At 49.2% G+C, this 69,354-nt stretch overlaps 1 long non-coding RNA gene and 1 pseudogene across 1 annotated transcript; one reads left to right on the top strand and one right to left on the bottom strand.

Annotated features, from left to right (window-relative positions):
• Positions 1-186: 186 nt before the first annotated feature.
• LOC108542094 (uncharacterized) lies at positions 187-4,358 on the bottom strand. Its single transcript, XR_001889160.1, has 3 exons — positions 4,134-4,358; positions 1,648-1,775; positions 187-568 (listed from the first exon to the last, which is right to left on the bottom strand). It is a non-coding gene; the product is annotated as an uncharacterized LOC108542094 (long non-coding RNA).
• A 4,607-nt stretch (positions 4,359-8,965) lies between these two features.
• LOC108542092 (uncharacterized) lies at positions 8,966-40,171 on the top strand (annotated as a pseudogene).
• Positions 40,172-69,354: the final 29,183 nt, after the last annotated feature.

Genomic DNA, 69,354 nt, shown 5'->3' with positions numbered 1-69,354 from the left:
TAAGGAAGGAAGGAAGGAAGGAAGGAAGGAAGGAAGGAAGGAAGGAAGGAAGGAAGGAAGGAAAAGAAAAGAAAAGAAAGAAAGGGCTGCCGTGAAACTCATTATACTCAGGCAAAAGCAGCCTGGGGCCACTCCCTAAGGCCACAGAGCCGGAAGATAGGGAGCAAGGGCTTTCCCATCCATAACCCTAGAAGGCCCTCCCCCTACACCCACTCACTCCTGCAACCACCACCCAGCCTTCTGCAGCCACAGTGTTGTGTGAAGTTCTCCCAAGCTCCGTGAGGCTCCCTGAGGACTCCCTTTGGCATCCCGAGGAGCCCCTAAGCATCAGTGCCTACAGGCAGGAAATGCACCGGAAAATGTGGTAGGAGAGACCCAGTCCGTCACCTACCGGTTCCAGCCTCGAAGCTCACTCCGTCATTCGTTTATTTTACCAAGCAGGTAGGATTTCAACTGAAGAGACTGGGGAAGGAAATCCAAATAGGAGGCAAGACCCAGGCAAAGATGTGGAGGCTGGACAGGGAGAGACCACCAGGAATTCAGGGGCGGGAATTCAGCCACAGGGAGCCTAGGTTCAAGCAAGGTTAAGAAGAAAAGTTTATCCCCATGTCTGACCTACCCCTTCAACCTTGCCCCCGCTGGCCCCAGCAGCCCTGCCCAGTGCTGCCTGCTCCTCGGGGGACAGGGGTGGTGTTTGCAGCCCCCTTAATATCTTCCCTTGGGCACATATCAGCATTTCACCTGCTCCCTGGCAGAGCAGGCTGTGTGATAAGAAATCCAGGAAGTTCAATAAACTTGGAGCGCTTGGCCACCACCGTGGCTTATGCCAGAATAAACAGGGCCTGGCGTGGGGTTGCAAGGCCCTGTCCCAGGGCAAACACTGCCTTTTGCCAAATAGGGAGTTGTTTTTGCAAAGGCAAGTGTGTACCTGGGGAGCAGGAGAAGAGCAGTTCCGCCAAGCCCCTTGACCACTTGCCCCAACTGGGTTCTGACATCAGTTCTTAGTAATAACGTCAGGGGCCAGAGGGGAGACTCTCACGGCCATTAGTGAAAGATACAAAGTTGTTACAAAACAAAAAAGCAAGGAGAATGAGTAATCTCAGTCATAAAGCTCCCAAACAGCAGTTCACACCTGCTCAGGTAATCTGTGCATCATGCTTCCTGCAGTCTCCCGTGTTGCCAATACCTCATCTTCCTTGATCTTAAAGTGCCCTGTGAGGTTGGCAGGGAGTGGAGGATAAGCCAGCCCCACTGACTGGGAACATGAGGGACAGAGCACCTAAGAAAGGTTCAGGTTCACGTGGAGGAGCATAGAGGGCCAGGCCCGGCTGGATTTAAGCAGTTGCTCCACTGCACACCTTAGGCAGGTCTCAGTCTCAGTTTCCTCACATGTAAAATGAGGCTTGCAACTGCTACCCACAGATAGGTCCTGGGTTTCTTTCGGGTAAGAATTTTGAAGGCCTTTAGCCTGCACTTGGCCTGTGCAGACTCTCAGGAAAACAAGTTCCTGTCTTGGGCCTGGGGTACCACACCAATTAGGGGCACAGTGGCCTTTCCAGCACCCCATCGGTAAGCCGAGCAAGCAAAACGTTCGCTTCAGGAGGTGCTGTAAGTGTGCAAGAAAAGTTGTCTGCCTGTGATACACACCCTCATTGCACAATGACCGGGACATAAGAGCGCTCATGTGTGTGCGTGCTCGTGTGCACACACGCCCGCTCTCCAGAGGCCCTCGCGCCAGCAGTTGCGTCACACATCACAGGCAGCTCCTTTGTATCCTGCAATAAAGTCATTTAATGCTAATGATGAAACTTATGCCCTACAGTGCTCGTTATTAATAGGAATTAGATGTATTTCAGGTAACAAAACAGTGAGTAATGTGGGCAATAAACACAGCGTGCCAACCCGACCCGTGGTGGGACTGACGTGGTTCATGCTTGCCCCTCCAGAAAAAGCCACTCTCCCACAGCAATTACAGATCAATAAATCACGTCGTGGCTCTAAAGCTGGCCCCCAGTGGCACAGGACTCAGGATTCACCTTTAGAGCTACCAGTGTGTCCCACGTCTTTTTCTTCCTCATGATTTCGAAAGCATCTATTCACTGTCATCACACCCTCCCCTCATATTCGCTTGTAGCCTACTCACTCTATCCAACCCCTCAACACCAGACACCCACTCACATCCTGACACCTTAGTTTGTGCCAGACCACGTAGAACTAGAGCTAGACCCACAGATAACCCATAGATACACACACAAATGGACACACGCCCTGAGTTGCACAAAGACATGTGCATACAGACCTGTGCCCACAGAGGTCTCAACCACACATGCACATGTGTGTCTCCTCAAGGCTTAATTATCACCTCCTCTGTGAAGCTAGAGCCTCATCAGAGAACTCATAGTCAGGAGAGCCTGGGTTATGTTGCTGTAACAAGTAACCCCAGATCCTGGTAGTTTTTGGCAGTCAAGTGAAGGCTCTGCTCCACACAGTCACTTGGGGATTCAGGCTGCCATCATTTTGCACTCTGAGCAGCTAGAATGTCCTCAGTGGCTGTGGCAGGGGAATAGAAAAGGCAGAGGGTGAAGCCTTGGACTAAAGGGAAGTGTCACCTGTGCCATGTTTCATTGGCCAGAATTAGTCACATGACCCCACCAAACTGCACGGGCACTGGGAAGTGTAGTCTTCTGTGTTTGCATTCTGTATCTGGAAGTCAGAAATGAGTTTCCCGGGGCTAAAATCAAGGCATCAGTAGGACTTGTTCCTTTGGAAGTCTCCAAGGGTGCTCACATTCCTTGGCTTGTGGCTCACCCCTTTCCTCCATTTTCAAAACCACAGAATAGCATCTTCTGTTCCCTGTGACTGCTTGCTTTCCTCTCACAAGGACCCTCGTGCCCACCCTGGTAATCCAGGATAACCAACCCCTCTCAAGGTCCGTGTCTTCATCACATCTGCAAAGGCCCTTTTGGCATGTGAGGTCACATCCACAGTTTTAGGGGAGTAGGACGTGGCTATCTGTTATGGACTGAATGTTTGTGTCACCCCAAAATTCCAATGTTGACATCCTACCCCACACTGTGATGGTGTTAGGAGGTGGGGCCATTGGGAGGTGATGAGGTCAAGAGGCTGGAGCCCCCACGATGGGATTAGCAGTCTTAGAAGTAAGAGGCAGGAGAGTTTGCCATGGCTCACTCTGCTCTCTTCCACGGGTGTGCACAGCAAGAAGGCAGCCATCTGTGAGCCCAGAAGAGACCCTCCCCAGAACCCAACCATCCTGGCACACTGACCTCAGACTTCCAGCCTCCAGAATCGTGAGACATAAATATCTGCTGTTTAAGCCACCCAGTCTATAAAGTTCTGTTCTAGCAGCCTGAACTAAGACACCTTTGGGGGGCACATCATTCTGCTTAGCACAGCATACAGAAGGGAGAGAGATGGCACAGTGTTTTTAGGACACACAGCACTGCCCCTGCCATCCAGCTCTCATCCCCTGTGCTGTCATTGCCCACGCAGCCTCTCCAGAGAAGCAGTCACCCTCTGTAGGGGCAGGTGCCGGCCATGAGCATCTCTGCCCAGCAGATGCCTGTCAGATAGCAGGGGCCTGAGAAGGCCTGTAAGAAGGGAGAAAAGAAGAAAAATATGAATGAATGATTTTGGCAGGATCAACAGTTGTGTGAAGATAGAAATAGCACGAAAGAAAGTGGATTCTAATGAATGCAGAGGCAACCACATGACACAGAGCCAACAGGGGAAGGGGATGGCCCTGAAGTGGAGGTTCTGAGGGGAGCAGTGGCATTTCATGCCCAGACATGGAGGAATGGTGAGCACAAGAAGTTTGGAAAGAAAGGGGAGAGGGAGGCAGAAGAAGGAAGCCCTTAGCCTGAGCCAGGCACTGTGCTAGGCATCCTACCACCAGCGCTCCCTAAGGTCTGCACAACACGCTGGCACTCAGTGTCCTGCAGATGAAGGGACTGAGACTCAGGAAGAAGTCCCGGATCCAAGTTCACATGGCTGGACAGTCTGTTGTGCCAGGATTTACAGGCCTTGCTTGGCTGGTTCTGAAACCAGCTGCCATCCCAGGACACCCAGCTCTGTGGCAAGCATCGACACACTTACAGTGGCCTTACTGTCCCCACCTCTTTAGGCCTCAGATCCTTCATCTGGAAAATGAAGAGGTTGGGCCAGGTGATCTCCAAGCTGCCTCTCAGCTCCAGCCTCCTTAGGTCCTTGGGCAGCTCTAAATCAGAATGGGCTTCCTGGAGGGGCTGGGGGTCTGAACTTCCTCCCACTGACAACAGACACGCAGTTCCATCTGTGTTGCCAAGACAATCCAGGGCAAGGAGGGAGAGGCCCACGGCAGAGATGACTCCATGCCCCAAAAATGAGTATCATAGCAGCCCACAGGATTGTGCAAGCTGCCCGTGAGGCTGCCAGTCGGCCTGGCCCGGAGGAGGGCTGTTTACACTTCCCAAGTGTGTTTGCAGTTAACTCCATCCGCCTGGCCCGTGTGCACAGCCCTCAGGGCTGCCAGCAGCGTCTATGTGGAGACAACAGGAACGGATCTCACACCAGACCCTTCATCTCAGACACCAGACACCCATTTCTTCATTCATTCATTCACATACTTGTTCATTTCCTCATTCGTTCCCATAGTGTTTGCCAGGCATTGTGCAAGGCACTGGGGACTCAGAGGTAAACAAGATAATGCTCTGAGAAGTCTCCAAGACCCAAAAACCTCGAAGAACGCTGAGGCACTAAATCTAGAGAATGACTCTCCCGGCCAGGTTGTTGCACTGAGTTATGTGCTTGGAGTTCAGGGAACACAGAGCAGGACACTTCAGCATCTTCCTATGGAAAATACTTAACTACTAGTTGAAAAATCAAATAAGACAATAACTCTTTACTCAATTGTCTTTGGAAATATGTTTTCTCATGAATGTGGATATGTGAAAATGTCACATTCAAAGTTTTAAAATCCTACACTTGAAGCCTGGCCAGAAAACACAACCTTAGTTACTTTCAGGACTCCCTGGTTCTGAGGCCAGGCAAAGGGTCTGGGGTTTGCACAATTTGCTAGGCACCAGGGAGGGTTCCTCAGAGGTCCCGGTTCTCCCAGCTAGCACTCTCCTTGACTCCCCGTGACTGGGGCCAGGTTGAGGGCTCAGAATGCTGGAGCGTGGCTGTGTTTTGACTCCAGCTTCCCTGGACAGACAGCAACTTTTGGAAAACCATGCCACATCACAAGGCACTGCTATGGAAAGGGCTTAGGTCAGGCCTCTGGGGCTTGGGCTTTCTTCCCAGATACTAGAAACCTTCTTTTTCCCTTTTCCTTCCCACTCACCTTTTTTTTTTTTTTTTTTTTTTTTTTTTTTTTTGGTGTTTTCTTTCTTGGCCTTCTTCCTTCACAAAGGACAGGAAAAGATGTTGCCTGCAAGTAGATTCAGGCAAATATCTGCAAATGCCCCTGAGACTAGGAAAAAGAAAGAAGTCTGGCTACGTATATGCGACATTGAAAGGAAAATACAAAGGGAAAACCCCACAAATTCCTATTTCAACAAATTATCTCCTTGCACAGAAATAACTATCTAATTTTATTTATCATTTCTTTAGGATATATTTCCAGGAGTAAAACCAAGAGATCAGCACACTTTGAAGAATGCTTTTCAAGTTGCTTTTCTAAAGGTTTATACCAATTTACCCTCCCGCCAGCAGTGTGCAAATGTTGTCTAGTTCACCACACTATCACTGGCATCAAACGTGAGGATATTTTATTTTTTCCGTCTTTGAGCATTTTGTAAACTAAAGAAATTTATTTTCAAAATATTTGCATTCATGCCACTCACTGATTTTACAAGTATTTTATTTCCAGCAATCCCTTTAAATACAAAATCTCCTGTTACAGTGTGAGTAGATAGACCCTCGGGATGCCTCGGATTTTACTAGGTCACTAATAACGTGTCCTTCCAGGTGTCTTTTCTCACCCAAGGCACCTTTCCCACTTTGACTGGGAAATTCTAATTGGTGCTTCCGTATCTCCCCACCTTCAGAAATCCTCAATGCAGTCCCTAGCAAGGAGGCTGCCCGATGGCCTGATTCATTCCTGGATTATTAAATCCACCACCTCATGCTGTGGGAGGCAGGGGCAGGCTTGTGTTCCTCGGGCCTCACTGAACCTCAAGGAGCCTCAGTTTCCTCCACAGCAGTTAGAATGGTGCCTGTCGCTTGGGGTTGGGTGGGCCTGCGGCAAGATAAAATGTGGAAAGTGTTCAATAAGCGCCCAGCACTTGGCACACACGCAGTGAACTTTAGCTAGTATATTGTTATTATTACAATTATTATTCTCCTTCTCTCTCTGGAAGGCAAGGAAATTACTTTTATCTCTGGATCTCTGGTTGTTGGCCCAGAATATCTAAGTAGATCAATCAAACTGCATATTGAGTAAGCATTTCTCTGCCCTTGGCACCAGCTTTCCATATGTCAGACTGGGCTGTGAGTACTACAGTACTATCTTCTCTGGCAGGTGGCTACTTGGATGACTCCACTCCCGTTCCCTCACTCCCACACCTCCCACCCATGCTTGCCTGGCCCTGCCATTGACACTGGAGAAGAACATCCAGGTATTTGCATTCCCAGCATCCCTTGCTGCCAGGGGTGGCCATGTGACCCACTTTTGGCCAATGAGACACCAACAGAGGGATCCTGGGAGACCCTCTACTTTTCCATGGAGCCGAGGCTGCCATCTTGCCACCACAAGGCAACGAGGAGGTCTACATGCTAAGGACGATGCACAGAAAGCTGGAAAGAGCCCAGTACTTGGCATCACCAGCAGCTGACCAAGACCAGCAACCACTCATTTTCAGAATTATGATGTTAGAAAAATAAATCTAATTTTGTTTAAGCCACAGTGAGTTGAGATTCCTGTTAAGTGAAGCCAAACATTTCTATCTGATACCCATGAACCTGCTTTAAGGTGCTCATCAGATATTACGCTCCCTACTTACCTTTTCTTCTTTCTCTTTAAAAGCCCCTTTGCTGGTCCTTAGGGAAAGCCAAGGGGCCCAGGAACTCACCACATGTTTGAATCAGGGGTCTGATGCTGAAGAAGCCAGTGGGAGCATAACTTACCCTAAGCATTTCTCACCTTCTCTACCCCAAATAGGGGCTGGGGATCAAGGACATCCTGAGGGCTAAGATGAGAGGAGCATGCCCAGGAGAGCCAAGGAACAGACCAGAAGATACAGCCCAGGAGACCCCAGGGTCACAGGCTCAGGCCCTTGGGCCAGCTGGGTGCTCAGGGCTACACCCTTTGTGAGGCCCCCACCCCGGCTCCCTGCAGCCCAAGGGAAAGGGCTATCTGCTAGTGACCAAGTGGGCATGATGGGTCTCCTGTGTCTTTGACTCCACCAGACTCCCACAGCTTCGTTCAGGGAATAAAGAACCTGCAATCTGCCCGCTCTTTCTTTCGTTCTTTTTCTTTCTTTCTTTCTTTCTTTCTTTCTCTCTCTCTCTCTCTCTCTTTCTTTCTTTCTTTCTTTCTTTCTTTCTTTCTCCTTCCTTCCTTCCTTCCTTCCTTCTTCCTTCCTTCCTTCCTTTCTCTCTCTCTTTCTTTCTTTCTTTCTTTCTTTTTTCTGAGACAGAGTCTCACTCTGTTGCCCAAGCGGGAGTGCAATGGCACGATCCCAGCTGACTGTAACCTCCACCTCCTGGGTTTAAGCAATTCTCCTGCCTCAGCCTCCCAAGTAGCTGGGATTACAGCCATGGACCACCATGCCCAGCTAATGTTTTGTATTTTTAGTAGAGATGGAGTTTCACCGTGTTGGTCAGGATGGTCTCGATCTCCTGACCTCAGGTGATCCACCCTCCTCGGCCTCCCAAAGTACTGGGAGAACTTGCCCTTTCTAAAGCCCTAAAAGCTAATGTTTGAGTGTCTGCTATACATCAGGTTCTTTTCATCTTCATGACAGTCATTTGATACAAGAGTTCACATCCTCATTCATAAATGAGAAAACTGAAGGATCGAGAGGTCCAATGGTTTGCCCAAGGTCACACTGCTGGGAAGCGGGGGAGTTCTGTTTCCCTGCCAGAGATAACCACCCCACAATAATATGTTGCTTCAGAGGCTACTTTATTCAGTCTCCCAGACAGGCACTGTTCATTGCCATCTGAGAGCCTTTGTCCTAGCTCTGCCTGTCCCTCCAGCCTGGAATACCCTCTGTCCTCCACTGGCATTTTGTTCCAGCTTCGAGACTCAGCCTCACTCCCTCCCTAACCATAAATAGCCACCACTTACGGAAAGCACACCACAATATTTTACAGCAGTCCTACCCGACAGGTCCCTGTGTCCCTGCTTTCCAGATGAGGAAAATGAGGCTCAGAAAGGAGCGTTTGCTGGGCTCTGTCACACAGCTAGGAAGGGGGGCGAGCAGAAGGCAAAGCCAGCTCTGCCGGGGCAATGTCCTCAGAAGAACCGAGAGCGGGAGGAGTTGCTTCCAGGTCAAGGTCAGGCCTCCAAAAAAAATGCTTGGTCTGGGCCCTTCTCTCCTCCCCCACACTTGGCCCTGCAAATTGGCTTTGACCTTTCATGCCCCTGCCTTTGAGCTTCTCCCCATTCAATTGAAATCACAAAGGAAGAAAAGAGGGCTGGCAAGAGGGAAAGGCCCCTCCTGGCCCAGGCCCAGGTCCCCAGCCACGCCCCCGCAGGCGCATCAAGCCCTCCAGGGTCTGTTTGCACAGTTGGGGTGCTGCACTAGGAACCCCACCTCCGGGAGAAAGGCACCACGAGGTCATCTGTTTACTCTGGGATTAGCGGCTCCCCACAGGAGTTCTTTTCCTACGAGATGAAAAGAAAGCGGACAATCTGTCAGGTAAACAGGCCGCATTGTTCCCAGCCATGTCGGGGGCCCCTTTGTGGGCCGGGCCTTTGAGATTGGTTGCTCCCTTGCACAGGGAGAGAGCTTACTTAAAGGGAATGGAACGGAATGGGAGGCCCCAGCTGGTGGGCAGGTCGCCTGCTGCTGATACAGGGAGGGACAGAGGGCTTGGACAATTCCGGCTTTCCTTAGCTGCTCTCCTTGCAAGCCCTTTCCTCCCCATGGGTCTCTTGATGAGTCCAACAAGACGGGCACGGAGCCCGATCTCACAGATGGGGAAGCTGAGGCCAGCGGCAGCTTCCCCCCGCACAGAAGAGAGCTCCTGGCATTCCAGCAGGGGGTGGCTGGAAGAAAACCAGGGACCTGGTCTAACCACCTCACTCTTCAGATGGGGAATAGCTGGAGACACAGGAATTGGCAGAGCACGATTTCTGCACTGGAGGCTTCCCCATGTACCCCTGCTGGGTAGCAGGGAACACTTGGGAGCCACGACCATCCCCACCAGTGGGCTGTCAGTTTTATGGATTCCCAGAATATTTAACAGCTGAGTGGATGGGACTGGTCAAGGTTGGCCTGTTCCCTCCCACATCTACCCACAAGGTATCTTCCTGGGAAGCAAGGAAGACAGTGCAAGCCCCGCCCCGGGAGTGCATAAGTGCCTGGGAGTCAGGACTCCTGTATTTGGGTGGCCCTGACTCCAGTTTGCTCTGTGACCTCAGACAAGCCACTCACCCTCTCTGGGCCATCCATCAAACAAGAGATAAGATACTCTCCAGGGGCTAGCCCTTCCCCTTTGGACCGTGAGAAAATCTAGGGAGGGCACAGGCATCCATCCATGAGGGCAGGATGGAGGAGGGACTACCTAAACCTCTGCCCATCTCTGACTTCTGAGAGGCCTGTGAGGCAGTAGGGGCAGCGCCTGGCCCAGCCACCATCCTCTGGGCAGGGTGCTGCTGTGGGAAGAGAGCACTGTGGTGAGGTGGTGAGAACGTGTGCCCCGGGTCACCCTGACCAGTCCAATTGCAGCCTCTCACTCACCAGAGGCCCAACCTTGGGCAAGTGACTCAGCCTCTTGGTCTGCGAAATGGCCCCCATGAGGCCTCCTCAGCCTGGGGGGCTTCACGGCAGAAGGGTTCCAGGAAGGCAGGAGCTGGGGCTGTTCTTGCCGCTGCCAGGAAGTCCTGTCCACCCTCTAACCTCCCTCTCCCTGACTCCCCGCCACTGCCCATTCCCAGTAAGGCACCTATTCTCTTTGCCAACCTGACGCCAAGTCACTGTTCAGCTTGTTGGCGACAGAGCCGGAAGCGTGGAAAAATCTCATGCTGCTCCCAAAGTCCAGGGAGAGCTCAAAGAAGGCTGCGTGGAAAAAAGCCCATAGCTGTGGCCAGACAGAGTAGGCCCTGACCAACCACAGAGCCACCTTGACAGGAGCCAGGGCACTGTCCTGAGACCAGCCTCATCCCTGGAGGGCAGCAATGGACCATCCACATGTCCAAGCCCCATCGCCAGCCAGGACTCCAGTGACTCAGAGCCTGTTCTTTCTGAACCCACTCGGCAGGAAGAAAACTGAAGGCCCAAAAGCCCCAGCCACACTATGACCTGGAGGGAGACAGGGTGACAGCACCAAGCTCAGCCTTTCCTCTGAGGCTTCGCAGGACTGAATGAAGGCAAACTTCCCAACACTCCAAGCCACGGGATTGTCCTTCCTGCGGCCCTGACTGAGCTGTGATGGGCTGTGTGACCCTGGGTGAGTTACTTGCCTTCCCTGAGGCTCATCTCACCATATATAATAGAAAATGGAGACAAAAGGATGCCCGTTGCACAGGCTTTGGGAAAGATTAAATCACATGTTTATAAAAGTGCCTGCTAAACATCAGTGGCTCCATGAATATTTGCGGCGTTTGAGTCCCCCACACTGCTTTCATGTCCCCTTTCCCTGCTCTTTCCCTTTTCCCATTAAGCTTCCCAAGCCTCCAACTGAAGCTGCAGTGTTGTTGGGGGCCAACATCATGGGAATCACAATGACCATAGTAACTATTTATTGCAAACATACTATGAGCCAGGCCATGTGCTAATAAATGTTTTATCTCCATTATACAGATAAAGCAACTGAGGCACAGAGCACTTAGATGCCCCTGGTTAGGAAGGGATAGAGTCAGGATTTGAATGAACCCAGTATAGATGCCCTTAGCCATGCTCTCTAGGGCGGTAATCAACTCTGATTTACAGAGCAAAACTGTGTGCCAGGTTCATCACCTCCTGAATTCTACAAGCTGGGCACTGCGGTCCCTGCCACAGAGAGGAAAAACTTAAACCCAGAAAGACCCAGTGTCCACCACTGAGTGTCCGTGGATGCACGGGAGGTCTGGGTGGTGGCCGACCCGGGCAGCTGGCGGGGAAGGGACTCGGTCCTGCATGCTCTGGGATTCCCTTCCTGCTCGCTACTGCCACCACAGACACATCGTTCCCAGGGAGCTGTCAGGGCCCTGCCAATGGCAGGACCAGGCTGGCCACTCCCTGTGAGCTGGGGAAGGCCTCACCGACGATGCACCCTGACACTTCCTTTTCGTCTCCAGGCGCCCACACAAGCTGCCTCCCAGGGGGTTTCCTGCAGTAAGGACGGACAGGGGGCTCCAAGGGGCACCCTGGTTGGAAAGAGGGGTGAGGAGTCCTTCCAGGCAGGGGACTGGGGTATGAGCAGACATAGATGGGAGGCCTGGACGTCCCCAAGCAAATGACCCATTACCCCAAATGCCCATCGACCCTTCTCCCCTTCCTGGCTTCTGACAACTGGCTCCTGGAAACAAGGCCAAGACTGCCCCCTGAGGACTGCCATTTGGGGGAATCCCAGCATCTAGGGGACACCTAAAGATGCAGGCACCAAAGGAGAAGGAGTTTTCAGCTGCAGCTGAAACACACCTGGCCCAGAGATTTGTGGCAAACACCACCCCCACCCCAACCCCCAGCCACACACACCACTCCTCAGCCTCCTTTTCTTCTCGTGAAGGCTACCTCAGCAATTCAATTTTCATCAGATTCAACTGGATTCATGTGCCCCAAAGGCCATCCACACCACAGGTCCTTCCCAACTGCGCTGTCACCTGGGCACTCGCCTCCTTGCCAGGCAGCTGGTTCTCCCTGCCCACCGTTTATCATTCTAGAAAGAGCTTCAGTTAAGCAGACACTTGCCGGTCTTCCTGCAGCTTCTACCTGTCAGCCATAGAGCAGGGGTGTAGGGGGCACAAGGGCAGCTCCAGTCAGACGCCCTGGGGTCTGCATCCCAGCCGGGGGCATCGAGCTTCCAGCGGTTCAGTTCCTTTGTCTGTAAGGTGGGGAGTTTGACAGTCACCCCAGAGGGTTGCTGAGGGGTTCAAATGAGATGATACGAGGAAAGCTTTCAGCCCAGCACCCAGTACCACAGTAAATGACTTTTTATTATTATTGCTGTTGCTATTTGTTCGTTAGCATCTGCAATGCCTTAAAAAGAGCTGAGGGCTCCAATCATACGCCCTCACCTCTGTGACAGTTTAGCTTCTTTAGGCGGAACACACACAGCCCCTTCCTTCAAATATCCACTCTGTGTCCAGGTCTCAGACTCTCACCTCTCTGGCCAGCCTTCACTCAAGTCCCCAAAAGGGAAAATCTGGAGGAGAAGGAGCAGTCCTCTTTTGATTTTGAGGGCCAATCTACAGCAGTGAGAGAAGCTTGACCACAGCAAAGAGCAGAATGAGAACCAATCATCACCCAGCGTGGAGAGGCAGAGCTCAGCTCAGAAGAATAAACCTTTGTCCTTCCTGAAGATTAAAGCTGCCCAAGGGTAGAAAGGGCTGCCTCGGGAGGTAATGAGCTCCCCGTCCCTGGAGGCATTCAAGGTGAATGATCACCCACCAGGGGTGTTACAGAAAGGATTTTCACACTGAGTGGAAAGTTGAACTAAATGACATCAAAGATGTAAGCTCATCACAAAGAAGAAACAAGTTCACTCCTTCCCTTATTCAACACATATTCATTGTTGCATTCCTAGCCACACCTATGTCTGTGCCATTTGCTCTCCTGAGCACACAGTTCACACTAAAACAAGAATCTGGTTTTTGGAAGCATTTAATGAAAACAGGGCTACTTTGAAGTTGCTCTTGACCTTCACTTTTACATCTGTAAAACGGGTGGGGCAATAACAGTGCTTACTTCACAGGACCGGCAGACAGACACCAGAGTGGCCTGGCACACTGTGGGCCTCAGTGAAAGTTGGTTTGTCATTATCATTAGTATCGTTAACATGAGGACTGTAACTGAAATCCTGGAAATATTTCTTTTTCTCTCTCTTTTTTATTTATTTATTTTTCTCTGAAGACCCAAACAACTCAGTATGTACTAAATCAAGTCCCAAGAATCCCACCTAGCTAAAGCCTTCACCCAGAGCAGCGGGGACCAGCTTGGTCTGGAAACCGACGACACACCAGTTCTCGGCCCACATCCAAAGCCAGCCAGGCACCAGAGACAGGAGGTCTGCTGAACCTACATTATCTCCTACCATTGTTTCTCAGAAATGGTATCTAAGGGCCAGTAAAGCCATTTTTCCCTGAAGCAGCTTAATGGCATTGTAGAGGAAAGGGTGGTTCTAACTGTAAACCCACCTTGGCTTTTCAAACGAGGGGAAAATAGAAACCCATAAGCCCCTCAGAAAATCTGACGTCAGCCGGCTTCTAGCTTCTCTGTTTCAAGTTGCTGGGTACTCATCTGCTGCCCAAATGGGCCAGAATGAGGGTTACCACCAAGAGGGCTTAGGTCAGATCGGGGCCTGTGCCTGCTGTGCCTGGGGGTCTGATAATGGTCTCTAGACTGACACTCAGACCTCAGTGAGGCTTGGGGTCTCTAAGGGAAGAGCACATCTGGGACGTTTCGTATGTGGAAGAGCCTGGGCTCGAGTCAGGCCACTTGGCTACTGGTCCCAGCCCTGCCACTCACCAGCTATGTGACCTTTGCAGGTGACTGAACCTTCCTGAGCCCCCATTTCCTCCTCTGTTAATCAGCACTATTGAGTCCTATCTTTGAAGAGTTGAGAGGATTCAGTGAGGCTGTACTCACTAAAAGCCTGGGACAGAGAAGACCCATGGAGCAGTCACTTCCCTCCACAGAGCTTGCTGAATGGCTGAGCCTGGGCAGTGCTGTGCCTTCCCCTGATTGGCCCATCCTCCCTCTATCAGGAAAGGTGGGTGGTGGACAGGCACCAAAAGGACACAGAAGACAGGAGGGGTGCTGGGCTAAAGGCTGGGGCCCAGGAGTTAGCCCTGGCTGAGGGATGGGGGCTGGCTTTTTGGGGAGAAGTAGAAAGGGGTTTCTCTGCAGTGCATTTGATGCAGAGCTTTCAAGCACCTTCTGGAGGCCTCAGGGAACAGTCTGAGCTTTTGCTTGAGGAAACAAGGGGAAGCTCATCAGGAAGGGACCGAGGAGTGGGCAAGTCAGCTGCTGAATGCGTGCAGCACTGAGCATGGGCGAGGCTGCTTGGGAGACCTTTGTGAGGACTGACCAGGACCGCCTGTGCTCTGCTCAGGGCATGTGTTGTAAATACAGGAGACTCAGGCCTTGACCCAGGGAACATGGGACTCAGATGCAAATTCAATAGTCCTCGAATTTCAGTGAACTCAGTGTTGCTTAGAGAACTGCTAAAAATACAGCAGACCAAGACTTTCACTTCTGAAAAGTGAAAAGAAGAAGGTGCCCTGGCTTTGGGACCACAGAACCCAAGAAACAAGATGATGGTGAGTTGCCTGGGCTTTAGTTTGCCCCGTAAATTCCAGACTAGGAGCTAAACAAGTCAGCAACCCAGAAACACCAAAGAACACAGGTGGAAAAAAGAAAAAAGCCCTGATATGGTTTGGATCTGCGTCCTTGCCAAATCTCATGTGGAACTGCAATCTCCAATGTTGGAGGTGGGGCCTGATGGAAAAAGGTGACTGGGTCATGGAGGCCGAATTTATCTCATGAATGCTATGACACCATCCCCTTGGTGCTGTCTTCATGATAGTGAGTGAATTCTCACGAGATCTGGTTGTTTAAAGGTGTGTGTCACCTCACTCTCTGTTGCTCCTACTCCCACCATGTGACATGCTGGCTCCCTGTTTGCCTTCCGCCATCATTGGAAGCTTCCTGAGGCCTCCTCAGGAGTGAGCAGATGTCGGTGCCATGCTTCCTACACAGCCTTCGGAACTGTGAGCTGATTAAACCTCTTTTCTTTATAAATTATCCAGCTGCAGGTATTCCTTTAGAGCAACGCAAGAACACCCTAACATATGCCCCAAAGGGAAAACAAAGGAGAAGCCTAGCAAGGCAGAAAACTTTTAGTCAATAACCACTCCACTCTAGTCAAACAACAAAGAAAAAATAGGGCCCCACTCTAAACCCATCATCAATAGCTGAATGGGAGCCTAGATTTCTACCCAAGCTATATGCAGGAGCCTCAATATCCCACTGGGTGGTGTCAGAGAAGGCCCAGTGGGGAGCCAGCACTTTTCCTTCCCCTTGAGATGTTGTCATGAATTCTTTATTGCTTTCTAGTTTGATTCCATTGCCACTGGAGGAAACATTCTGTAGGATTTGAATTATTTTAAATTTGTTGAGGTTTATGGTCCAGGGTATAATCTATCTTGACATATATTCCTTGAGCATTAAAAAATAATATGTATTTTGCTGCCTTTAGGTGGTGTGTTTTATAAATGTCAATTGGATCCTATTGGTTGATAGTGTTGTTGAGTTATTCTTGCTGATTTTCTGTTTAGTTGTTCTATCCATTGTTTCATGAGGGAGTGTTGAAATCTCCAACTATAATTGTAGATTTGTCTTTTTCTTCTTTCAGTTGTTTTTGTTTCACTTATTTTGCAGCTCCATTGCTATGCATTTTTTTTTTTAGACAAGAGTCTTGCTCTGTTGCCCAGGCTGGAGTGCAGTGCCGCAATCTCCACTCACTGCAAGCTCCGCCTCCTGGGTTCACACCATTCTCCTGACTCAACCTCCCAAGTAGCTGGGACTACAGGTGCCTGCCACCATGCCTGGCTAATTTTTTGTATTTTTTTTTTTTTTTTTTTTAGTAGAGACGGGGTTTCACTGTGTTGGCCAGGATGGTCTTGATCTCCTGACCTCGTGATCCACCCGCCTTGGCCTCCCAAAGTGCTGGGATTACAGGTGCTATGCATGTTTAAGATTGCTATGTGGTTTTGGTGGATTGAACTTTTTATCATTATGTAATATCCCTCTCTGTGTCTGGAAATATTCTTTGCTCTGAAATACTTTATCTGATACTAATATAGCCACTCCTACTTTCCTATGATAAATGCTTTCATGATTTATCCTTTTGCATTCTTTTACTTTTAACTTACCTGTGTCTTGCTTATAACACACAACTGAGTTGTGTTTTATAATGCACTCTACCAATCTCTGTCTTTTTAATGGCTGTATTTAGACCTTTCATGTTTAATGTAATAATATTTTGGACTTAATTCTATCATTTTATTTTTGTTCTCTGTTAATACTCTGTTTCTCAGATGTCTGTTTTCTATTACCATCATTCCTGGGATGAAAAAAATGTTCCTGGGTCACTGGAACATTTTTTAGAATTCCATTTTGATTTGTAGTGTTTTTGAGTATATATCTTTTTGTATAGCAATTTTAGTAGTTCCTGTAGGTATTACATTTTATATATATAACTTATCACCACCTATTTGTATCATCATTTTATCAGTTTGAGTGAAGTATAGAGACCTTACTTACCTTTACATCCTGTTTGTAAATGTCTTAAATTTTTCCTGTAAATACATTTAGAACCATACCAGACAATGTTATAGTTTTGCTTCCATCATCAAGCATAATTTAGAAAACACAAGAGGAGAAAGAAAGCTCATTATATTTATTCATGTTTTTGTTTACTATGTTCTTCCTTCCTGATGTTTCAAGATTCCTTACTTTATCATTTTCTTTCTGTTTAGAGAAATTCCTTTAGCCATTCTTTCAGGGTAGATGTGTTGATGACAAATTCTCTTAGTTTTTCTTCATCTGGAAATGTTTTGATTTCCCCTTTATTCCTGAAGATATTTTCACTGGGTATAGAATTATGGGTTGACAGTTCTTTTCTTGTAGCACTTAAAATATATTGTGCCACTTCTGGCTGCTATAGTTTCTGATGGTAATTCTACTGTCATTCAAATTGTTTCTCCTCTATAGTTAAGGTCTCATTTTTCCCTGACTGCTTTCAAGATTTTTTTTGTCTTTAGTTTTCAGAAATTTAATTATAATTGGCATTGTTTTTTTTTTTTTCAATCTGAGATTGTCTTAGTAGCTCAGGATGTTATAGCAAGATACCACATACTGGGTGGCTTAAACAACAATTTGTTTCTCACAGTAACAGAAGCTGAGAAGTCCAAGACCAAGGCACCAGCAGATTCAGTGTCTACTGAGGGCCTGCTTCCTGGCTCGTAGACAGCAGTCTCCTCACTATGTCTTCACATGTTTCTCAGAGAGAAAAAGCAAGCTATGGTGGAACACTTGTAAGGACACTAATCCCATTCATAGTGGTGCTACCCTCATGACCTCATCTAATCTTAACTAGCTCCCCAAAGCCCTACCACCTAACACCATCACGTTAGGAGGCAGGGTTTCAACACATGAAGTTTGGGGAACACACATTCTGTCTATGACAAGGATTTTGTCATCTTCTTGATTCTATAGACTTGTCTTTTGCTAACCCTGAGCAGTTTTTGGCCATTATTTCTTTGAGTAATTTTTTCAGCCCCATCCTCTTGCTCTTTTTTTTCTAGAATTCCAACAACAAAAGTGTTAGAACTTCCATATAGTCCCACAGGTCCTCAAGGCTCTGCATTTTTTGTTTCTTTAGTCCATTTTGTCTCCATTATTCAGATAGGTTCTACCACTGAGTTCACTGATTCTTTCCTCTGCCACTTCCATTCTACTGTTGAGCTCATCCACTGAGTTTTTTTAATTTCAGTTATTCTCTTTTTCAGTTTGAATCTTTTCCATTTGGCTCTTTTTCATAGCTTTATTTCTTTGCTGAGGCTTGCCATTTTTAAATTTGTTTCAACTGTGTTTGTAATTGCTTACTGAAGCATTTTTACCATGGCTGCTTTAAAATCTTTGTCAGATTATTCTAACATCTCTTTCATCTTGGTGTTGGCATCTATTGAATGTCTTTTTTCATTCATCTGAGATCTTCATGGCTCTCAGTATAATGATAAATTTTTTATTGAAACCTGAACGTTTTTTAAATCATTTGTTTTAGTTGGCTTTCTCTGATACCACTCTATCAGTGGCAGTCAGGGGCAATACCTTGTTACCACCAGGTGGAGATAGAAGTCCGGGTTCCTCACTTGGCCTCCAGTTGTGGGGTGGGAGTTCTATCTCCCATGTAGTCTTCACTGCTACTGAGGTGATGGTGGCATCATTGTCACAGAGAACGTGAAAGTCATGATTTTCCAGTAGGCATCCTCTGGCATCATCCCAGTGTGGGGAAGGGGAAGAAAGTGAGGCATCTCTTTATGGATGAGTGGGAATGAAAGTCCCAGCCCTCACTAGACCTTCTCTAACACCACTCAGAGAGAGTGTTGGGGTGCCTTATTACAGCCTTGCAAGAGTGCTAGTCTAAAGGCCCCTTGGCCTTTGCTACAGGGCTGGAGATGGAACCACATTTTTCTTCTGTGATGTTTGGCTGGAGTAGGGGGTTACTGTCAAAAATTTTTCCATCTTAAACCAGATATTGCATGTTCTCACTTATACATGAGAGTTAAATGATGAGAACACATGGATACACAGAGGGGAACACCACACACTGCATGTGTGTGTTTGGAGGGTGGAGGGTGGGAGGAGGGAGAGGATCGGGAAAAATAACCAATGGACACTAGACTTAATACCTGGGTGATGAAATAATATGTACAACAAACCCCCACGACAAACATTTACCTATGTAATAAACCTGCACGTTCTTTGCATGTACCACTGAACTTAAAATACAAGTAAAATAAATAAATAAGAAAAATAGAAAACAGGCTGGGCATGGTGGCTCATGGCCATAATCCCAGGACTTTGGGAGGCCAACGCAGGGCAGATCACGAGGTCAGGAGTTCAAGACCAGCCTGGCCAATGTAGTGAAACCCCATCTCTACTAAAAATACAAAAGTTAGCTGGGTGTGGTGGTGGACACCTGTAGTCCCAGCTACTCGGGACTTGAACCCGGGAGGCAGAGGTTACAGTGAGCTGAGACTGTGCCATTGCACTCTAGCCTGGGCGACAGAGTGAGACTCCATCAAAAAAAAAGAAGAAGAAAGAAAGAAGGAAAGAGAAAGAAAGAAGAAAGAAAGAAAGAGAGAAAGGATGGAAGGAAGGAAGGAAGGAAGGAAGGAAGGAAGGGAAAGAAAGAAAGAAGAAAAAAGAAAACAAGTTTGTCTTGTTAGTCTGCCCCTTTCCTGATCCTTTGGCTAGGGTTTTTTGTTTTGTTTTTTGTTTTGTTTTGTTTTGTTTTGTTTTTTGACTGTGCCAGTTAGGGTTTCTGGGTTGGAGGGCTCTTTATCTCCAAGTCTGAGATATATGAGGCAAAAAGAAAACCATGAGACTTACCACCACGTCATCCAGAGGTCCCTGGCCAGTCTGCCACCTTCTCTCCACATTTCAGAATCCTCTTATGTTACCCAGGAGGCAGAGGTGGGAGGATCACTTGAGCCCAGGAGTTTGAGGCTGCAGGGAGCTGTGATTGTACCACCGCACTCCAGCCTGGGCAACCAAGTGAGACCCTGTCTCTAAATAAATATATCGATAAAGATTCCTGCCATGCTTCCCCCTCACTTCCTCTACCTCCTGCCTAGCCCAGGTGCTTCCCTGTGTGGCCCCGTATGGCACGCCATCCTCTTAAGAACCGTGAGTCATACTCTTTTTAGTGGCTGTCATCTCCTGATTTCCTGGCCTCACCATACCTGGGTAATAATATCACCTATATTTTAAAATAACAGTCCTTTCAATACTCATGAAAGAGGCCAGGCGCAGTGGCTCACGCCTCTAATCCCAGCACTTTGGGAGGTTTACATACCATGTCCGGGGTTTTTTGTTATACTTAGCAGGAGGAATTGGGTGAGTACCTCTACCCCATTTTCCTCTGCAGGAGGGTCTCAAGGCCCTCCTGTCTCCTGTGTTATTTTTATATGCACTCCTATTTTTTTTTTCAGCATTATATTTTTTCTGCCTCAACCCTGAAGTCAACCACTTCTTCAAGGAGCCCCGGTTCCTTTTACTGGAGAATTAAATTTAGAAGCCAAGTCCTGTGTGCTACATGTGCTCATTGCAATTGCTTCTAGGACCTCATAGCGGACAGAGTTAGGAAACACATGTTTGTACACTAACCCACATATACACATGTGTTTACATTTATTTCTGTCTCTCTCTCTCTCTCTCTCTCTCTGTGTGTGTGTGTGTGTGTGTACAGAATTCATTCTCCAATCCAACATCACAGGGTTCATTATAGCATTTTCCTTTTGATTATTTGTAGGTTCTTTCTCTGAAATGAGACATCTGGCTTCCAATATCTACGATAGTTTTACTTATTTGTTCAACCCTAGCATACATGTACAGTAGTTTCAGAATGCTAATTTGTACCCCTGTGAGAAACAAATTTACCAACTAGAAGGCAATGTTTGTGAACAGTCCTTTTTTACTTAGCCTTACAGTTGCCAAACAAAACACTCTTTTCCAATGTTACTGAGGTTGCCTCCTCGTTCCTCACCTCCTTCGGTGTTACTCACTGGTGATAAAGCGTGATTCACTGGTCACATCTGCATTCCATTTTGGCTCCCCCACCCCCACACTGTAGTTTTTTTTTTTTTAGTTTGCATAGTGTAAAATTCACTCTTAGTGGCATATAGTCCTGTAGGTTTTAGCACGTACTTACAGTCATGCATCCAACCCCCACCGCATCAAACAGAACAGCTCCATCACCCTCAAACTTCCCTCGCCAGGCTCCTTTGTAATCAGCCCCTTCTCCCGACTCTGGCAACCACTGATTTTCTTTTTAGTCCACTGGTTTTATCTTTTGCAGGATGTCATATAAATGGAGTCATACAATATGTTGTCTTTTCTTTCTGGCTTCATTCACTTAGCAAAATGCATTTAAGATTCATCCTTGTTGTTTTATGAATCATCAGTTTCTTCCTTCCTGTTGCTGAGTAGCATGCCATCCTATGGATGTGCCAGGGTTTGCTTTTATGTCTCCTTTTGAAGGGCCTCTGGGTTGTTCCCAGTTTTGTTGATTATGAATACAGCTGTGGTAAATACTCACATGCAGGTTTTTGTGTGGACATAAGTCATTTTACTTGGGCAAATATCTAGAAATGAAATGGTTGCATCATATGGTGTGTTTTGTTTAGTTTTTTAAGAAGCTTTCAAGCTATCTTCCAAAGTGGTTGTACCTTTCTGCGGCCCTCCTGGAAATGTGCGAGAGAGCCAGTTGTTTCACATTCTTGTCAGTCCTCAGTATGGTCAGGTTTGCTCATGTATTTCAGGTGTCCTCACAGGGGTGTAGTGGTATCTCATTGTGATTGTAATTTGCATATCTCTGACAACCATTATGTTGATCATCTTTTTGTGTACTTATTTGCCAACTGCTTATCTTCTTTGCCCACCTGTCGGTTGTTTTTTGTTTGTTTTCGAGACAGGGCCTCTGTCCATCACCCAGGCTGGAGTGCAGTAGCATGATCTCCAACCCCTGGGCTCAAGCAATCCTCTCATCTCAGCCTCCTGAGTAACCAGGACTACAGGTGCACCACCACACCTGGCTCATTTTTGTATTTTTGTGGAGACGTGGTTTCACCATGTTACCCAGGCATGTCTCAAACCAGAGAGACTAGATTTGACCCTGGCTGTGTCTCCTCTGACAACCATCCTTGTGGCCCAAGTGCAGCCGTGGAGCTGACGTGGAGGGATGGGGTACAGGGAGGGTAGACGCTTCTCTGCAGAAACCCTGCTTTTCCCACTATCTTCTGGCTGTCTTCTCCACCCTGGCCAAGCGGAATTCCTTGCAGCAGATCATGTTGGCTATTTTCAGGTCTCCTACTATGACTTCGTGGGGTTGAGGAATTTCCTCTTGACCAGGGCCCCAGGGTGACTCGTCACCTGCAGTGAAGATGCCATGCCTTATCAGAGCCACATTCAGGCCACCCTCTGTATGTGGGCCCAGACAGACTCTAAGCTTGACTGATACCCTGGTACAGTTGCTGTGGCCTCATGGCCTAATTCACATAGTTATGGACAAGCCACGTCTGAAATCTTTCCATTAAGCAGTGGGACAGACTCTTGTGTTGAAAGAACATGGGCTCCACATGATCTTCTGAACTGCCGCACATGTTGTGATGTGAGGTGGAAGCTTTGTCATTAACGGGACATGGTTATGTGCCTAGGGCCACGGTGACCACCTGCTCAGTCATCTGTAAATGCCGGTCTGTGAATTGTCCCCATTCTCCACCAACGACAATCCATGCGTGCATTCATTCATTGATTCATTGATTCCACAGCCCCCGCCTGGGGCCAGGCATGTGGGATGAGGGTGGGGGACTCAGAGGAGGTAAGATCCAGGATCGCTCACAGGAAGTTCAACATCCAGTGCAGACCCTGTCCACCCAGCAGGATGCACTCAAAGATCACTGTGACTGGCCCGAACACTCATGTAGAGAAGGAGGCATTGGCTAGGGGTGGGGGTGGGAGTGGAGGATGAAGGGGTCTCCACAGGAGGGCCCCACTTCACCTTCCTCACGGTGACTTGCTGTCTCCGCCTCTCAAACCTTACAGCCAAGTGAGGCCAGGGCCGCCTGGCTCACAGCTTCCCAGCCCCTATCCCGGCAGGCAGCTGGGGCCCATGCTGCCCTGCACCCTCCAAATGCCCACAAGAAAGCCCAGGGCTTCACTCACTTGCTGCACAATCGTGATTGTGTCACCTTTGTCTCTGGACTTTCTAGAAAAAGGACGGCGGGATTGAATACCCCTGAGTTTAGAGCTCCATGCTAAACAAAGTCACAGTAAAGTGTAATGATCTGGTGAGGGGGGAAGAGAGGCTGTCTTTTCAGAGACTCCTTTTCCCTCCCTCTAATGAATGCAAGAACAATGCTTAACCCAGCGGAGCCGGGAGCCGACCTGTAAACCGAATCCTCCATGGCCAGCTTGGCTGTGACTTCATTCATTCAAATCACCCACCAAGCACTGTTTTGTATTAGAAATATAGCAGTGAACATACCCTCTCTTCCTCTTTTCTTTAGACCTGCAGGGCCTGAAGAGGCAGCCCCACATCAGAAGAGGCAAGAAGTTAATGAGAAAATTACAAAATTTACATACAGGGGCAAGAGCCCAGCTACACACGTCTGCGGTCAAAAGCAGATCTCATCCAAGTAAAGTGCTACCCTCACTCTTCGAGGCAGGGTGCGATTGCAGCACTGTCCCTCTCATGCTGGCTGTGGCCCTGACATCTGTGCCTGCCGTGTTTGGGAGGTATTGGCTCCTTCCTATGCAGGAGGTGGCGGGGGGAGCTCAGCTTTGTGGCACTGCCAGCCAACCTCCAGTCCTGGAGGGCGCCCCTGTGTGCTACAGCTCAGCTGCTGGTGGAGAACGCGCCCTGACCTGGCACCTGTGGAGCTGGGCTTGGCTCTATGTGCTGAAGAGTACTTCCTGCTTCAGAGAGGGCCCTTGCGCCTGCCTGGGCAGTGGGGATGGAGTGAAAGTGGGGAGAAGCTCTCCTTGTCCTGGTGCAGGGCTCCCAGGCCCCTTTCTGTCCAGAATCTCATTTCTGACCAACACTGAGGTCCACAGGCCTTCTGTGCTGCCCTGCCAGGAGGCCACTGGGGGACAGAGGACAATTCTCTGCTGGAATTCCAGCCATGGCGCCCTGAACCCCATTGCCCAAATCCCCTTCTATGGCCTTGGGCAATGTATTTTTTGCAGGATTGGACTAATGAGACGAACGTTTAAGTTAGTTCCAAACAGTAGTAATACAATAGAACCTTCCCTTCTTCCCCATCTTCCAGGACCACGCTAGCTCTGCTGAGCAGGCCTGCTTTCCCAGAAACTCCAAGTCTCCCCACATTCTATTCTTTGCCGCTTTCTCCCTATTTTCTTCCAGGCCCCTCCTTCTGGAGGCCAGGAGCCTCATACTATTCAGGTTCTTGCTGCCAAGAGTCAGATGGGTCACTCCCCTGAGGATCCCAGGTTTGGGCCCAACACAGTCTAAAGACTCTCTCTTGTAGCCTGGAGTAATTTCCACACAGGCCACAGAGACTTCACACATTCCAGAACCAGGCAGATTTTCAGAAATGGGAGCTACCATTGGCTGGTGCATCATCTCATGGCTCTCCGACCCACGCAAGCTGAACAGCCTCCAGCCTCATTGGTGACACCCTGCTGACACTGAGGGCCAAGACAGAATGGTTCTGAGCTGCCTCTGCGTGCCCGAAGACCTCAGCCTGCTGCCCGCTGTCCCAGTAACTCAGGGAGTCCCCAGCCCTCAGCAGCACACCTGCCCTGTTCCTCCACTTAGACTCCTCATCAAGGGTCTTTGTCCACCCCTCATGCAGACCCCTTTGCCGTGAGTGTTGCAATGTCCACACCAGAGTGCTGTCCCCACATACTCCCGTAGTACCCTATGTCCCGCCAAGCCCCCCACACCCTGACTCTACCTCTATATCCACCTGGCTTTTAAACCGGAGTCCTCCCCACATCCCTTCAGGCCTCAAATGTCCCAGGGGACTCACCAGGTGGTGAACTCTACAAATCCCTGTTGGGCTCCCTGATAACTTGAATATTATAATAAGTTGAATATAAGTTGAATATTATTTTACAGATAATGAAACTGAAACAATTTTTTTTGAGACAGGGTCTCACTCAGCCTCAAACTCCTGGGCTCAAGCAATCCTTCTGCCTCAGCCTCCCACGTAGTTGAGACCATAGACGCGCACCACCATGCCCAGCTAATTGTTTTAATTTTTTTTGTAGAGATGGGGTCTCATCTTGCTGGTCTCAAACTCCTGGGCTCAAGTAATCCTCCCACCTCAGCTTCCCAAAGTGCTGGGATCACAGGTATGAACCACTGTGCCCGGCTGGAAGCAATATTTTAAAACTTGGAATTCAAGTAACAGGGCACCAGCTGTGGAATATACGCTACGCAAGAGGAATGGCAAGAGAAGAGATCATCCCAACCACCTTGATGGGCTGGATGGAGCAACTTCCGCAGGAACGAGGCACCTCGGAGGCCTCTGCTGGCCGAGAGCAGCATCCTGACCAGACAGCAAGCCCCAGAGGGTCTGGGGGGATCCAAACCCACTCCTGCACAGGTTTGCTGTGAACCAGGTGGGAGGGAGGGAAGACGGGAACGAAGGCGAGGGAGGCCCTGGGGCCCGTGAGCATGAACTTGGAGTGCTGAACACTTGCCTACATGACAGCATCAGCTGAGCAGGGGGCATCCTGCCGTCTGCCTCCCTGAATTCACAACTGGAAAGTGATCCAGGTCATGTAGACTCACTCCCGTGGACTCATTAATCTCACTCCGAGCACTCGTTTCCCGGCTCCACTTGCTACTTCCTTGCAGGTCTTGGGCACCAATTCTAGACTCCTGGACCTGGCATGCTCTGGGAGAAGGGTCCTGCTCTGAACCACACAGGGACAGGGGCTTTCTCCAGGTCACCAGCTTCATTTGGCAGATGAGTGAAATATGGCTCAGAGATGCCCGGAAACTTGGCCAAGATCACAGAGCTGACAATGGGCAGAGCAGGGATGGGAACAGGATCTGCCTGACCCCAAAGTCCACGCCCTTCCCAGAGCATCCATGGCCTCACACAGGCCCTGCCTTTCCCAGCCTGCTTCAACCTCCTTGGCCTCCCACATGACATTCACCAATCTGCCTGCTTGACCAGGCCTCCCTTGCCTTTTCCACTCATCTCACACTTTAAGCCCAACTCCTTCAGGAAGCCCTCCCAGCTGATCATAACAGGTATTAGATATTGATACTCCTACACACACACACACACACACACCACACACACACACTCCACCCCCAGATTGTACACAATCCTGCATTATTTTCCAAAAGTTTCTCTTATTAAATCACTCCCCTGAATTCTACCAGGTATCTGTAATAAGCATACAGCATATAAGTAGTCCGTAACAATTCTTTGGACTTGATCTAAAATTCAGCCCCTTTCTTCTGCCACCTTCTTGCATCAAGGACTTCAGCTTGAAACCAAGGCAGGCATGAAGAGGAGCCAATTTGGGGCTGCAGTCTAAGTGCCTTTACCTGACAGCTCCACATGAAGAGACCAGCCAGGGCTCTTTGCTGCTGGCCAGGAGGCCCCAGGAGGGAAGGCTGCATGCCAGGGATCTGAAGTCGGGGAGGCCCTCGGTGAACACTAACTATGATGACGAAGTAAACATCACGTCTCAAAGGCACTATCTGAGACTCCGGGGATAAATGAAGGTTGGTGAGCAGTGGAGAATGGGTGGCTGGTGCTCTGAGCTGTGCTAACCCAGCGCTGAGACCTTGGACTGGCCCCTCGCCTCCCTGCCTTCGCTTCCTCCCGCTGGATTCCACATCCTCCAGATCCCAGCTTGGGTGTGCCATGGCTTTCCTAGGAACCTCCCTCGGGCCTGCTGCATCAGGGATGCGGGGGTGGAACTACCAACCATGACTGCAGTCTGGCTGCAGGGGGCCTGGCGTGGTGCCCAGAGCTCCCCTGGGCAGGTGAGTGGGCAGCAATCAGGTGTGAAAACCCGCCGGCTGGGGCTGCAGCCTCATGCGTTTGTGTTCATAACCAACTCAGGCAGTTTTCGGTTTCATGTTTTCCTTCATTTTCCCTTGAGGGGCACCTCATACTGGGAATCCCAACGCCTTCGCCAGGGGCTCTCACGCAAGGAAGGGCTCTGAGCAGTTCTGTTTTTATGGCTGGGCCCTGTCTGGCCCACGGCACCAGGCTGGGAGTTCCTGCAGGTCAGGACCCCACCTGATCCGCTCCAGAGAGCTCAGCAAATGCTGGGCTGGTGCTCTACGTGACACATTTGAAGTTTATAATTCATTTCCAAAGTAACATAGACTCATTAAAGAAAATTTGGAAAATGCATAAAAGCAAAAATATAATATAATATCGTATAATAAGCATCACCTGTAATTCCACCAGCTCTAGATGTCTGCTTCTCACATTCTGGGATCTTTTCTTTCAGGCTTTTCTATGCCTCTATACTTTAAAAACAAACAAACAAACGAACACCAGAGCGGATTATATTAAGCACTGTTTTGATACCTGCTAAGCCGAGGCAGCTCTGTGTGATACTATTCCCCTAAGCCTTTAAGTATTCCTCATGTTTTCTAGCAATTACCCAGAGTGAAATCATACAACATCCCCTGAGGTAGCTAATCAATCCCCCCTTGCTGGGCATTGGAGTCGTTTCTAATTTTCATTATTTTACACAATACTCCCCAGCCACAGTTGTAGCTGCATCCTTGCGGTCCTCCTCAGAGCCAGATTAAGAACCAAGGGGCCTCCAAGCACTGCAATTATTTGGTGCAGTCTCCCAACAAGGTGCACTATTAAATACAAGGGTTTTTCTGCTTTGCTTGAGGTATTACATTAATTTTCAAATGTATTTCTTGCTTTTGGGGGATAGCCCTGCTCTGCTGGCACTTCCAGTATAGGCTGGTTCTTTCTGATGTCACTTCATAGCTATGACTATTACCTCTGGGTAATTTTAAGGAGAATACATACCAGGGTCAAGGGTTCTCCAAGTGTAGGGCTTTGTGGTCCACTGCATCTGTCCTGCTCACCACAGAATCCATCACCTGTCACACACCTGCACTTAGTAACCCTCTGTTGAATAATGGATTATTGCCAAATGTCCCTCCCCCCACCCCCACTTGACTGTGCAATTGAAATGGTATGCAATGGGACAATATGTGAAGCAGGGGTATGACGATCTTGGGGACAGATGTCTTAGGCCCTCAGGTGTGCCTGAACCCAGAGAATTTGGGGCAAGGGCAGACTGTCCCTGTTCCTGTGTGATTGGAGGGTGCCGCTCTGAAAGTCCCAAGCTGCAGAGCTGGGAGTCCCAACACTGCAGAGCCAAGGAATTGGGGCCCACACAACCTGAGGCAGAAGTGGCCTGGCTACCACCTGGCTGCATGGCCTGAAGCGGCTTCCTCTCCCCTCTGGACTCATTTTCCACATTTATAAAATGTGCACAATGAAACATGCAGCTTCTCTTTCTGTGGCTACTACTCTCGCTGGGTGTGACCCCAGCTGCCTCTTTGACAGCTCAGGGGCTCAGGGTCCAGCAGGAAACACATCTGGGGCCCTCCGCATGGTGGCCAGGCCGGTGTGAACTGGTGCTAACCTGGTCTTCCAGCTTCATCTTCTGTAGTGCCCTTCCCAAAGGTCAAAAGCAGGCTGGTCACACAGCTGCCCCCATTGCCTGGCAGGTCCGAGGCTGGCCACTCTTCTGTCCAAGGTGACCCCACCTGCCTGCCTGTGGAAATCCTGGCCATCCTTCCACATCACCCCTTGCTTGGCAGAGCCTTTCTGAAGGCACCTCTTTCAGGGTAACTGGTTTGCATTTTATGCCATGGCCCCTGTGACAGCATCCCTGGTGAGTGTGCAGGTGTGTCACCTCTCTTTGAAAGCAGTAGCCATGGCTGGGTTCCCTGGCAGGGGCTGAATGACCAAGAATGATGGGGGAGGGCAGTGTGCCGGGGTTTGTTTTGTCTGTTATTTTCCCAAACCGATCCCACTGACCCCACAAAGCCAGAAGCCCAGAAACGCACATAGAACTGAAGACTCAAGGGTAGAAGAGTCTCAGCCACCAAGACCTCACTCGTGGTGGAAATGTGCAGAATTTTGAGATGTGGGCAAAGCCATTGCCAGGCCCCTCCCAGAACTATGCCCTGAGCTGGGACAAGCCCCTCACTTTCCCTGTGCACACTCTACCTGTTTCCCTGTGCACACTCTACCTGTTTCCCTCTGCACACTCTACCTGTTTCCCTCTGCACACTCTACCTGTTTCCCTCTTGAAACAGGCCCTTCTTTCAGGCCAGCTTGGCCTTCTCATCTCTGCAGGAGTATCTACCCACATGGCCACCCCCTCTCGTTAAGACTGACTGCCCCAGCCACCCTGCCCACCCAGTGCCAGCCCACCTGGCACAGCAAATTAACTCAGGAAGAAATCCTCAACAGGCAGCTCCCATGCCCTTCTTCTGCAAAACCATCCCTGACTACTTTGGCCCTTACAGACCTCTTCCTCCCCCAGTCCCTGAAAGCAGCTAGTCTTTACACGACGCTTGTGTGATATTTATCAATTAATGTACCATATTACAAAATTGGGGTTATTTTCCCCATTTTGTCTAAGAAATGCATGTTCAATGGTAAAAATGGGGTTGGACAGAGGTGGACAATGTACTAGGATGACCAGTGGGGAGCTCTGGACCAAAATAGCTGAGCCTCCAGACACAGTACTGCAACCTGTTGCTGGCAGGCCCAGCGAGGCTGTGGCGTTGGATGAGGTGGCCCTCCACAGTGGAGACCTCCTGGGAAATGGACAGCTCGAGCTGTATGCTGGTCTTGCTCCCTGTAGCTGGGTAGCAAGGCCTTCTATGGCAGAGGCAAGGCTCTTGGTGGCACATGTCATGTCCACCACAGACAGGAAAGGAAGATTTTAAAACCACTAGGGGCCGGGTGTGGTGGCTCATGCCTGTAATCCCAGCATTTTGGGAGACCGAGGAGGGCAGATCACTTAAGATCAGGAGTTCAAGACCAGCCTGGCCAACATGGTGAAACCGTATCTCTACTAAAAATACAAAATTAGCCGGGTGTTGTGGCGCACACCTGCAATCCGAGCTACTGTGTAGGCTGAGGTGGAACCCGGGAGGAGGAGGTTGCAGTGAGCTGAGATCGCACCACTGCGCTCTAGCCTGGGGAAGAGGCAAGACTCCATCTCAAAAATAAAAATTAAAATTAAAACAACCGGGGAACAATTTTAGCACTCAGTTCAGGGATTGCCAAACTATGGCTCCCAAGCCAAATCCAACCCCCTGCCTGTTTTTAAAAATAAAGTTTTATTGGGACACAGTCACGCTCTTTTTCTCTGGTGGATGTCTGTGGTCTTTGGCTGCTCTGGTGCTACAAAGGCAGAGAGAGAGACCACATGGCCCACAAAGACAAAAACAGCCACAAACTGGCCCTTTACAAAGTGTGCTGACCCCTGCTCTAGTTGACTCCTTTGGGGATGGAAGCCTAGCTCATGATGATTCCTTTGGGAGTTCACACCACACACACACACACACACACACACCACACACACAGGCACGCACATGCCCAGCACACAGTGTCACTCCCGTGCTGTATTTAGTGTTCTGGCCGTCCTTCATTCGTCTTGGAGAATGCACTTGACTCAGACTGGACCAATCAGATTCTTTGTCACAGAAATGTGAAACCAAGCATCAGGTACTTGATGGCCTTGCTTGATGGGAAAGATCACAGCTCCTCTTGCCCAGGTCTCCAGAGCTGCCCTGATTCCAACCCTTCCTGATGTTCTAACCCCAGCTGTGCCCTTCTTACTATATGAACTTGAGCCCGAGGCCAGAGTGAGGCTCAGTTTTCTTATCTAGCACAGGAGGAGACTAAACTGAGCTCAAAGTGTCACTGTGAGGATGAAATGGGAGGATGCACATAAAGTGCCCAACATGGCCACTGGCACCTGTTAGGTGCTAAAAATGGGAGTAGCATTTGATGAAACATGCAGCTCCTCTTTCTGTGGCTATCATTATTATTATTTCTGTTGCAGCAGCAGCAATAATAGTAGTTGCACTCGTCATAATAATGTTGTTACTTTTTGGCATTGCCAATGGCCTGTTTATCTTCCCTGTCTGGGTCCCTGAGCAACACTTCCAAGTCCATATATCAGAAAGTGACCCCATTACCTCGCCATCTCTGATAGCCAGCCTCCAAGGTGGCCAGCCTCCTGTACTCCAGTGCTGAGTACTCTCCTCTCACGGTGAATCAGAGCTGGTCTGCTGGACCGAGTGAGTATGAGGGAGTCTCCTGGATCTCACAAGGGGAACCAGCCGCCATCTCATGAGGACGCTCAAGCAGCCCCGTGGAGAGGCCCAGTGGGGAGAACCTGAGGCCTACTGCCAACACCCAGCACTGCCTTGGGAGCTGTGTGAGTGCACCACCTCAGAAGCAGATCTTCCAGCCTCGGTCAGGCTTTCAGGTGACCTCAGCCCTGGCCAACATCTTGATTCAACCCCACGAGAGACCCTAAGCCAGAACTACACAGCTAAGCTGCTTCAAAATTTCTTAACCCACAGAAACTAGGAGTCATATAAAATGTTGATTGTTGCTTTCAGCCACTACATGTTGAAGTAATTTGCCACAGCAAACTAACACACTATATAAACCTGTCTGTCCTAACATGCCCTTGTTCCAGGGAATGTCATTCCCTTCCTCCTCACCCTGAAAGCTCACACACTGCAGTCTCATTCCTTTGCTGCATCCAATCTGCTGATTGGACCCCAAGGGGTCTCTTGATGTCATCCTCGGTTCTCTGGTCCCATAACTCTTGGAGCAATAACAGCCTTTTACAGGGCACTCATCGTGTGACAAAGTACCTGCTTCATGCCCTGTTTTTGGTGCTGAGTTTGCTCACAGAAAGTCACAACTGGAAGAAATAGGTTTGTTGTTCCTTTCTAGAGCTGAGACACCTGAGACTCTGAGACGCTCAGTAACTTGCCTGAGTGCCCAACCCCTCCCCAGCAAGTTAATCAGGCAATCAAACTAGAACACCGTTTTGCCCCAAAGCCCATGTGCTTTCACCAGGGGGCACCAAGGCAAGGCAGCTCAGCTCTGGCTAAAATGCAGATCCAACCATCTGTCCTGCCCTGCTTAAAAGCCAACAAGAGTCCCCCACCCCAGTGCCCCTGTCCTGTCCATCCTTCAAGCTCAGGTCAGTTGCTGCTCCTTGTGCCTGACACCTCTCGTTGAACACCATTTTCTCTCCTGGTAATGACCCATTTGTTGTTGGTTTAGAGATGGTGGTGCACACACTCCATCCCCACAGGAGACAGTGGGGTTCTCAAAAGAGAGACCGCCCAAGGCCCACCTGGTACACCCAGACCCCTGAGAAGGGATTTATGTATGTAGGAGGAGTGACTGTGGCATAACTAATAACTGAGTCTATGAGTGACTATGCTCAGAAATCAGTGATTCAATCGATCAATAACGAAAAGCTCTCTCAATATGTAGCTTATGTCATGAATGAATGATGGGTTGATTGAATAGGACATTGCCTAGATCTAGGGTCCTGAGACTGTATATGTGTCTTTGCCAACAGCAAAATATTTTATTACATAGATGATCGGGAATAATATTCAAAATATTTAACAAACGGTACACCACAGGCACCAACCGCTCAGGATGGACGCCCCCATAGGCTGGGTCAGGCGGGGGGGGGTCTCCCTTTGGGCCCGTTCAGTGCCAGATCCTGGGAGGCTGGGGGCGTGTCCCAGGAGAAAACTAACATGGCCAAGGGCACAGGCGGCACTTAAGAAGCTCGAGCACAACCCCTTATCAACCTTGCGTGAGCATATCAGTGTGGCGCACCGGGGCCTGCTGGCGAATGCCGACCTGCACCTGGAGTTTTCTGAGCACATCCACAGCCAGCCCTGGGCTGAGCTTGACTTGCAGGAGCTCATTCCATCCTCAAAGAGCACCATGAGGCTGGGACTACCGTTGTCCCACGTTACAGTGAGGCACAAGAGGTCGCACAGCGAGTAAGTGGCAGAACCACGACCTGGCCCAGGCCTGCCTAGCTACTGCTGAGCAGCCTCTCCGCGCAGCGTGAGGCCCCAGAAACCCGGGCCTGCGGTTCACCTGCGCGCGCTACCTGCCCAGGTGCTGGGTGGGGCCGGCAACGGGCCTGGTCTTTCCGGGCCCGGGATTGGTGGAGGCTCCGGGGCTGACAAGGCGTGGCCGGAGGCTCGGCCCTCCCCGGTTTCAAGCTCTCTGAAGCCGAGTGACTTTCCCGGATGCCGAGCCTGGCGGTCACGGGAGAGAAGGTGGCTGTCAGGCGTTCCCCTGGCGCCGCGACCGCGCCACGGACGGCGTTTTCCAGGCGCAGGAGCCTTTGGAAAGACTTGCGACTCTCCACTTGCCACTGACCAGCCGTGGGACTTCGGGCAAGATGTCACCTCTCGGAGCTAATTTTCCCCATCTACGAAATGGGATGACGACGACATGCATGGCCTTTCTGGCCTGGTGTGCAGATTAAAGAAACACCTATGTGCAGGGACCCGGACATTTACTGTCACTCGTTCTACATTGTTGGAAGCTCTGGGCAGTCAGGAAAGGCCACGAGTGGCAGGGGTCGGTGGACCCTTGCGCCTCTCTGTCCCGGTGGGGGCGGGCGGGAGTGGGGAGCTCGGCTGGGTCCCGCGCTCCTGGCGCTGCGCTGCGCCCCAGCCTCCTGCTGGCTCCCCCAGCCCTCCGAACTCCTCCGAAGGCCGAATCATTTCTCCTTCCTTTTCGCTTTTAATCACAAAATAATTTTGGTGCCCAGAAGCCTTCCTCTAGGAGGAACATTTGTGCGGGATGATATCAGCCTAATTAAGCCTTCAGCTTCGGGGCTTGATTTCTTTCCCCCCAGATCTCGGCGCTCCCTGCCAAGCAGCCCTGGCCGGCCAGGCTGCCGGCTACCTGCACATGCCGGGTTCTGGAGCCTTCGCCGCCCGTGCGCCCCCCTGCCCCCGCGCAGTGATTGATATCTTGATTAGGCGCCAGGAGTTGGCGGACCAGGTGTTACCTCGGCGCGGGCTGGAGGCGGCGCGCTCTGCGAACCCGGCCCTGAAAGGCGCAGGCATGTTCCGCGGCAGCAATGAGCCTTTGTTTGCCTTGGCAGCGCCGCGGCCTCCCTGGGGCCGGCCCCATAAAGGGTTTCTGTTCGGGCTGGAGGACTCATTGTCAAAAAATTGTCCCTCGAAAAATTAGCATGGTACAGTGGAGAAAGCGGAACGCCCGGCAAATGACAGCTGCTGGCCCCAGACAAGGTCCAGAAAGCAGAGTTTTGCGGGGTGCCCGCTCCCAGAGGCACCCCTCACTCCAGGCCTGGAGAAGGACGGAGGGGTGGCAGAAGGGGCCGGCAGGGCAAGGGCAGGCAGGGGTCAGATGGTGAGTGCAGCTGGAATTGGGGTTGATGGCTTACCTTCCCTAAAAGGCGGGGCATCTCCCCGGGGCCAGGAGGCCAGGTCTTTGGTGTGGGGTGTTGGAGGGCTTCTGAGCCAGTGTCAGGCCCAGAGGGGCAGCTGGCCTGAAGAAGCGGGGTGAGGTGAGAGGGGGGAAGAAAGAGAGAGAGAGCGAGCGCCTAAAGGTTATGTGGTTAATTGAACATCAACAGCCACAGATACGATTATGCCCCTTTGTGTCTTTCTCCCAGTGTGTTGATGGAAAAGTAACTAGATTAAAAGCGCCGGGAGCTCGGGTTGGAGGGGCCGGGCAGTGGGGGGAGAGCCCTTCTGAATGCCGACCCGGGGCTCCCGCAGTCCCAGCAAGGAGGGAAAACAGTCAATTAGAGAGGAGAGAAAAGATGGAGTGAGCTGTGGCTTGGCATTTGCATAAAGGCTAGGGCCCAAGGCTGCCACCCTTCGAGAGGGGGGCAGGGGCTCCCAGGAGAGAGGTTGGGAGTGTCATGGGGGTGAGGCACATGGTAACTGTTGAAAGCCTCGCCCGAAGCCCCTGTGCACACATTGCACATGAAGCAGAAGGAAGGGTGACCGGGTGTGTGTATGGAGCATGTTGACGTCTGCACGTGCGTATTCTTGTCCTATCTGTGAAGTTGTGGACATCCACATTTCAAGTGGGTCGCACCTGTAATAGCTTGTGTTGGCCTCACTCTCTGTGCTGTGACCATGTGTGCAGATGTATGTAGGTGTGAAAATCTCGTGGGGCCCCTCTGGTGGAGCCCCAGGAGCATGGCTGGGTCAGGACGATGTGGATTTGCTAACGCAATCCCACCAGCACAAGCAGGCCACTGCCTCGAGGCTCCCTGTGGCCCTAAGGAGCCTGGACCTGGAACTAGCCCCCAGGCTCGCTGGGTATCTGAGCTGCCTGAAACATCTTCCCAATCTTTCCAGTCCCCTATTTCCATTAGGCCCCCGACCCCCTACCCTAACCCCTGCCAAACAACCTCTTCTCTGAACAGGCAGGTTTTAGGCTGAAAAGACAGAATCATACCAGTCTGAGATCCAGTGCCGGCTCCGGCTTCATGAGCTCACACACATAACCTGACACACACAGCCCAGAACCCAGGGAGCCTGTGCTCTGTGCTCTAGGAGAGACTGTCCCCTCACAAGGAGACAATGCCATCCAATTATTGGACTGTTTTAGGGCTTCAGTGAGATCCTGTACTGAAGTGGGAGGGAGTCCATACTACAGCCCAGCTTGCCTGGGACTGCCCAGGTTATGGCTGGGGTCCTGCATTATTATTCATAGTGCCCCGCTTTGGATTACAAATTATATGTCTACCCCAAATATAAGTGGGGCTGCAATAACTCTTCTTCTCTCCCCTTCCTCCTTGCCTTCCCTCTCTGATTGTCTGATTGACACATTGCTCCACTGCTCCATCCCTCTGTGCACTCCTGGAATGAAACTCCTGGAACGCCTGGAGTTCCCTGATGCCCATCACACCATGCGCAACAGTAGTAGTAGTTAATGCGCAACAGACACTCGGTGACTTGACGGCTGCCCAGGAATAGAGCTGCCTCAGGGACTCTGGGTGAAGCAGACTGCCCTCTGCATGCTGGGGTTTAGAGCAGAGAAGGGCACAGGAAGAGAAGTAAGGCCTTGGCCACCCCTATGACCGTGGGCTACTACTGAGAAACAACAGGGTAGGACCACGTTTCTGCATCCACGGTCCATTGGAATCATCCTTTTGTGTGGACAAGGCCTTCCTCGCCTATTGCAAAGTGATTCCCTACCCATCCAGGCCTGAGACTTTTGTCTTTCCCTGACTACTGGATCCAGCCTCAGTCAACATTTCACCATAAGGACGGCTATGATGCAGGTCGTCCAGGGCCTCACTTAAACAAGCACGCCGCTTACTTCACAGCAGACCCACAAACAGGCCCTCCTTCATTTGTGGTAGTTGGTCCTGGTTAGCGACATTCACCATGTAGACCAGGGCCCTACATAAGTGACTCAAGAGGGCAGCTTGGGTGCCTGGGAGCAGAGCACCAAACCTTTGTAGCCAGGATGCACCTCAAAGCTGGCTCCCAAGGGATGTCTCAAATATGGCTAATGGGGCATGTGAATTCATCCCTGCCCACTCTTGAGACACCCTGGCATGAGAGTAAAGAGATGTTTAAAGGTGAAAATCTGCTAAGACAAAGAGTATGATAGAGGAGGCATCAGCAAAATTTCAGAAGCTTGAATGCAGATAGAAGAAGGATCATTTCTTTAGCCCTGTGGAGAAAGCTGAAACTGAGGTTTATAGAAGAACAGGAAGTCCAAAAAGCTGACCAGAACCCCAAAAAAGCTCCTAAATTGGAGACATGTACAGAGATTTAAAAAAATACTTTGCATATGAAGGATCAGGTGAAAGAGTAGCACTGGACAATGGTTGCTTAAAGACTGTGGAGCAAAATTTTGAAATTTTGTATGCAGGTAAATTAATCAAGCATAAGGGTAGAATAAAAATGTGGATCATAAAACTTTTCAAAAATGTACCTCCCATATACTCTTTCTCAAGAAGCTACTGAAGGATGAGGGAGGCTTTGAGAAAGCTAGAAAGATGTAGCAGAGGTTCAGAATCCTCAGTGAAGGAAGGCTTCCTGGAGGAGGGACATTTGGAATGGATCTCAAGGGATGGGCAGGGTGTCAGTGAGTTAAGGTGCAGGATGGAGCAGGGAGAATTTCTGGGTAACGGGAAGAGCATTCGCTCTGGCGTGGTGATAGGGGAGGGGGCTCAGGGTTGACTTGCCACCGGTTTGGTGGAAACAGGGAGAGATGCAGTTGGCTGGGGCCTGAACACAGCAGGCTTTGAATGGCAAGGAATCAGGACATAATTCTACAGGCCTGAAGGATGGTGAAGAGGGGCCCTGGGGCTGGGAGATGAGGGAGACTGGAGGGGCCCCCAGGAAGGGGACCAAGGCAGAGGGGACGCAGGTCTCCGGGCTGGGTCTGGGCAAGGGTGAGATCACGTGTGAAAACACCTGAGAGGTGTGGGCGAGCCAGGGTGAAGACTGTTGGGCTGGAGGGATTGTGGAGGGGGAGAAGCCCAGCTGTCTGTTAAATTTCCCAGGAGAGGAAGGCTCTGAGTAGAGCAGAGGGACTGGGTGGTCACCAGGGCATACAGCCACCTGCTTTAAAGCCCCTGAGTGGCCCCATCCTGGGCCTGCAGGACCCGCTCCACACTGCTCCGGAACCACTGGACCAAAGTAGGGCCAGACCCCGAGGCCCAAGCCTCCCAATGACATTTCGTCATCCCCCAGGCTGTCTTACTACCCAGTGCCCTGCCTTTCACCCTGCGAAATAAAGCCACTGTTTGAAAATGCTATTGGGGGCACCACCTGGCTCCCACTCCCCACGGCCAGCCACACCATGTTTAAGAGTGCTGGGCAAGGAGCGCTGACACATAGCAGCAGTATATAACCCAGACAAATTACCTCCACTTCTCAACCTGTAAAACGGGATTTACAGTAGTTCCTGCTTGCTGGGGTGGTTGTGAGGATGACATGAATCTGAATGGGGGAAGAGTTTAGAATAGAGCCCAGAACCCAGGGAGCCGTCGTTGTCATTATCCTTATTAATATTATTACTGCTGAGGCTTAGAGAGCAAACAGAGCCAAGATGACTTCAGGGGCACCTGAGCCAAAAAGTGGAGATCCAAGAGGGTTTCCGTGGCCTGAACTGACCGTGCAGCTTTGCAGGGTTTCGCTCTCCTCTGTGGCCTGGCTGGATGGGATCCCATGTCCTCAGGGCCTGTCCAGAGACCCAGCCCAGGAACCATGCTGATGGGAAGGAAATCACAGTCACAGTTTCTAGTGGGGTGTGAATAGCAGCAGGCTTGATAGGGTTTGGGTTCTGACTCACCAAGGTTCCTACTCTGGCCAAGGGGACCCTGCCTCACACTGGGGCCACGTGCCTTCCTGCTTTCTTTCAGTGTGTGCTGGGGCACAGCCCTTTCCAAGGGATCCACCCAATGGGGGTCCAGGGTGGAAGGGTTTACAACCCCGCACGCCGTCCCTGGCGTGGTTTCCCCATCACTCTGTCCCACTCACGCCCCGGGGCTCCTTGGCCTGGTTTCCAGGAGCTCTGTGTTGGGGGGATTGAAGGGTAGTCATTTTGTAGTATGGGGAAGATTTCAGGGCCAGACAGACACTTCAGGGCTTTACAGGAGCCCCGTGAACATAGCCATCACCCCTCACTGCCTCGGGCCTCTGGGGTAATACAGGTAAGAGCAGGGAAGGCTGTGTGGACACTGACCCTTCAGGCTTTCAGAGGAAGTCCAGCTGCTCAGCACTGCCCAGGTGTGGCAGGGATGACGCCTCCCACTCCAGATACCATTTCATGTGAGGGCTTAGTCGGTAATTTGGGTATGCTGCCACCAGGTGGCTCCCCTTTAAGGCCCTCTCTCCTTAACTACTGAGCAAACCTTGGATCCTGTCCCAGAAGAGAGGATGTTGGGCTTCTCTCCAGGCCCCTCCTCTGCCTGGGTATCCCCCAGCCCCTTCTCCTGCCCTTCATCTCTCTCTCTTTGTTGCCCCATCTACCCCACTCATCCTAGGGTCAGGGGTTCTTAATCCTAAACAAGCCCCTCTCTGCCCCTCCCAGGTTCATCCCAGCCCTGCCTAGCTGAGCTTCCCTGACAGGCGCAGCACTTCCTCCACTCCCAGCCAGCACCTCAAACCAGCTCCCCTGCTGCCTTCCCCCAGCCCTGGGACTCCTTCTCCCCTCTTCCGGCCATTTTCATGGGACTCCTCGTGCCAATATCCAGTCCCAAAAATTCCCTGAGCAGTCAGGAGGCAGGTCAATGAAGGCTTGCTGAATGAAAGATTGGGAAAGGGGCAAGCACATGGCTGAGGGGCTAATCGGTGGACACGTTTTTACTGGGCACCTATTATGTGCCAGACCCTGTGCTGGCCCAGGATGTGAATGAATCAGTGAAGAAGAGAAGTAAAGGGGGATGTGAAGGCCCCAAAACAGGAATGGCTAGAGAAATGGAGCAGAGGAGTGGGTGGTTGGCTGGAGGGGTGGGTAGGTGAGTGCTCCTCATGATTTGCTGGGGAAGAGTCAGGTCACTTGGCCTGGGGTTGACAGAGGCAGTGTCCCCAACAGGACCCAGACCAAAACAGATGACTCACTTATATGCAAGGCCTTGGACAGTCAGCTGTTGCAGGGGAGGGGCAGGGCAGAGGAGGGTGCTGGAATCGAAATTGTGCTGTGGGGGCACCCTGGGGAGCTTGAGACAAGGTCAGAACAGGCCCTGCACAGATGGAAGCCAGTGCAGATTAGGAAGAAAAGCCTGGAGACTCATCCCAGAAGGCAGCGGTGACTCATTTACTGAGCACCTACTAGCCGCCAGGGATGGCCCATAAATCAATCCCAAGCCCCAACAGTGCTGGGCAGGAGAGTTAGCCTTACCTTGCAGAAAAGGAAAAGAGAAGCTGAGTGGTGAAATGACAGATCCACAGCCACCCAGCGGCGAGGGCCAGAGTCGAGACTGACCCAAGTCCTCTCTTGGCTGGGATCTGCCCCTCCATCAGCGAGCGCATGCATTCTCGGAGAGACCCAAGGAGATGGCGACCAACACGGAACAGATGATGGAAGGAGGTGGGCAGCAAGGCAGCCTCCCCGGTGCCTGCGGAGCCTGAGCTAGCAGGGAAGAACCAATGGGTGACCAAGACACCCCAGTGCAGGAGGCCTGGCCTCTGGGGATGCCTGGGTTTTGCTTGTGGGGTTGGTACCCTCTCTGGACAGTCACAGGTGAGTGTCTTCCCTCGCTGAACCTGAGCTTCTGCATCTTTAAAAGGCAGAACACATGCTCCCAGAATGACCTTCTGTCCACCGGGCTGGATGCAGTCAGCAGCAGAAGCTCGCCTGCCCTCCTTGCTGGCCCTCCCTGGGGTCATTTGTCTTTCTGGTCTGCCCGTTCAGCTGGCTGACACCAACTGCCCAGGGCCCAGACACCTCGGAGAGCCGGCCATGATGCCGACGCAAACGTGCAGGTGGCTGCTGCGTTATCACCGATGAGGCTCATCCCCTTCCCTCATCTGCTTTTCCACGGGGCAGGCAGAGTAAATATTCACATCCTGTGCTGCAGACAAGAATGCAGGTGGGGAAGGAAGAGAAGCTGAGCCTCCTGCCACCAGGCTTAGTTCTGGGAGCCTCTTGTGGATGGTTCCCCTAATCCTCTCAGGAGCTCTGAAGGGTGAGTATCGTCCCCACTTTACAGATAAGGAGACTGAGGCTCAGAGAGCTTGGATGCCTTGTCCAAGGTCAAGCATCTCAGTAGGGTCTGGACTTGATTAAAACGTGGGCTCTCTAGCATGCTATGTGACCTTGCACGAGTCCCTCCCTCCCCCGGCCTCCACCTCCTCTCCTCTGAGATGAGGAGGGTGGACAAGGTGAATTTATCATTGAGGTCTTCCCAGCTCTGGCAGTTTGGAAGCCTGTGCCCTCACAGGAAAAGAGCACCAGGCACTGTGTCCTCACAGCCAGGCTCGGCCCCAGCTCTGTGACCAGCAGCCAGCACCCTTTTCCTGGGTCCCAGCACCGCATCTGCAGGGCAGGGAGATGGCTTGAGTTTAGCAGGTGTGCGGAGCACTGATGCAGGTGATACCCGTGGGGCTTGGCCCTGTGAGGGACCAGCATGCAGTTCTCCTGGGAACACCTGGGGATGGGCCTGGAGACCAGAGACTGGGAATTCAAAGCCTGGTTCCCAGGGTCAGGGGGCTTATGAGGGAGCCTCTGGGGCTCTCCTACCCTTGGTTAATTTATTGTGATGCAAAAATCAGACTCGGGGCGGTGGGAAGCAGAGCCGAGTGCCAAGCACGCTTCCATTCTGTTCTGTTCCACATATTTTCAGTATTTATTGTCCCCATATGTGATGCTGAACATTAAAAAACATGTTGCTGAGATTCCTCTAGAAAGGGCTGACATTTCACAATATTCCTCTCATGCTGGGGATTACTGCTCAAGATGAGGAAAACGTGGTTTATTCAAAACAGATTGGGGCAGAAGAAAACAATGGCATGGCCCCCGGAGAGGCTCAGTGCACTCCCACTCCTGGGAGAGACAGGCAGTGCACCTCTGCCAGGAGCTCCAGACCCAGGGCAGCCTCTGTCCAGTGGGGGCCTGGATTCTGAGAGGGAATTGGGTCAGGCAGACCCCGCGCCCATCCTGGCCCTGGCTGGCTCCTGGGGAATGGTAATGGTCATTGCTTGGGGGTGCTTCAAAGTACCAGGCTAAGGACCCCAGCACCACCCTATAACATCCTTTTCCGTTTTAAAGAGGGAGAAACTGACTTCAAACAACTTGCCGAAGTCTGTACAGCTAGTTGGTTGCAGAGTCAAGATTACTGATTCAGGTTTCTATCCAAAGGCCCTGTTCTTAACCATGGCCACAAAACAGAAAGTGTCCTGGGAACAGAGGTAGTTGACTTGCTGTGTGATCCTGAACAAGTCACTTGACATTTCTGGCCTCCAGTTTCCTCACCTGCAAAATGGGGGTGAGAACCAAGCCTGCACTGGCTGCCCTGAAGGGATGTAGTGGGTCCGGGGAACAGCAGGAGTGGGGGAAGATGAGGAAGCAGAGTGTGGTGTCTCGGTTTCTCTCCCAGCGACATCACCATGGGTTGGGAGGCTTCAGTGGCCAGACTGGCTCAGTTCTCTCTTGCAGAGGGCCTGGAGCAGGTGATTCCAGCCTCTGGGTCTCCTTTTTGAGCTTCATAGAACGAGGGGCATGGGCTCAGCCACCTTGAAGGAGGCTCAGCGAGTCCTGGCTTTGGGCAGACCTAGCCCTGTCTCAGCCCTGCCACTTGTGACCAGGAGCTTTCCTTTGTCCAAGCCTCTGTCTGCCCACTGGGGGCAGCTGATTGTGCCGGCGGTCACCATAGAAGGTAAGTGTCCAACACAGAATCCAAGGGCAGTATCCAAAGGACACTGTCCAAGGGCAGGGTCCAGACCCCAGAGCCCCTTCCAAGCCCCTCCCAAAGCAGGGGAACTGTGGGGCGGGGGGGCCAAGAGACACTGTGCCACCCACTAGGTGTCCCACAAGGAGACCCGCGCAGCCTCTCTCCAGCCTCAGGCCCAGAGCGTGGGCCCATCTCCTGGGGGTACATGCCTGGCCTTCACGGGGGGCCCAGGGACAGGGTGCCACCTCGGGCCCCTTTATTCTCAGGGCCTGTGTGTCCTGGACGACAGTGAGCACGTGGCCTACTCCTCTGCTCATGTTTTTGGAGGGGCCTTTAGAGCTCCATGAAATCTTGAAATCTACAACCTGCCCATTTTATTGTCCTTGGCAACGGGGCAGGGGAGGAGAGTGGAAAAGGGAGAGGTGGTGAGGCCAAAAGCCAGAGATGCCTAGACCCTCAGCCATGTGGCAAAGTCAGGCTGCAGGGTCCAGTTCACAGTGACCACAGAAGGTGGTACCCTCGGCTGTAAGTGCCAGGGCCTTTGGTCCTAGGGACAGCTGTGCAGAATGTGGTGGGGCCACAGGCTGCATGCCCCTGGAAAGGCAGCACATCCTCTGGGGTAGGGGCAAGGCTACCTGCAGAGCAATCGGAAGTCCCAGCCCCACATCCTCCAAGCTTCGCCCTCCCCACTGCAGGCCAACCATTCCCCACCCCCTGACTGCAGGTCCCACTGGCCACCCTCCATCCACGTTGGCCCCATCAGTGGGTAGGGCAGACGCTGCCCTGGAGCTGTGGTGCAAGCGTTGTGTGGCCACGCCAGGCAGGCCAGAGCCATGCATGCTCTTAAAGAGTTGTGGCTGTGAAGGGGACCCTGCCAGCCGCCAGCTTTATGAGCCCAGTGTGCTCATTTGGGGCCTGCCACATTTGGCGGCAACAGTGAGGTTTCTAGCTTCACAGCCACCACCGCCCCACATGCAGACCCAGCCTCTCTCCATTCCTTCCAGATCCTGCAGCCAAAGTGCCAGCTTCCTCGTCCGGCCTAGCACTGGGCTGCAGGCCTGCCCAGCCATGCCAGGGTGCCTGGGACTGCCCCCTTGGATGCAGCCAGCCACTCCTTCCTCAGTCAGAGGGTCAGCCTCTCACTCCCTGGACACCTGCTGAGGGCTGGCTCTGCTCCTCTGGGCCCTGGAAGGTAGTGAGTGAGGCAGGGTCACTCCTATGCCAGAGCACACATTTGGGCATGGGGGCGCAAGCAAGCCAACGACATGCTTGCTATTGGTGAGGTCCTCTGGCTGGGAGGGTCACACAGCAGAGGCCCGAGGAGGGCTGATGACCCTCAGGGAAAGCCAGAAAGCAGGCGTTCCAGGCAGAGGGAACAGCAGGTGTGAAGGCTCCGGGGTGGTGTAGGGCGACGTGGCCTGGCGGGCTTGAACACCATGAGGAGGTGGGCTACGTGGCTGCAGCAGAGCAAGCTGGTGGGGACAGGGGTGTCCCCGGGAGGAGTGGAGCACAGACAGGGCCCGGGGCAGAGGGAAGCTCAGAGGGGTGCAGGGCAGAGGAGGTGAGGCCTGGGGGCCAGGTCAGAGCTTGAGACCATATCACACACAGGGATGAAGCCACTGGAAGGGACCTCACTCATTCCCATGGGTGAGGCTAGGGCAGCAGGCCTGTGAACAGATGTTTGAAACACAAAATCGTGCCGTGATGGAGTTCCCGCCCTGTGCTGGAGTTCCCGCCCTGTGCTGGGTTTTCGGCTCTGGTTCTCAGAACCCTCCTGAGCGGTTGGCACCGTGATTCAGGGAGTCACCGCATTTACAGATGAGGAAGCCGAGGCTCCACAAGGTAATGGCACATTCCTAAGCTCACGAATCTTGGGATTCCCCCCATGACTTTGGGACCGTAAAGCTGCCCCTCCGAAGGCTGGAAGTCCGGGGTGGGGATTTTAGGCTGGGCTGCCCCCGATGTGAAGCAGTCCGGGGAGGGAGCTTTCTGCCTCAGAAGTTTAGACTGTCCCCTGCCCCTACCTACACCTTGGACACAGAGATGGGACAAGGAGCCTGGGCCTCAGTTTGACCATTTGTACTACAAGGGATTGTGACCAAGGATGCCTGAGCTAGCCTATTTTTCTGGGCCAGACCCCAGTGCTGGGAATTAGGGTTTATAATTCCACCCACAGGCTCCCAGAGGCCTCCTGAGCTCCTGCCAAGCCCCTGGGTTACAATGGCACAGGGGCCCCTGACACATTTCCTGCAGCCCCAGCTGACCTCACTCTGTGGGCACCACTGCGACCTGGGCACCACTGCGACCTGGGCACCGCCCATGCAGCCTCCACAGAGACAGGCTAAGTCACAGCAGGTGTAATACTCAAAATGCTTCACACCTGGGACTGCTGCGTAGATTAAAATATCCACCTAAAGTTTTAAAATATTTTCCCTTTTATTTGCCAAATACACTATACCGATCACCAAACTGCTTACCCAGTGATGCAAGTTATAACAGATTGCTTGCCAAATCCATCTACATTTCCCTTCACTTGCTCCCAGACGTAGTTGGTGAGGCCTTTCATGTCATCAGATAGACGGTGCAAATGTGTGAGCGGTGGTCTGACACAGGGATCCTCATCCAACACTCCCACCACCGTCCCTGTGGCGCCAAGGCTTTACCAAGGGCAGGCTGGGTGCTGTCCTCAAACCACACTCTGATGCCAGAGCTCCCTGCATGGCTTTGACCCAGAGCCTGGTCTGGACCCCACTGACATCCTACCACAGGGGCTGCCCGTGAAAGCAGCTACCCACCCCTCACAGCCAGCCTCCGACCCCTCAGTGGCTACAGTCCGTTACCTCCCCTGCAGCAGCCGCTGGCAATGCCATTCACTGACTCTGGGATGGATATTCAACAGCCTCTGTGCCCACCTGTGTGGAAGTGTTTCACCATAGCAAGTGAGCGTGGCCACAGCTCAGGCCAGGCGCCCTCTCCCCCAACACCCTAGGAGTGGGAACTTTTGCATGACAGGGTTTGTGACCCACGTTGCTGGGCCTCAGAGGATGCCCTAGGGCATCCTCTATCTTCCTCTGTCAGTCCTGGGGTGCTGCCCCTGAGGAGGTCACCCCTTCCGATCAGAGTCACCCGGCTCTGCCATTGCTGCTGCTGCACTGTCCACAGGAGTGGCTGGTGTCTAGACAGCCCAGGCCAGCCTCCTGCAAAGCCCTGCAGCTGCCCTCTGCCTTCCTGCTGTCTGGGAGGTTGGGGTCAGCCATCGGCCAATCTGCTATGAGGAATCCCAGAGGAGGCAACTGGGAGAGGCTGGAGAGCATCGTGCCAGCTCCTCTGCCACAGACAGGCAGACTGAAGCCCAGAAGGGCACAGTCTCTCCTCCAGTGTCAGATTTGGAAGTCCTCAAGGGCAGCTCAAATGCATCAATGTGCGCTCACTCTGGAGTCAGACAGACCAAGGGCACCCAACGGGCATTTACTGACTGCGTGGCCTTGGACAGACAAGCATGCCTCTTGGAGCTAAAACTTCCTGATTCCTTTCTTTGACAATATATGATCAGCCCTACTCTGTGTCCTGCTGTGTGTACTAGGTGCTGGGGGCACAGCTGGGCACAGATCAATGATAGATGCCCAGATAAATAAAACAAAACCCTGCCCTTCTGGTGCTTTCCCTCTTGGGGGAGACTGAAAACCACAGCTAACAAATGCAAATATACTGCAAGGAGCGAGGCTTGCCATGAAAAACAGGCAAGCAAGGTGATCACAGAGAGTGCGATGAGGCAGGAGGCCGTGAGGCAGATGGGGAGGCTCCGGGGAGGCTCACGCGAGTGGGGCCTTGAACAGTGATTGCAGGGGCATGCTGACTGTTTGAAGAACAGCAAGGAGCCCTGGGTGGTCTGAGCAGAGACTGCTGGCCCAGAGGGAGGCAAGACAAGGCAGAGGCCCCTGGAAGGATTTCTGGGCTCTTTGCTGAGTGAGGTGGAAGCCCTTCCAGGGTTTGCTTGGAGGCGTGGCAAGGTCTGACTTCCCTGGTTAGAGGGTCTCGTCTGCCACTTAGGGTTGGCTGTCGGGGGTGGGTGCTGGCCAGGGAGGGCTGCAGGAGGGAGAGGCTCAGACGACAGCGATGGCCGTGTTGGAGGAGTGAGAAACAACTGGCGTGGGGGCCCGATTGGAAGGTAGGTCTCTAAAACAGAAGAAAGGCCCCTCCCAGGCCTGAGGTTACTGAAAGGAGCAAAGCTCACACCTGGGTCCTGATCAGGGTCCACTTCACCTCCTGGGCCCGGAAGAGAGTCCACAGAACACCTGTCAAACTCCTCAGGTACAGTGAGGACTCAGACCGTGAATCTGCCTGAGCCTCTGCAGCCAAGTCACAGTAGCACCACACCACAAACCTAGACCCCTGCTCTCCCCAGGGGTGCCCCATTCACCACCCTGGGGGCAGCTGGCACTAGGTAGGGTTGCCACGTTTAGCAAATAAAAAACAGAACACCCTGCTAAATTTGAATTGCATTTAAACAATGATTTTTTTTTTGTATAAGTATATCCCAGGCAATATTTGGGACATACTCGCACTAAAAATAATTTGTTGTTTATTTGAAATTCATATTTCACTGGGTGTCCTGTATTTTATTTGGCAACCCTAGCACCAGAGCCAAGCTGACAACTTAGGAAAACAGAAAGAACAACTCCCTGTCTTCCGCCCTTCCTTCTGGGCCCTATGCTAAGCCACCGCTCCCCTGGAGCTGGCAGAACTTCTCTGGGCTCTCTCCTTACCAGAGCCCCTGCCCAATCAGGTGTTCTCTGAGCACTCAAGGCCTTTGCTGGCTAAGCCATTGACCCTTGCTGGGTTTTACGCAGGTTTCAGTGTGTTGATCTGGCCTCCAGGACGGTGCCTGGGCACATCCTGGAGCGATGGGACCCTGTCCCTGTGATATAACTGCCTGCAATAGGCCACTGGCCTCCCTGGGCCTCTTCTTTCCATCTCTACATGGGCTCTGTTTTTGTCAAGAAACATATACTGAGGGCCTAAACACATACTATGTGTCAGGTGCTATGTGCAGTTCTGTAAGTTCAAAGGTAAGTGAGATGCACCCCAGGAGGAAACAAGACAGATTGTTTGAGGCAAATGAGAACCATATGAATAAAGTGCTTTCCGAATGGATAAGGCGGTGGCTGGGAGCACAAGAGCCAGACCCTAGTCCTGCTACACACACCGATTACACACTGTGTGGCCTTGGGCAGCTGAATTAACCTCTCTGAAGAGGTTCAGTATGATACACAGATGCAATACGAATCCAGTCTATAACATCTGCATTTTTTTCTTTGCATGTTCTCCGTCTTTCTAATAGTTTTAGGTATGCTATCAAAGTTTGGTTTGTTTTACTACTAATACTCAATGGTGGCAAGAGTGAAGAAAAGGAGAGAGAGATGTGAGTATAAACTTCATAACTCCTATCAACATTAACTTGAAGGTCGGTTTGAAGAGCCTTGAAAGCATCCATCTCCTGGCTGGGCGCGGTGGCTCACGCCTGTAATCCCAGCACTTTGGGAGGCCGAGGAGGGCGGATCACAAGGTCAAGAGTTGAAGACCAGCCTGGCCAACATGGTGAAACCCTGTCTCTACTAAAGATACAGAAAAAAAAAAAAAATTAGCCAGGCGTGGTGGCACACACCTGTAGTCCCAGCTACTCGGGAGGCTGAAGCACAAGAATTGCTTGAACCCGGGAGGCAGAGCTTGCAGTGAGCTGAGATCACCCCATTGCACTCCAGGATGGGCAACAGGGCGAGACTCTGTCTCAAAAACAAAACAAAACAAAACAAAATCATCTCCTTTAGTACAGTATTGATCCTTCCCACGTGCAACCCTGAGGTCATCCAGGGTGGTCACGAGCAGTCTATCTGGGTGATTTACTCAGCTGTGTGACCTTGGACAAGTTACTCAATCCATTGGTGCCTTAGTTTTCTTCTCGAATACTGGTAGCCTTTATCCTCTAGGAAGGAAATCAGAAGAATCTTCTCTGTGGAATCTGAAGAAGAAAGACACAGAGAGCAGGACACATGGCTCACGCCTGTAATCCCAGGACTTTGGGAGGCCAAGACGAGAGGATTACTTGAGCCCAGGAGTTTAAGACCAGCCTGGGCAACATGGTGAGACCCTGTCTCTACAAGAAACTTTAAAAAATGAGCCAGGTGTGGTAGCATGTACCTGTAGTCCCAGCTACTCAGGAGGCTAAGGTGGGAGGATCCCTTGAACTTGGGAGATCGAGGCTGCAGTGAGCTGAGATCACATCACTGCACTCCAGCCTGGGCAACAGTGAGACCCTGTCAAAAAAAAAAAAAAAAAAAAAAAGGCCCAGTGTTCAACCACACCATGAGCTCTATGACTCTGCTCATCTTGTTAATCCTCCATCTTAAATATGGGCAGGAAACTGTGGATTCCAGAAACCTGAGAGTCACCTCTCGTGGAAAAGTCACCAAACCAAACACGGGGAGAAGGGGCAACTTGGCAGGGAACACAAAACACCAAGGAACTTTCATTAACGTCCTCGGAGAAAGAAGAGATCCCATGACATCCTGGAAGCAAGAAAAGGATGTCATGAACAGGAACATTCCGAGAGCAAAACCAAACTCTTAGAAATTAAAAACTTGAGGGCAGAACTTAGAAAATCAGGTTGATGACCTTCCCTCAGGAAGCAGAGCAGAAAGCAACAAGAGAGCAGACAGAAAAGAAAAATCTGGAAAGTTGATGCCTATCCCACAAGACTGTGAGAAAATAGCTATTCCAGGAACAGAGAACATGGGAAACAGAGAGGAAGAAATTATCACTTAAATAATTCAAGAAAATTTCCTAGAACTGAAGAACAAGAGTGTCTAGACCAATAATAACAACAAAACGAAGGTCCACCACATGCCCAGCCCAACAGCTAAAAAGACACCCACCCCAAGGTGCATTGAGTTGGAAGTTCCAAACACTAAGACAAATAAAAGATCTTCTCCTCTAAAGAGAAAAAAAAAAATCATACAAAAGATTAGGAATATGAATGGCTTCAGTCTTCTCAACTGTTTGGAAGCCACAAAACAAAGGAGAAATGTCTTCAAAATTCTGAAGGGAAATTATTTCCAGCCTAGAATCTGACACCCAACCAAAGCGCCAATCAACAGCTAGTGCATTTTCAGCGACATGGAGTCTCGGCAAGTTTACCTACCATGCATGCTTTCTTCAGAAAGAACTGGAAGATGTGTACCACTAAAAAGAGGAAGTAAGCCAAGAAAAAGGAAGAGATGGGATTCAGGAAGCAAAAGATCCGAGCCAGGACAGGGACCAGCGATTCCCCAGGATGATAGAGAAGGGACATAGCAAGATGGCGGCTGTGTACCCAGCGGAGGAGGCAGCCAGTCCAGCCTAGAGCAAGTCAGAAGGCTCTGAGAGGGACTTCTCCACCTTGAAAAAATTGGCAGAATACCTGATGTAAATGAACATCTTGATACAAGATTTAGATGTGCTGTTAGCAGAGTTCCCGATACAATTCAGCATAAACTAAGCATTTCAAAGTAAACTAAGCAGACATTGAGAGCAAAAGAGAAAGAAACAGAGAAACAGAAAGACAGAGAGAGAGAGAGCAATGCTGGGGACAGAAACAGAGAGAGCCAGGGACAAAAAAAAGACAGAGATGAAGTGAGAGAGGGAGTTATTAACATCAGGGAAAACAGAAAGTTCTTCAATAAAGGAAAAGTATCTGTAATGTTCTGCATAGTTCAGGCCTAACTAGTGTTCACTGTTATAATAATTTAAGAATAATAATAATCTAAGCAAAATAATGAAATAACTATACTTTGAGGATGAGTTGGAATGTGTTTGTATGAATGTGCATGTGTGTGTGTGCTCAGGCAAGGAAAAGAGAGTTAAACTTTCTTCTTGCGTGGTGAAAGTCAATAGATGATGGATGAACTGAAAAATTAATTACCATAAGAAATACACATATGCCATTTAGAGATAGGGAGGTAGGTAGCAAAGCAATCAGTTTAAATAGTTGAAGTAAACATCTTTTGGAGAGAAGAAATGGAAGGACAGTCTGGGATTGTTGTTTTTCAAACAAGTCTTGTAAAACTCGTTGATTCTAAACTATGTGCGTGAGTAACGATGATTTTATTTTAATTTAAACAAAAAAGAAAAATAGGAAGGAAGGAAGGGACAGAGAGAAGAAAAGAAAAGGAACAACTGGAGGGAAATTCCTCTCAACAGTGGTCACCCCAAGGTGAAGAGATGACAGGTAGATTTTCTTCTTTTTTGTTCTTCTCAGTCGAGTCCAAGTCTTGACAGTCAGCCTCTATTACTTTTGGTTTCATCGGAGACTAAGGAGCCAGTGAAGACTGCCTGGCAGCCTGTCCTGGCTGATGCAACACCAAGCCCTCAAAGACCCTGCTGGGGACTGAAGGGAGGTGGGGCGTCCAAGAGCATCTGAGGAAGCCAGCATTGCCCGCAAGTGCCCACAGAGGCCCTGGACCAGCCTCCACCCCCATGGGCCAGAAGAAAGGGGTCCTGGGCAAACCCCAGCAAAGACCATCTGAGCAAGGCCCGGAGGTCCCCACTTCAAAGCCTCACACTAATGCCTCCCGACAAGCGTGGCCGAGCCTTGGGGTGTTCCCTTGCCGGCTGACAGCGTCTGTTCCCAGACAAAGCCGACGAGAGCAAGGCGGTGTGAGGCCAGGGCACGCTGCGACCGAGTATTGGCCTGGTAGGGAAAATGTGATTTCACACTCCGGCCTACAGCCAAGCATTCATGCCCGTCCAGGGTCGGGGCCACTTTGAGCTGGCTGGTCACGGGGTGTCTCCCCCCAGCACCCTCTCCCCATCATCTTCCCACCAACGTAGCTGTTGAGTCCTAGCCCCAGTCACACCCCTAGGCTCATCCACCAGGTCTGGAGTCATCTCTGCCCCAGAGAGAAGCTGGAGGGTGGAATGAAAAGAGGGCCGGCTTAGCGCCAGACAAAATCCTGCTCTGTCACTTCTCTAACTTTGTGAAGTTAGGCAAGTTCTTTAATCCCTGATCCTCAGTCTCCTTCATCTGTAAAATGGTGATCATATCTTCAGTGCAGGATTGTTATGAGCTTCGTAAATAAAGCGAGAACACAGCCTACCCCACCTCAGGGTGGCCGTGCCCATCACCTGTCACTGCCTAACCAACCATCTACCCCAAACCCAACGGGCTTACAACAGCAGCTATCTTACTCGCTCGTGATTCGCATGGGTCAGGGATTTTAGCAGGGCTTGGCTAAGCAGTTCTTCGGCTCCACACAGCATCCATGCAGACTTCCTCGGCTGCTTCAGCAGGTCCTCAGCTGAGCTGGAAGGTCCAGAGTGGCCTCAGACACAGGGTGGGCAGGCAGGATATGCCACAGCCAGTAGAACCTCAGCAGTGGTTGTCAGCTGGGGGCTTCAGCTCTCCTCCAAGTGGGACTCTTCAAGTAGCTGCTGGGTTCCAAGAAGGGGCGTTTCAAGATGCAAAAAAGGAGCTGCAGCTCTCTTAAGGACTGGAACTGGATTGATCTATTGGTCAAAAAGTAGCCTAGATCCAAGGGGAGGGGATGTAGACCCAATCTTTTGATGTGGAGAGGAGCAAAGAATTTGCAACTGTCATTCGTCTACCATCGTAGATATCTACATTCTTATTTCTGCCCCTTCTTGGCCAGGGTGCATGGATTAGCTAAGCTCTAAGTATAACATGGCTTATGATCAATACTCATTTGTTCATTTCGTCATTCGACAGCTAGTGTTTATTGAGCACTCACCACGTGCTTGGAACTAGGCAAACTCAATGAGCAAGAAAACCATAGCTGTGGCTCCATAGGAGGTTAGATCCTTCCTGGGAAGACAGAGCTTGAAAACAATCAATGGTAGTAAAGTATGATGCACACTGTGCAGGGTGTCTCAGATGACAGGGAAGAGGGGACGGTTCTGGTACTGGGCTGAGGGAGGACACCATAGGTAGGACACCCACGATGAAGTTAGAGGAGGCGAAGGAGCTGGCCAGGCATTGAGGGACCAGGGTGTGCCCAGGAGACAGATGGAAAGAGGAATGAGCAGTATGGGCAGAGCAGGGCTGGATGGCACCAGGCTGGAGACACCTGCATCAGTGTGAGCTGAGAGGAAAGAAGCCCTGTTGATGGGATTGGGACAGGCAGGTAACATGATGAGATTTGAATTTCACAAAGCCTGCTCTGGCCAAAGAGAGAAGAATGGCTGAGAGCAGGGAATAAGAAAATGTCCCAGCAATCTAAGAGAGAGATGGTGGACTTTGGACGAGGCAGAGGTGGCGGCGATGGGAAGAAGGGAATGAGGGGCTCACGAGGACTTAGGAGCAGCACAGCCAGCACCAGAGACAGGCTGGTGAAGGACCAAAGGAAAGAGGAGGAGGGAGGTTCCAAGGGTGATGCAAGGTTTCTGGCTTGGAGATGAGGAGAGCTGTGGTGTTCTTTGCTTGATGAGCAGCAGGGGGTGAGGGAGGAGAAGCCTAGGAGCTCATGGGGCTGGAAGTGGAGATGCCCTGTTGCCTTTGCCTGTGTCCGTGCGGAGTACAAAAAAGAGGTCTGGACTGGAGATACCAAACTAGTGCTGTCAGTAGAGTAAGGCAGGCCAGGTTATACCTAGCAACAAACACCCCCCAAATCTGAGCAGCTTATAACCACAAAGGCTCATTTCTCACTCATGCCATGTCCTTGGCGGGTAGGTGGGATCCTAGACAGGCACCTCAGAAAGGCTCTCATTTTATTCCTCAGCAACTGATGTCCCAAAGGCTACAGAGTCCAGTGAAGGAGTCCCCATCCCTAGCGCAGGCCCCCGACAAGGCCTGGCGCTTGTGCAAAGGTGATATCGGTGCCTACTGGGCAGGGCCTCTGAACCTGGCTATCTGAGCCAAGCCAGTGGGATTGGTTGGAAGTTCATGGTTTCCCATGCTGGAGGGCAGGTTGGGAAGTCTGTGTGTCCAGGAGACCTCATCCTTCTCCAAGAGCAAGACCCACTGACAGCCAGCCTGTGGAGTGAGGCAGTTTCTAGCATTTTGATTGCTTTCCTTACTCTGCCACTGTGCGCATTCCAGGAGAAAGTGTCCAGCTGGCCACATATCGTCACGTGCCCACCCTGAGGCTGTGTCCACCGGGGGCAGATAGGTCTTCCCTAGAGGAAATCAGGACACTGCCATCAGAAAAGGAGCACTGGGAAGCCGAGCACAGCAAATGTCACTGCCATTCTTCACGAGCTGGCTGGGCTTGGGTTTTCTTTTTGTTTGTCTATTTGTTCTCTTCTTTGTTTGTTTGTCTATTTGTTCTTTTTTTAACTGAGATAAAACAAACATGCATGAAAGCACATATGCCAAGTGTACGTCTCAATATTTTTTCAGAGAATTATACCAGCACACTGGTCAAGATATAGATGAATGGCACCAGAAACATTCCCCTCATGAATCTTCTCAGTCTAGACACCCCCAAAGCTCCCCACTCTTCCTCCCTCTGTCCCATATTCTAGTGCATCTGCTTTTGAACCACACAGAGATGCAATCAGGAAGCATAGACATGCACCTGACTGCCTTGGCTCATTGGTGTGCCTGTGAGAGTCCCTGGTGCTGTGTAACAATCATCTGTTCCTTTTTTTTTTTTTTTTTGGTACTGTGTACATTCATGGTGTGAATATACCACCTTTTTTTTTTTTTTTTTTTTTACCGGTTCTTCTAGTGATGGGAATTTGGGATGTGGGCTCCATTTATTGTCAAACTGAACCAAACTGTTTTAGGAGGCACTTGGGCAGTATGAGGAGCCTGGCTTTTCAGTTCTTGCTGGCATCACGTTTCCTTCTGTGTCCTGGAGCCAACCCCGGCCCAGAGTCTTGAACCTGTGGGTGCTGCATGTGTTGTGAGATAGACAAGGCAAATCCAGCCTCGTCCTGGGGGCTCCTGGCCCAGTGCTCCTGGCACCTCTCCTGATGACTGCCCATGGAAAGTTCTATTCTTGACCACTGAGCACATACGTCTGGGTCTCCTGCAGGTGCAGGGATGATGTTAATCCTCCAAGTGCAGGCACTGTCCGTAGCTGGCACAGGACTGGCACATGGATAGGGCCCCAGAAATATGTGTGGAATGGACAAGATGGAATTAAGTTGACACAGAGATGCTGCCCCAGGCTGGAAGACGATGAGAAGGACGTGACTTCCAAACTCCCAGAGGCCTGGATCCGCCTGGGCCTGAGGCCAGGTTCCGGCCTGGCAAGGACAGAGATGGATGCTGAGCCACTTTTTGCTACAGTCCACAGAAGACAATGTCTCTGTTCCCTGGGGACAGGCCCTTGAAATCTGGCCTATCTGAGAGTGAGGAGGAAAAGCAGAAAAACTATCTCTCCAGACTCCCTGCCATTAGCTTCTCAGGCCAGCTGGCCACCCTCTCCATCGCGGTGAGAACTCCAGGGGCCTCATTTTCCCAGGAGAGCCTGGAGTCACGCACTCTCCCGGCCCCACTTACCATAGTTGAAACTGTTGCAGATCTTCATCTGCGGCTGGGACTTCAGGCATGGGCCAGTCATGGGGCATGAAGACTTGGCTCAGAGGGACAAAAAGGAGGTTGCGCAGGGGGGTAGAGCAGGGTGTAAGAATCCAACTCAGCACCTCTCCTAACCAGAGGCAGCAGGCAGGGCTAGTGGGAGTTGTGAGGAGAGCACTGAGATTTGAAGCCTACCAGACTCGGTTATGAATCCCAACTCTGCTATTTACTTGTTGTGTGACCTTGGGCAAGTCACTTCACCTCTCTGAACCTCATTTTCTTATTGGAAAATGAGACTGGCCCTATACTTCAAAAAGCTATAAAGAAGATTAAATCAGAGAATGTCTACAAAAAGCCCAGCATACAAAAGGGACTGGTAATTCTCCTCTTGTCTTTCTTGCCTTTGGATCTCTCCCCACTGGAAGGGATGGGACAAAGGTAGGAGTATGAGGCCCAGGAACCCAAGAGCAGCCTCAAGTTGTTCCTCAACCAAGACTGGTGAGCAGTGTGCTGCGGGTTTGCTAAAAGCCCCAGTCCTCAAACCAAAAGCTGGAGATGGGAAAGTATTTTTAAGGGTTAGGAAGAAAACAAAGCTTGTTTCTTTGGACTAGGGCAGTGATTATAAGGAGATGAATGAGTGAACTGAGGGAACAGAGAAACTGAACAAATTAGTGAATTGAAGAACAATAGAAAGAGTAACAGTACACACTTAAGTAACAGTTCACACTTAAGTAACAGTTCACACTTAGGTAACAGTTCACACTTAAGTAACAGTTCACACTTAAGACACTCTTACAGGTGCATACCTTATTTAAGCCTCGCAGAAAGCTCTAGGAAGTAGGTACTAGTTTTATTCCCATTTATATTTCAAGAGACGGAGGCACAGAAAGGTTAAGTGACATGCTCAAGGGCAGTCAAATTGTATAAGTGCTGGGGCCAGGACTGCAAACCCAGGCTGCTGGCTCCTGAAGCCTGGTCCTTACTGTCCCTTGATGAGACGAATTGCTATTCGTCTCATGGATATGTGGGTGGATGGATTGGTAGGTGGGTAACTGGATGGCTGGATGGGTGGACGAATAGATGGATGGATGGATGGTTGAATGGATGGATGGATGGATGGATGGATGGATGAATGGATGGATGGCTGGATGGGTGGACGAATAGATGGATGGATGGATGGATGGTTGAATGGATGGATGGATGAATGGATGGATGGATGGATGGGTGAGTGGATGAATGCATAGATGATATATGAATGTATGTGGAAGGGTGGACGAGTGAATAGGTAGGTAGATGAACATGTGTGTGGATAGGTGGAGGGGTAGATAAACAGATGGGTGTGTGTAGAAGGGTAAATGGGTAGATGGGTGAATGGATGGATGAATGAGTGAAAGAATGGGTGGGTGAATGGATGGATGGATGGAGGGATGGATGGATCAGTGGGTGGATGGGTGAGTGGGTGGATGGATGGATAGTTGGGTAGAGGGGTGGATGGATGGATAGTTGGGTAGAGGGGTGGGTGGATGGGTGGGTGGATGGGTGGATGGATAGGTAGGTAGACAGATGGATGGATACAGCATGAAAAAAATAATGAATGGGTAAGCATGGATAACTGCAAGAAGCGGGCTGATGACTAAGACCAATCAATAATTGGTTCCAAGATGTCTGCCAGGAGGGCAGGAGTCAGGAGTTAAAAATATAATGGTAATAGGTGCCTGGAAACCAGTGCCCCTCCCCACCCGCCACTCTCCAGACTTTCTGCTGCGGCCTGAAATCTCACAATTCCCAGTTTATTCCTTCAGGGTAAGCATTGCCCTCAGCAGCCACTGTTAAACAGCAAAGCCTGTGGGAGTGACCCCTCTGTAGTCTGAGCTTGTGGGAATCATGCATCAAATATGCCCTCTCTGGGCTCTGGGAAGGACAGTGCTGGGAACAGGGAGCTGAGGGCAACCCCTGAGCTGGGAGGAGGTGGGAGTATCCCCTCCCTGCACTGAGAAGGTTTCCTTCCCTAGCCAGCAATGTCTCTCTCCCAAGCAGCAGGGTCCTCACACTCCTGGAGGAGAGCGAAAAATGGAAAACAGGCAGCCTTGGTGTGAGCAAACCGGATGGCAGCTGCTCCCTCTGCTCTCAGCTTTCCCGCTGCCAGAAGACTGGGTGTCGCACTGTGTGTTATCACGCCAGGCGGCACATGGAAGCTCGCACAGTGCCCAGCAGCCACCTCCGGCAAGAATGCCTCCTCCCCACCCTCCCTCGTGGGAAAGCCCTCGGGCCAGCCCCAGCAGGACTGTGGCTTCCAGTTCTCTCTGAAGAACATCATCTAATCCCAGGGCTTCAGTTTCCCCAGCCATTAAGTAAGGAACATAACCTGCCGCATCTACCTCTCAGGAGTAATGGGTCCTTGTTTTTCAAGGGAAAAAAACCATAACTTCAATTGCGCTTATTCTGTGCTGGTCATTGTTCTAATAGCTCTACAAATAAAAGTTTCATTTTCACAAAACCTTGAGAAGTAGGTCATATTATCATTCCCCATTTTATGGATAATCAACCAAGGCCCAAAAGAACAAGAAGATTCCAACCTGGGTGGTGTGGCCCAGGAGTTGTGTTCCTAACACCTGGCTAGGATAACTCCACTCTGGACCCAAACCAATGCCACACTCTTCACTGCCTGGCCCCAGCCCCCCTCATGCCTAGGGATTCTCATTCTGCCCCTCGTCAGCATCCCACACCCCTCTGATGATGATGACAGCCACTTTCTGTGGCAGCAGCCTGCTCACGCCTCCTCTAAGTCCTTCCATGGAGCCTGTTCAGCCCCCTTCATCCACACTCCTGCCTAGGCCTTCTCTCCTTGCCATCCTCTGCTTCTCCCGAACACCTGACAATTCCATAAGCAACTGCCTGACTCCCAGGCACAGAGAAAGGGTCAGCAGGCTCCATCGCCTCCACCCCCTCCTCTTGGAAGCCCAAACCTCCCCACCTTTGCCATCCCTCTCCGTGACTCCAGGATGGGGGCCTGCGGTCATTCAGGAGCTCAGCTCCTGGATGCCTGTTGTAGCCACTTTGTCTCCTGTCCTCAAGACTTGCCTGCCCATCCTGGTGGAGCTGTGAGCCCTCAAGGCTCACTTCTGTAACAGCCAAGACTTTACAGTTGCAAATATAGAAGAAGTCCAGCCCCAGCTGACTTCCACAAATAAGGAAATGTATTCATTCAAAAATCTGGAAAAATCAGGGGATCATTTTGGATTCGGGTGTAGCGTGATCCAGGACTCAAACTCAGTGTCTCTCTCCTCCTCGTGGAACCCTACATCTCCAGTCTCCCAGACTCACAGCGCCTTGTCCAGTGGTGTTGGACGACCTCCTTAATGTCTCAAACAGAAGCCCTGGACTTGAGTTTCCTTAGGGGGCTGGGAAAGGTGGGGGTGGGGCATGCAAAGTGCTGTTTGGGTTGGAGGTCACATGCCCACCCTTAAATATGGGAGGGTGGGCACAGTGTGGGATCAGCTTCATCAGAGGCATGACTTCTCAAATGAATGCGGAGCCACCAATATCACAGAAAGATATGGGGAGGGAACAAACGTCCCTCACACACTCCCAGGCTTTTCTGCCGTCAAAGTGGACAAGACCACATCTGATATCTTGTCCTCCCTCCACACGGGAACTCAGAATTTCCCTTGCTAGCCACAGCCTTGAAGAATCTTGGAATAGTAGAGCAGAAAGGGCCTTTATTGTCAAATGACCTCGGCAACCTCCCACACGGCCCCCTCCCCACTCACCCTCCAGGGCCTCATCCTATAGCACAGCATCTCCCAGCTGGGGTCCTGCCCCAAATTCCTGACGTGCAAGATTGTGAGATGTAATAAAATGGTGTTTGATTTAAGGCGCTAAGTTTGGGGATCATTTGTTATGCAGCCACAGATAACTGGAATCATATCCAACAGAAATCCATGCACACGTGCTCCGAAAGATACGTACGACAGTGTTTACTGTATCGTTGTTTGCAAAAACAAAAAATTGGAAACAACCTGAACCTTCATCGACAGAAAAACAGATTTTGAAGATCATGATATATTCATACAATGGAATATATTTCAGCCATGAGAACGAATAAATTGTAGCTACGTGTGTCAACATGGGCGATTTCAAAACAATGTTGGGCCAAAAAACAAATGGCAGAAGGACATGTACAGCTTGAGAACACTGATGTAAAGTTTTAAATTATGTAAAACTACAATATTTTGTTTATGGATACTCATCTATATAGCAAAAATATAACCACATGCAAGGGAATGAAGAACAACAGATTCATTATGGTGGTTACTTCTGGGGAGAGAGGGAGAGAGGGGATGCGGAAGGGTCTGCAGGGAACTTCACTGTTCCCTGTTGCTGTCTTTCTTTTAAGAAAATCTGAAATAAATATAAAAATAGATTCAGCCCTGGCCAGGTGCAGTGGCTCATGCCTGTAATCTCAGCATTTTGGGAGGCTGAGGCAGGTGGATCACACGAGGTCAGGAGGGAGTTCGAGACCAGCCTGACCAACATGGTGAAAAATACAAAATTAGCCAGGTGTGGTTGTGGGCATCTATAATCCCAGCTACTTGGGAGGCTGAGGCAGGAGAATCACTTGAACTCAGGAGGCAGAGTTTGCAGTGAGCTGAGATTTCTCCATTGCGCTCCAGCCTGGACAACAACAGTGAGACTCAGTCTCTAAATGAATAAATAAAATAAAATAAATTCAGCCCAGACAAAGCAGAAAGGTGAGTACTACAGGGAGATGTTTCAAATTTCAAACAGCTTGAACTATCTGTACCCCTACATTCCACCTGGGACTGGGCCAGGCATTAACCTTTTCATTGTCAAATGGTGGAAATGTCTAGGGAGGTTTGGGGAAGAGCCCTGGTTTCCAGGAACGTGGTATTCAAAGGTCTCCTGCTCAGGTCTCTAACTCTCTCATTCATTTCTCCAATACTGAGCCCCTACCCAGTGCTTGGCCCAGGGTCACAGGAATGAGTGAAAGAACGTCCCTGCTCACAATCACTCCCAGTAGCCAGGGACAGGCGAGCCCCCAAACACTGACACCTGTGGGCTATGGAGCGGGAGAACAGGAGCAGGAGCTGTGTATCCAGGAAGAGGGGTGCAGCTAGACAGAGCCATGAAGGGTTTGCAGGGAGTTAGAGTGTAGCACACAGAAGGGTCTCTCCCAGGGCGGGGCCTCTCGAGAGAATCGGAGGGCAGGGCAGGGACAGCAAGCCAGTTAGCCAGGGATGGATTCGTGGGCCAGGTTTGGGATGAGCCCTAGAGCAGGACATCTGCTAGGGACCTTCAGTCCAATTCTGCCCACCCCTGAGTGCCTGGGAGGGCCCTGAAGGCTTCCCAGGGCGTGGCCAGAGGCTGTGGCACTGCTCTGAGGCAAGTGGGGTGGTTGGTTCATAGAGGGCCCTGCTCACAGCTAGACACAGGGACTCATGGTGCCATCCCTGCCTGAGCCTCACCTGGCAGGTGGAGGCCGGGAGGAGAAGCTCAAACTCCTGGCACTGGTGTCCAGCCTAGAGCCTGGTCCACCACTCAAAGTCCACCAAATGATCATTGTGTCATGGCCTGGAAGGTCTGGAAGGACCTCTGCGGTCACCCAGATATCTTCCCTCCTCCCTATAGTGGGAATGAGAAGCCTGTAGGGTCTGTCTTAGGGTAGCAGGAGTCTTTGCTTGGAGCTTGGAGGGTGTCAGGGATGGCAGGAAAGAAGATCAACAGAAGCGGCACCGCCTCACTCGCCGCTCACCGTCCTGGGTTTGAGTCCAGATGAATTCTCAGTGTTGCCTTAATTTAGGCCTCACCACTTCTCACTCCCACACGTGCACACACGCACACACACACACACACACACACAAAATCTTAAGTGCAGAGACCAGAGTTAATCATAATTCTTAGTAAAGCATATGAAGATTCTTTCTTGTTTTGTTTTATTTATTTTATTCCCCCTTTTATCCCATTCCCTTCCTGTACTCCACAGGGGCTGAGTCAATGTATTTGATACACAGCTTGAATATGCCTGAAGCATTATTAAACGTTTAGTGGTGACATGTTGTGTATATTGATGTGTCATCAGTGAACATTAATGGCATAGTGCAGCAGTTCTCAAAGTGTGGCCAAGGAATCCCTAGGGGATCCACAAGGTCAAAAATATTTTCGTAATAACACTGGGACATTATCCTCCTTTTTCTTCTCATTCTTGAACTTCCAAGTGTAGAGTGGCACTTTCCAGAGACGATATGACATGTGATATCACAACAGACTAGATGCAGAAGCAGATATGAGGATCCAGCCGTCTTCTCCTAAGCCAGATATTTTAAAGATTTGCAAAAAAAAAAAAAAAAAAAAAAAAGTTAATACTACTTCTCACTACGTTTTTATTTTGGAAAATATAACTGTCATAAAATATACTATATGTGTTAACATGTAACTGATTTGTCTTTTTAATGGATTAAGAAATCGTTTTAAAATTTCTGTTTTAATTTCTGAGATGATGTAGTTAGAGACAACGGCCAACATAAACAAAAGCTCTTTGGGGTCATCCATTACTGCGAAAAGTTAGAAAGGGGTCCTGAGAGGGAAGTCTGAGAGTCTCTGGCATAACGTGGTGACCCTCCTCGCTCCCCTGTGCTTCCAGAGGACTCTGTGTCCTCCATGTAGGCCTCGTTCACTGCTTGCAAGCTTGCTTCCACTTCCACAGTGAGCCATCACATTGCACATACCCACTCCCTCAGAATGCACACCTGGCTTGCCTGTGACTTCCTTATTCATGCCCATGTTTGATGAATTTTTCTGGGACATATACCCGGGAATGGAATTTCTGGGCCAAAGAATATATGCAAACTTAATCAAAATAAAGAATATTTTCCAGACTGACTGTACCTGTTCACACTCCTACACCTGTCTCCACTCCTAGGGAGCTCTCCTCTCCCCACGCACCTGTCAACACCTGGTTTCCATTATCCACCCTTCTAATTTGCCATTCTGATGGATACAAAGTAGCAGCTCCTTGTTTTGATTTGCATTTCACTGATTACTGTGAGCTGAAACATCTCTACAAGTCTTAGTCATTTGGGATTCGTCTTCTGAGAATTGCCTATTCATAAGCATCATCCATTTTTCTGTTGGGTTTTTTGCCTTTATCTTGTTGTCTGGAGCTCGTTGAATAGTCTTAATCAGTGTTGCTCAAAGTGGGGACTATCTAAGAACAGTTTGTGAAATCAAAGTACCACTTCTTCAATCAACAAATTTCTTGCTTCAAAAACCAAAAATCTCTGATAAACTAAACAGCATGTTTACTGAGTATAGTTGACTGGTATTCCAATGCAACTCCTCATGGGCTCACAGACCCGTGCTTTGAATAGCAATGGGTTGAAATATTAGTTGATTTTGCCAACCTGCCATTTTTCTTTAATTGTGACTCTGATGTCCTTTATGGCATATAAATCTTTAATTCTGATATTGTCAAGCCTTTTCTTCTGCTTTATGGTTTGTGCTTTTTAGATCTTGGGGTTTCAAAATTTTTTACTTTTATAAAAATGTAAATTGACACACAATTATACATATTTAGGGGTTACATAGTGATGTTTCAATACAGATCATGTATAGTGATCAGATCAGGGCATCTAGCATTTCATCATCTCAAACATTTATCATGCCTTTGTTTTAGGAACATTCAGTATCTTCCTTCTAGCTATCTGAAACTATGTAATGTATTATTAACTCTAGTCATCCTGCAGTGGTATAGAACACCAGAACTCATTCCCCTAATCTAGCTGTAATTTTGTGCCCTTTAACAAATCTCTTCCTACCCCTCTCTTCCCTCGATCCTTCCCAGCCTCTAGTATCCTTTGTTCTCCTTCTTACTCCTAAGAGATCAGTTTTTGTTTTTTGGTTTTTTTAGCTTCCACATATGAGTGAGAACATGCAATGTCATGGATGGATCTAGAGGGCAATATATTAAGTGAAATAATCCAGTCTTTGCCATTTTGAACACAAACTGATTATGAGATAATAATATTGAGCAATAATTCTTAACTTTTCTAGGTCTGTAATGATATTATGTTTATAATATTTTTCAGTCCTTATCTGTTAAAGATAGTTACTTAGGTATTTATGGGTGAAATAATCAGTGTTTTGGTTTGTTTTAAAATATTAGAGCAAAAGATTCAACATATGCAAGTCAATAAACATAATTCATCACATAAACAAAACAAAAGACAAAAACTATGATTATCTCAATAGACACAGAAAAGTTCTTTGATAAAATGTAACATCCCTTCATGTTAAGCATTCTCAATAAACTAGGTATTGAAGGAACATACCTCAAAATAATAAGAGCCATTTATGACAAACACACAGTCAATTTCATACTGAATGGGCAAAAGCTGGAAACATTCCCTTTGAAAATCAGCACAAGACGAGGAGGCCCTCTCTCACCACTGCTATTCAACATAGTATTGGAAATTCTGGCCAGGGAAATCAGTCAAGATAAAGAAATAAGACATATTCAAATAGGAAGAGAGGAAGTCAAATTGTCTATTTGCAGATGACATGATCCCATACCTAGAAAACCCCATCATCTCAGCCCAAAAGCTTCTTAAGCTGATAAGCAACTTCAGCAAAGTCTCAGGATACAAAATCAATGTGCAAAAATCACAAGCATTCCTATCCACCAACAACAGACAAGCAGAGAGCCAAATTTTGAATGAATTCCCATTCACAATTGCTACAAAGAGAATAAAATAACTAAGAATACAGCAAACAAGGTAAGTGAAGGACCTCTTCAAGGAGAACTACAAACCACTGCTCAAGGAAATCAGAGAGGGCACAAACAAATGGAAAAACATTCCATCGTCGTGGATAGAAAGAATCAATATCATGAAAATGGCCACACAGCCCAAAGTAATTTATAGTCAGAGCTATTCCCATTAAACTACCATTGACATTCCTCACAGAATTAGAAAAAAACTACTTTAAAATGCATATGGAACCAAAAAAGAGCCTGTATAGACAAGACAATCCTAAGCAAAAAGAACAAAGCTGGAGACATCACGCTACCTGACTTCAAACTATACTACAAGGCTACAGTAACCAAAAGAGCAAGGTACTGGTACAAAAACCAATGGAACAGAATAGAGAACTCAGAAATAAGACCACACATCTATAGTCATCTGACCTCTGACAAACCTGACAAAAACAAGCAATGGGGAAAGGATTACCTATTTAATAAATGGTGCTGGGAGAACTGGCTAGTCATATGCAGAAAACTGAAACTGGGCCCCTTCCTCACACCTTATACAAAAATTAACTCAAGATGGATTAAAGACTTACATGTAAAACCCAAAACTACAGAAACCCTAGAAGAAAATCTAGGAGATACCATTCAGGACATAGACATAGGCAAAGATATCATGACACAAACATCAAAAGCAATTGCAACAAAAACAAAATTTGACAAATGGGATCTAATTAAACTAGAGAGCTTTTGCACAGCAAAAGAAACTAACATCAGAGTGAACAGACAACCTACAGAATGAGAGAATATTTTTGTAATCTATCCACCTGACCAAAGTCTAGAATTTACAAGGAACTTAAACAAATTTACAAGAAAAAAACAACTTTATTAAAAAGTGGTAGGCAAAGGACATAAACCAACACTTCTAAAGAAGACATTTATGTGACCAACAAACATATGAAAAAAAGCTCAACATCACTGATGATCTCTGATCATTAGAGAAATGCAAATCAAAACCACAATAAGATACCATCTCATGCCAGATGAATACCATCAGAATGGTGATTATTAAAAAGTCAAGAAACAACAGATGCTGATGAGGCTGTGGAGAAATAGGACCTCTTTTACACTGTTGGTGGGAATGTAAATTAGTTTAACCATTGTGGAAGACAGTGTAGCGAGTCCTCAAAGACCTAGAACCAGAAATACCATTTGACCCTGCAATCCCATTAATGGGTATATACCCAAAGGAATATAAATCATTTATTTAAAAAATACATGTATGTGTATGTTCATTGCAGCACTATTTATAATAGCAAAGACATGAAATCAACCCAAATGCCCATCAATGATAGACTGGATGAAGAAAATGTGGTACATATACACCATGGAATATTATGCAGCCATGAAAAGGAACAAGATCATATTCATTGCAAGGACATGGATGGAGCTGGAAGCCATTATCCTCAGCAAACTAACTGAGGAACAGAAGACCAAGCACCACATGTTCTCACTTATAAGTGGGAGCTGAACAATGTGAACACTTAAGACACAGGGAAGGGAACAACACACACTGGAGTCATTGTGGGGGGTGTGGGGAGAGAGAACATCAGGAAAAAGAGCTAATTCATCCTGGACTGAATACCTAGGTGATGGGTTGACAGATGCAGGAAATGACCATGGCACATGTTTACCTAAGTAACAAACCTCCACATCCTGCACATGTACCCTGGAACGTTAAATAAATAAATAAATAATACAGCAAAACAAAGTGAAAGCGTCAACAAAACAAGGCTGTGGCAAGGATCTTAGGATAGTAGCTATTTACCTGCCTGAATGGAAGACTGGAGAAATAGTGATGGATGTGTTGACGTAATGAGTGTAGAAAGGTTCATTATACTGCACTCATCATTCTTTGTGTATATATAAAAATTTTTAAATATAAAATAATCTTTTCCTATGCTAGGTCACACAAAAAATATTGCACGCTTTTGTCTATTAACTTCGTAATTTTACCATTTCATTTCAATCTGCATCTGCAATTTACATTTATGTATGGTTTAGGGCAGGGATATAACTTTTATCTTTCTCCATGTAGTGAGTCAGGTGCCCCAATATGGTCTACCAAAGTTCATTCTTTCCCACGGTAGGACAATGATTCTACTGGACACGATCACCCAAATTTCCAAACTTTTGCTCCTGTTTCCCTTGGACATGATCCCCATTCACCAGGTGTGGATAGCATATGAAAAGGAGAAAGAGAGATGTTTGTAAAGTTACTCACAAAAGTTTCACCAAACTTGCTCCTCTGTTCCCTTGGACATGATCCCCATTCACCAGGTGGGGATAGCTGAATGTTCTAGCATGTGGAAAGGAGAGAGAGATGTTTGTAAGTTACTCACACTAATGTTCCATTGGTCTGAACTTGGTTATAGGCCACATCTAGCTGCAAGAGATGCTAGGAAGTATGGCAGCAGGCTGGGCAGCTGCTGTGTGCTTGGCTAAGACTGAAAGGTTCTACAGTAGAAGAAAAAGTCTAAAATTGACTTACTATTCATGGATCTTTATTCTTCCACATAAACTTTAGAATGACTTTGTTGGTATCTTTGAGAAATCCAACTAAATTTCTTATTAGGATTGCTTTTAATGTATAGATTACTTTGGAAGTTAACATCTTTATTAGGTTAACTCATCCCATGTATACATATAGAATATCTGTTTTTTCTAATCTTTTTACATTTTCTTTAGTAGAGAGTGTTTTCTTGAAGGTCTTGTTGATTTTTAGTAAAGTTAATTCCTAGATAGTTTATAGTTCCTATGATACAGTGCATAGTGTTGCAGTTATAGAACAGAGAGTAGCAACTATGGCCCACAGGTGAAATTCAGCCCATGCCCTGTTACTCTATGACCCATAAGCTAAACATTGTTTTTGTAGTTGTAAAGGGTTAAAAAAAAAAAAACAGGAAAAAAAAGAAAAAGTATGTGTTATAGAAATCATATATGGCCTACAAAACCTAAAATTGTTAACTATCTGCCCACTTACAGGTAAACTTTGACAACCCTGGTATAAAGGAATACTATTAATATTTTAAGTTGATCTTTTATCTTGTAACCTTGATGAGTTTCCTAATAATTTTTGTTTTCTTTGAGACAGAGTCTTGCTCTGTCACCCAGGCTGGGGGTGCAGTGATGTGATCTTGACTCACTGCAACCTCCGCCTCCCAGGTTCAAGCAATTCTCCTGCCTCAGCCTCCTGAGTACCTGGGATTACGGGTGTGCACTACCACACCCAGCTAATTTCTGTATTTCTACTAGAGATGGGGTTTTACCATGTTGGCCAGGCTGGCCTTGAACTCTTGACGTTAAGTGATCCTCCCGCTTCAGCCTCCCAAAGTGCTGGGATTACAGGCATAAGCCACCACCTTCAGTCAGTTTTCTAATAATTTTTCTGTTGACTTCCTTAGGCTTTCTATGCAGTTGATGATAACTCCCACAAATGACAGTCATTTCTCTTCCCTTTAATCCCTATACCTCTTGAACCTTTTCCTTGTTTTAAATCTTTGGACAGGCCCAAAAATACTATGCTTTAAAAAAATAGTAATGAGGCCGGGCGCGGAGACTCACGCCTGTGATCCCAGCACTTTGGGAGGCTGAGGCAGGCGGATCACAAGGTCAGGAGTTTGAGACCAGCCTGGCCAGTACGGTGATACCCCGTCTCTATTAAAAATACAGAAATTAGCTGGGCATGGTGGCAGACGCCTGTAGTCCCAGGTACTTGGGAAGCTGAGGCAAGAGAATCGCTTGAACCCAGGAGGCAGAGGTTGCAGTGAGCCACAGCTGTGCCACTGCGCTCCAGCCTGGGAGACAGAGCAAGACTCTTGTCTCAAAAAAAAAAAAAAATAGTAATGATAATGTAAGTACAGCTGCCTTGTTCTAAATCTTAATGGAAATGAGCCTAAAGTTTCTCTATTAATTATTACTTTGCTGTAGGTTTGGGGTATATAACCTTTATCAAATTAAAGAAATTCCCTTCTATTCTTGGTCTTTTAAGAGATTTTCATCAGAAATATGTATTGAAATTTTCAAGTGCTACTGAAAAATTATATGATTTTATCATTTCATTCATTAATGGGAAGAAGTGCATGGACAGATTTTCTGAAGTTAAGCTATCCTTGCATTCCTAGGACAAACTCCATGTTCACTACGCTATAAGTGAAATGTCTATAATTTCCTGTACTATCTTTACCAGAGTTCAGAATCTAGATTATACTAACTAGATTCAATAAGTGAATTGGCACCTTTCCTGCTTTGTCAAATTCTGGTATAAATTTTGTAAGAGACTAATAATTTATTCTTTGAAAGCTTGATAAAATTCATCTGTTAGACTTTCTGGGCCTATAATTTTTTGGAGGGAGACCTGTGATAAGTCTTTCAATTTTTTAAATAATAACTATTGATGTATTCAAGTTTTCTATGCCCTCTTGACTTTTTTCTCCATTTTGTGTGTTCCAGGACTTTATTCATTTTGCTTAGGTTTATCAATTTATTATCATGTGATTATTCATACTATTATATTCTTAGGATATCATTTCTTTATAGTTATTTTTGTTTTTGATTACACATTGTATTTGCGTATTTATTCTTTTTTCTTTGATCCACATATTTATTTAGTGAATGGTTTTTGGTTTCCAGTAGTTTATCTTTTTTGCTCTTTATCCTTGTTTTATTATTTCTTTCCTTCTTTCCTTTGTTTTGCTTTATTGCTATTTTCTAACCTGAAGTGAATGCTTAGCTCATTTGTTTCATTGTATCTTGCTTCTTGATAAATGTACCTAAAGCTATATATTTTCCCGTGAGTACTTTTTTTAGCTGCATCTCAAAATTTGAGCATATGGCATTTTTATGGTTGCTCAGGTCTAAGTATTTTATAATTGTCCCTGGTGATTTCCTGTTTAATCCAGATGTAATTTACTGTATGTTACATAATTTCCAGACATACAGAATATTTGCAGTTATCCTTTTGCCACTGATTTATGATTTTATTATGTAGTAATCAGAGAACATAGATTATGTGATGCTGGTTCTTTCAAACGCATCAAGACATCCTTTGAGGCCCAGGCTGAAGACAATTTTTGTGAGCACATCACACGTGCTTAGAAAAAATTTGCATTCTCTGCTTGTGCATTTTATATGCCTATGTAAATTAGAGTTTATTAATTGTGTCTATCATATCTTTCTTGGTCTGCTTGACCTGTTCAGTGAAGTATCTGTTAAAGCTGACTACTACAATTGTTTACCAAAGCAATCTTTCTAACACAAAAATTCAACCACATCATTCCCATTGCTTTAAAAAAAATTAGAAATAAAAATCATGTTCAGCTCAGACTGCAGTAAGGCCCTCTTTGCCCAGGCCTGACTTGAGTCCTCCATCAGGTCATCTGTCCTCCACCATCGCCACCTCCCTGACCCACACTCCGTGCATTAACTGGACTGCCACACTCCTTCTCACTCTCTGTGTTTAGGCAATGTGACTCCTGCCTCTGGTATTTTCTCCTGAAGCTAACCTAGCTTCTCATAAGTACCCACCTGCCCTTCAAGATTCAGCTCAGATTTTTACAACCTCATCTTTCGCCATGACCCCACCAACACCTGGACTCCTGCCAGGCCCTGCTATCTCCAGCACCCCTGCTGTGCCACACCCTCTCCCACCTCTGAGCCTTTGCCCAAGCTGTTCCCTCCACCCAGAGGCACTTCTTGGATGGGCCTCGTCTCTGCCACTCCAGGACTCAGCTCAATCCCCTTCCCCTAAAAATATCCCTCCACGTTGGTCTGTTTGGGATGTCTCCTTCCAACAATCCTGCAAACACTGGGTGCTGCCTGTGTGCTGTGCCTGTGCTGCACATGGGGTCAACCTCGGCTCTCCCTGAGAGTTACATTCTGGAGCCTGAGTGGCAAACTCAAATGCACACAGGGCCCAGGAAGGTCCTAGGAACGCATTAGCAGCTGCCCAGGGACTATGAGAC

This window comes from Rhinopithecus bieti, unplaced genomic scaffold (assembly GCF_001698545.2).
Source record: "Rhinopithecus bieti isolate Rb0 unplaced genomic scaffold, ASM169854v2 scaffold_19969, whole genome shotgun sequence".
NCBI lineage: Eukaryota > Metazoa > Chordata > Mammalia > Primates > Cercopithecidae > Rhinopithecus > Rhinopithecus bieti.
Note: the sequence above shows the minus strand (reverse complement) of the source record. Positions and strands in the feature narration are given on the sequence as shown.